Raw genomic sequence first — 72,089 nt, 5'->3', positions numbered from 1 at the left:
CAAGACGAAACTGGCAGGAAAGAACACGCTATTTACTATCTTAGCAAGAAATTCACCGATTGCGAATCTCGATATTCACCGTTGGAAAAGACATGTTGCGCCCTAGCATGGGCCTCCAAACGTCTAAGGCAATATATGCTGAACCATTCCACATGGTTAATATCGAGGATGGATCCTCTGAAATATGTGTTCGAAAAATAGGCTCTCACAGGAAGAATCGCTAGATGGCAAATGCTATTATCAGAATATGACATTCAATACGTCACTCAAAAAGCAATAAAAGGGAGTGTACTGGCAGAACATCTAGCTCATCAGCCCATCGAGGAATATCAGTCTATGAAGTTCGACTTCCCTGATGAGGACATTATGCTAGTAAGAGACTATGAAATACCTGGACCCGATGAAGGACCCGAACCAGGATTGGTATGGACCCTTACGTTCGATGGAGCCTCAAACGCACTAGGACATGGCATAGGGGCAGTCTTGACATCTCTTGACAATCATCACATACCCTTCACTGCGAGATTATGTTTCGACTGTACCAACAACATTGCAGAATACGAAGCATGCATATTGGGGTTAGAAGCAGCAATCGATCTAAGGATCAAGCTACTCGAAGTGTATGGGGATTCAGCCCTGGTAATCCACCAAGTCAATAAAGAATGGGATACTCGAGATGCAAAGCTAATGGCTGAGTTTGAGACCATCACTTTTAATCACATCCCGAGGGAGGAAAATCAAACGGCCGACGCGTTGGCAACACTCTCCTCTATGTTTAAAGTAACCTGGCCAAATCACGAACCTAGGATAACGATCAGACACTTTGATGAACCTACCTATTGCCTTACGATCGAAGAGCAACCCGATAACAAGCCATGGTACCATGATATCAGGAAATACTTGGAGAAACAAGAATACCCAGAGAACGCCTCCACAATTGACAAAAAGACACTAAGGAGGTTGGCATCTAAGTTCTTCCTAAATGGTAATGTCCTGTACAAGCGAAACTACGATTTGGTGTTGCTAAGATGTGTGGATAGGAATGAGGCTAAAGAGATCATCAAAGAGGTCCATGAAGGAACCTTTGGAACTCACGCAAATGGACATTCAATGGCAAGAAAGATATTAAGAGCAGGGTACTACTGGTTAACAATGGAGGCTGACCGCTTCCAATATGCAAGGGCATGTCACAAATGCCAAATATACGCCGACAAAGTACACGTACCGCCAAATCCATTGAATGTGCTAAGTTCACCATGGCCGTTTGCGATGTGGGGGATTGATATGATAGGAATGATCGAACCTAAGGCCTCTAATGGACACCGAATCATATTGGTTGCCATCGACTATTTCACCAAGTAGGTCGAGGCTGCTTCCTACACTAATGTAACAAGACAAGTGGTTACCCGGTTCATCAAACATAACCTCATATGCCGATACGGGATTCCAAGCAGAATCATCACTGACAATGGGTCGAATTTGAACAATAATATGATGAAGGAGCTGTGCGAAGAATTCAAAATTGAACACCATAATTCTTCACCGTATAGGCCTAAGATGAATGGAGCTTTTGAAGCCGCAAACAAAAATATCAAAAAGATAATACAAAAGATGGTGAAAACATACAAGGATTGGCATGAAATGCTTCCCTTCGCCTTACACGGCTACAGAACTTCAGTGCGCACATCCACAGGGGCAACCCCTTTCTCTTTGGTCTATGGTATGGAAGAAGTCCTTCCCATCGAAGTAGAGATTCCCTCTTTAAGAGTCCTAGTTGATACAAAGTTAGAAGAATCGGAATGGGTAAAAACCCGTTTTGATCAGCTGAATCTCATTGAAGAAATGCGACTGACAGCTTTGTGTCACGGACAACTCTATCAGAAAAGGATGAAAAAGGCGTTCGATAAAAAGGTTCGTCCTCGAACTTACAAAGAAGGAGATCTCGTCCTCAAGAAGATCTTACAACCCCGACTCGATGCCCGAGGAAAATGGACACCTAACTATGAAGGGCCATATGTCGTCAAAACAGTATTCTCAGGAGGAGCACTTGTCCTCACCACCATGGATGGAGATGAGTTGTCGCATCCAATCAATTCAGATGCAGTCAAGAAGTACTACGCATAGCAGGGGCAAGATTCCGAACCAGATCCAAGATAATTCATAAAGGATAAAAAGTCGTGCAATCACCAACTTCTGAAGTCAAAGGATTACTGGGGCCCTCGATAATAAAATAGCGATAGCAGTATTAATATCATTTCTATTTGTCATTTTTCTTTCTTCCATACTTTTTTGTACATTCGCCAATTCAAGGCAATAACCAATAAAAAAAATTCCCTTTCACACTGTGTCTTTCGTCATTTCAATACCAAGTGCAAAGAATAATTTATTCCTCATAAATTTTAAACTTTGAATTTAAAACAAGAAACTTACAAATCATTAGACCAAATAAAGGGGATGAGACCACAACATCTCTGGCAGTCAATACATGCCTGGTGATATGATAGTTCCGAAAACACTGCAATATCCCAATAGACTAACCTCAGACAATTTGAGTTAAGATCCGCAAAGCTGCTCGAAAGGTTTTAAACAAATCCAATGGGTGACAAAAGATAGTACATCGAAGTCATCATACATATTCATATTCATATACACTCGCATACGCGCCATTTGCATAAACATTCAGGCATTTACAACAAATCATAAGCATACGCATTTGCAAGGCATCATTCTATAGGTAAAGCTTGTTTCCCGACTTGTTTCTTCCAAACCCTTTTAGATCCCATTTCAATTTCAATTTCAATTTCAACCTAAACCGTGACCTTCGCGTTACGTCTTATCACGTTAGTTTTTAGCGATGATATGGCACCGAGTTCTTTGGTACGTAAGTAACCAAGACTCATTTCAATTTCAATTTCAACCCAAATCGTGACCTTCGCGTTACGTCTTATCACGTTAGGTTTTAGCGATGATATGGCACCGAGTTCTTTGGTACGTAAGTAACCAAGACTCATTTCAATTTCAATTTCAACCCAAATCGTGACCTTCGCGTTACGTCTTATCACGTTAATTTTTAGCGATGATATGGCACCGAGTTCTTTGGTACGTAAGTAACTAAGACTCATTTCAATTTCAATTTCAACCCAAATCGTGACCTTCGCGTTACGTCTTATCACGTTAGTCTTTTAGCGATGATATGGCCCCGAGTTCTTTGGTACGTAAGTAACTAAGACTCATTTCAATTTCAATTTCAATCCAAATCGTGACCTTCGCGTTACGTCTTATCACGTTAGTCCTTTAGCGATGATATGGCACCGAGTTCTTTGGTACGTCAGTACCAAAACTCATTTCTATTTCAATTTTAGTTTCAATCCCAACCATGACTTATTGCGTTAGTCCCTGAGCGCAATAAGTTGTGTCATATCACGTTAGTCCCTTGGCAATAGTACAGAGCTTTGCCTCTCCGCAAATAGGGAGTTATTCTCCATGCTTCTCAAAACAAGTTCGCCACGTCGTACATGTATCAGAACAACGCAGTGTATCCTTCCAGCAACACATCTACTCTACATTCCACAGTGCCAGCAAATTTCAGGGCATTTTCAGTGTTCAATAATCTTCCACCTTCAGACCGCGATAGGCAAGCATGCCTATCCGATTTCTTCCGGTATAAGAAGATTGAACAGGGGCAGCTGTCATACCCCAAAATTTGCCTTCTTCATCCCATCTACAATTAGGGTTCTATCCAAACAACATTCCATAAGTCAAGAATTTCCTGAGGCTAGGGTTTGAGGTTCTCTTGAAAAGATCAATGAGATAAAGGTTCTCAATCAAGGTTCTATGGTTCATAATGACCTAAGATAACTCTATGGCAAAGATCAAGGCTCAACTCCAAAAATTACCTGCTTAAACAAACTCCAAGATTCACAGTCAACTGATTAAACATAAAAGTCAACCACAATCAAAGCATGGTCCAAACCTCTAATCATGGATCAAATATCAAGTATATAAGTGTATACCCATTATTTGATCAAAAGTTGATCATGATTTATCAGTAGAAACTCAGAGATGAACAAATACAAAAAGGTTCAAATTAGGGTTTCTCTAGGAAAAGTCAACTCAACTTTGACTGACCATAACTTTCACATGGAACATCAAAAATTCCCGACTCAAATCCTATTTGGAAGTAAATTGGATCCTCTACAACTTTGTCTCTCACAAGCCAAGGCTAGAAATGCTTGATTTGAGAGCTATAATGCAAAAGATTACAAGTCCTTTTCAAGCATCCTTCAAAAGCATTTTTTTGTCAAAGAGGATATGATCAAGATAAAAGCTCCAAATGAAAATATGTTTGAAAGTGGCTTATAGAGGACCTCTTGAGGTTTCCAAAAAGTCCTAGAACTCCCTCATAGCTTAAAAATTGAGTGAGATATGCTTGGTCAAAGTTGGGTAATTTTAGAGGACAAAATGTGAAATAAAGGAGGTCCAAATTGAATTTCTTGCAAGTGGGCCTATATTTTATGACTCAAACTTGATCCACAAGTTATCCAAACCATATGCCACGAATTTTACCTTTTATTTAATTTTAATATGATTTTTATTTCATTTAAAAATGATTTAAAATAATATAATTGAAGGAAAAATCAAATATTGTGTTAAAATATTTACATGAGCCAGTTCCAATCACATTTATGACATATTAGCAATATAATTTCGTGGCAGATTGATTGAGAAGATATTGATTCAAAATTTGACAAAATTAGCAAGTTTCCAATCAAATTTTAAATCAAATTTCTCAATATTGCAAGATTGGATTCAAGTGAGGTTTTGGACAATTTTATTGACCTAACTCGTTGCCTATAAGTACCTAACATGTACCATATGAATAAGGGTTGGGATTTCTGTTCAGAGGCACACGCATAAGAACAAGAAATTCATCAAAAAATTGAAGATCGGGTTTTGATAATTAGGAGGCTTCAACAAGATTCAAAGGTTGCAAAAGATTCTTGGGAGCATTCTGAACGTGTTGGGATTATTACTCTGCTTCAGCACCCCCAGAATATCCTCCAATTAGCCAAGGGTCTTCTAAACTTTCAATCGATTAGCATGTTGTATGCATTCCCATAGTGTTTTGATCACATATTATGGTTTATCTTGGTGCTGTGATTGTTTCTGGATAATTTGTTTGAAGTTTGTGCGCCTTAAACGTGATATGCCATTGGAGGCCGAACAAAGCTTTTAGGGTTTTAATTGGGGTTTTCTTGTAGAGGTTAAATTAGGGCAAAATAGGAGTATGGTGGGGTTCGTGTGAGGGAGACGAAGTGAGCTGAGGGGTCGCGCCATGTTTTTATGCTCGCATGTGCTGTTCGCTATTTTTTGCAGGTATGCTTGCTACGAACAAAACCATAGCAGGTTCGTGGCTAATTTGGCAAAGGTTTTCAGGTTGGTTTGAGGAAGATGATGTGTTGTCCTCGTCTGATTGGCTTGTTCAAATTTTCGCGCGCCTATTTTCATTTATTTCGTTTGTTTTTACTTATTGTATGGCACGCGTTTGGTTAACAGCTTGAACGTTTGGTTGGGTTGGTTAGTGGAGATGATGGTGAGGGGGAGGTCATGGGTTCGAGCCTCCCCTCAAACGTATATTATTTTTCTGAATTTTCTTCTATAATCCAATACGCCTGCAGCCTTAGATACTATCATAGACCCTCCAGATCTAACCATTCAATTGACACTAGCTTCAATCTAACGTCCCAGCCTTGATCCCCATACCATGAGCCTTAGTAATAACCACACTGAATCCTAATCTTTATTAACTAAAAATTATTTTAACAAAATTATTTGTTTTAATTAATTCTTTTTTTATTAATATAATGATAATAATTATTTTGTTAAATAAATTAATACATAATATTAAGATTAAAATCATAATTTGTTGTTCGTTCCGATTAAATCGATTAATCGCTATGGTCAACAATAATTTTAATTAAAGGGCTTATTTAATTAAAATGCAATCAATTTCTATTTGGTTAAATGGTTTCAACTATTTTATTAGTTGCGATGATTAACTTTTTATTTTATTTTTCTCATTCTAATTCGTTGTTCTTTTTAATCGAATCAATCGATTACGAGGGGTAACGATACAAATTAATTCATAAAAATTATTAAAAAAATACTATAATTCATTATTAGTGATAATCGAATCAATCGATTAAAATTGGTAATGATACAACTATTAATCTATTAACTATGGTAATTGAATCAATTGATTATCGCGGTTAATAGTACAAATTAGAATCAGGGTTGTACGCCCTGAGCCTAAAACACTTCCAAGACAAACCTTTTCAAATTCCTAACTTCTCATAGGCTATTTCAAAAGCCTTGAGGCAAACTTTCAACCATCTCAGATCAAATTCAAATCCTAGGGCGTACAACCCTTTCCCGAACTACGTAGACTCTGATCCTCCATAAGGAGGTACGTAGGCACTTGGCAACAAGGCGAGTCCCCTCTCCCATAAATCTCTTTTTTTTCCGATTTAAATTATAAACCTTTAATTATGGTATTTCTTTGCTTTAACCCTGTTTGTCATCTTTCTTTATCTTTTTGCCACAAACCTTGATTCTACAATGCAAACCTTAGGAAAGGGTTTAGGGTGCCTAACACCTTCCCTCGACCTGAAATAGTATCTTACCCTGAATCTCTTAACTGCGCGAGGTTTCCTATTCGCCTTGGTAGAATAGGTGGCGACTCTAAACATTAAATTTTTAGGCAGGTTGCTACACTTGTATATAATTATTTATTAATAATAAAAGGCATTTCTTTATTATGTTTGTTTTTCCAAAATAATAAAGTTCCTATAATAGTTAGTCTGTTTAATGAAATGTTAAGTGCGACTTAATCTTGAGATCTCATTAAACATTAGGACATTATTCTTAAAGTATTCATAGTCGAGCTTTATTGTGAAGCGGGATAACATTAAAGTATCAAGATTATTATGAAGATAGATTTATGATCACATCTCATGGATCATGGATAAGGAGTTATCAAGTCTTAACATAGGTATAAATATTAGGAGTAATATTTATACTGGATTGACCCGCTATGAGAATACTACATAGAATGTTATGCAAAGTGTCATAAGTTATTCTCATGTTGATAAGTGGAGTATACCACCCTTCGACCCGAAACCACTATGTACCCTAGATGTAGAGCCAAGTGCTTTATTGCTGATCAAACATTTTTCGTAACTAGATGACCATAATGACAGTTAATGGGTACTTCACAGAGCATGTTGAGGGACATGAGTGACTTAAATGGAATTTTCCCATTCTGCATAATAGGATAAAAGTCTAAGGGTCCAATATTGAACTGGACAAGGGTGACACGGTCTATGCCTTGTTTTCAATCTAGACATAATGGCAAAAAAGTAATTGTACACACAAGCATTATCACTGAAGGTTTTTGTCGAATCAAATGACATTTTCGTGACTTGGGTAGAAGTGATGTGTTGCTATAAACCTCTCACTATTTATCATATTAAATGGGTGATTTAATATAATTTTCAACGTCACAAAAATCTACAGGGTTACACACATAAGGACGGGTTGATGAGAATTAGAGTAAATAAGGAACACCGTAATGTACGATACACTTAAGTGAATTTGGAATATGGTAAGGTACCACACGCTTAAGGAATATACGGCTTAATTGGGCTTTTAGCTTGCAGCCTTAATTAGGCTTTTAGCTTGTAGCCCACACAAATGGTTCTATAAATAGAACCCTTGTGCTGAAATATTTGACTTGATGAAAATTCAGTCTGAGAAATCCTATGCGAATTTTCTTCTCTCTCACTCAAAGCCTTCATTCATATCAGCTCGCAGTGAGACTGAAGGGATCTGTTCGTGTGGACTAGGTAGAGGCGTTGTTCTTCATCAACGCTCGTGATCACTCCTTTGATTCGGCATCAGAGGTTTCAATCGCCACAAGAGGTAACCATTTCTATCACTAATCGTGCCCATTCGTAAGGATCACTAAAGGAAAATTTTAATTTTTTCCACGTATTATATTGCGGTTTTCCTTTAAGTGTTCCATTCCTATAATGGTTACAACAGTAATTTCCTTTAATTCCTTGAAAGATATTTTTGGTTTAAAAATGCATGAATGCATGAAGGGATGCAATGCAATCATAGTGAAAACATGGGGTTTAAAGGTTCAATGTCACGAGCATGGAGCTAGAGGTCTACCCATCCCATAGGTATGTACTTTGATTATTTTTGTACCTGAAGAACAAGGTTCTAAAAGGCTCCCATACTCAAGCAGTTTAACTTAGATATTATAAATGTCACAATTACTTGCTTGTTTGGATAATATTCCAAGAGAACCTCATCCGAGTGTAGTATCGTGTAACAACCATTCTGGAGTTGAATCCAAACACAATTTCCACACTACTTCCTAATGGACAAGATTGATTAAAGGTGTTTCTAGGTCCCCAGCTTCTCTGGCTCTCAGGTTGAACGTAACGATGCTTTTCCAATTAACTTGGTCAACAAAGATTACTTTCAAAGAGGCCTCCACTGAGCGATGGATCTCAAATTAACTTTCTCGGGATTAATCCCTTGAGATCAAAATGAGTTTACCATCTCCTATCACAAGTGCACTCAAATCCGGGTTAGAATTTATCTCCCCATAAGGGAGAACCAAGCCCTTTCCCAATACAACCCACAAAGTAGCAAGTATTCACTTTGACAATTTATAATAACAATAATAACAACAACAATAATAACATATATAACAAAGATAGGGTCTACCCTTCTTAGGAATAATGAGTATCTCCAGCAGAGTCGCCATTTTCTTGTAGCGGTGAAATTTATGAGACTAGAGCCATTGATTGACTTAGCTCAGATATTTTAACAGAGTCGCCACCACGCTTTATTGTTTCCAAAGGAAATGGAAGAAAAAGTGAAATAAAACCCACAAAAGTTTTTAAAATCAAAACTAGTAAACTTATAAGAGATCTAGGTACGGGGGTTTGTTATGCAAGGGGAAGGTATTAGCACCCCCCACATCTACGTTACTCTGTATGAACCTCTTTGAAATATATATTATCATTGTTATTGTCATAAGAATTCTTTTTTTTGTTTTTGTTTAAATATAGTGGGAGGATGACAAAAGAAGATTTTAAAAGTGAACTCGATAAGACATCGCATCTTAGGCCTACGTACTCCTTAAGTGCAATAGGAAAGTCAAAGCTTTTGTAATTCCTCTTAAAAGGAAAATAAAAATCCAAGTGGAAAAATATTTTTGGGTGTTAAACTTTAACAATACTTAACGGGTTTTTAAAATGCTAAACTTTAACAATACTTAACAAGTTTTTAAAAGGTGCAAACTTTAACAATACAAGGCAATGGTTTAATAAAAAAGGTTGGTTGAGCTTTAACAATACAAAATCATGGGTTTATTTAAATGATTGAGCTTTAACAATACAAAACCATTTTCAAAACAAGTGGGTGCAAAGCTTTAACAATACTAGCACAAAGTAAAAGAGTTGGAAAAAGAGAGTGAGTACCTTAACAATTTTAGTCAATACCAATCTCATTTATTTGGATTTTAGGCAACACCTTAAACAATAATTTATGATGAATATCTCAAGTGGTGTGTGTGATATAACATGTGTATCATGGATACAATCAAGAGTGAGTTTAACAAAATCAATGTATACGCTCAAGGATAAAAGTTTGATGAATAAAAGGATGACATACCTTAAGATCGTTTCATGTTTGAATAAATATGATGTGATTATGGATAAATGTCTCATGGATGTGGTTAGTAAAACAATGTATACATGTACAAATATAATAACATAACCAAAGTATAAATGGTACAAAGATGTACACCAACAAGCATATGTACAAGTGTATAAACAAAGAGAGATCATGGCAACAAGTTAAATCAACATGGTATTGTACTAAGATCAAAAGATCAAAGGATCACAAGATTAGGGTTTTAGAGTTTTATGTACACCTAATCCTGATTGATTTTAAAAATTGATTTAAGAATAAACCCTAGGTAGATTGACTAAGGGAACATGTTGGTGTTTTCAAGGGAAGCTTATCCTAACCTTAATTGATTCACACAAAAGTATAGACAAGTTTACTTAGTGAAAATTCTAAAAGAGGTTTGTTTTAAAAGCCTTTTAAAATGAATAAACACTTGTTTTTTGATTTAATTTAAAATGATAAATAATAAATATTTTTAGATTTTTAAATTATATTCACAAAATATGTCACATTAATAAAGAGTGTGCAAAAAATCAACTGAAAATGATTACTTTTACTATGTAAATAAATTATCAAAGTTGTAAAGAAATTAAATGAAACAAGTGATAAAAAAGGTTTTAGCCCTGGGAAGACTTAAACCCAAGTCACTATGGTGAAAGATTCTAAACAAGACCACTGAGCCAACCCGCTACAAGTGATATCAAAATGCGCTCAATTTTATATAATTAAAAACGTGTTCTAAAACTAGGCTGAACTTCATTTTCAACCTCAAGCTCTCAATTTCTGAAAATCGCATCTTGCTCCAAATTCAATCATTTTCAAAACCACAAATATGAAAGTTGTTCCATTTTTAATCACGATTCCAGAAATGTTTAAACATAAATTTATTTTCACTATGGCTCATGAATTTCCCAGAAAACACTAAGAACCCTAATTTTTCAAAATGAAATTAAATGGTATATACTCAATGTGTTAAACAACTAGATAATGAAAATTTAAGTGCAAGATAAATAAAGAAATAGAGATAGAGGGGACACGGGGAGTTTGTTTAGGCAGTTCACCGACCGTTCTCGCTATGACTACGTCTGCCCCTAATTCCAATTTTGAATTGAGATATCAATCTTACTATGCAAAAAGTTATTTACAAGAGATATCAAGAAATCCAACCCTACAAACCCTATGTTTGATGTTGATCATTGCACTTTTCTTCCCTTTATACGAGTTTGATCAAGTCACCCAATAAACACCAATTGATTCACCGTCTCGCGCTACTCCTTTGTAAGAAACCGGAGTTCTTCAAAGCCTTAAATCGATCGAATCCAAATTGTGAGTTGTTGTTGTCCCAAGATTACAAATTGATTCACCATATCACGATACTCCTTTGCAAGAATTATTTGTTCTTCAAAGCTCTTCACTTGATCAAATCTAATTGCGTAAATATTTTCGAAAACCCCAAATCCACACTTTGATCTTGGAGTAAAAACCATCATAGTTTTTAGTTTTTCTGATGAAACCCTATATGATTCTCAATCCAACCTTAGGTTACAACCAACCTAAATTGAACGTTATCAACAAAGTCTAGATGGCATCCAAACAATGAATGATTATATTTACTTTGTTTGTGTGTATGCATAGAGGATGAAGATGATGAGCAATCTTAGTATGTGTTTATAGTTTCATCAACTTAAAAAAGATGCATGTATGATATATACATATATATAGATATATATATATACAAAAAATGACCTAAAAACTCAATAATTTTTTTTTTTGGAATTTGCTTCAGTATGTGCCGACACAAGCAAGTTATGTGTCGACACATAATGGTAAACATTGATGCAGTTATCGACTTGTGGCATGTCTTGAGTCGACACCAAGAAGCAAAAAGTTTATGCTCTAAAATGATGGCACATGAGTCGACATAAAGCACGTATGTGTCGACATATAAAGGAATTTATGCAGCGTGTGTTGACACATGAAGAAGGATGATTCGACACAAGAAAGTAGAAACTTTTTTTTAAAAACATTAGTATGTGTATCGACACGAAACACGTATGTGTCAACACATGCAAGTGATTTTTGTGCAAAGAGTGATTTTTTATGCATTGTACCAAATGACAACCTTTCCAAACTTATTCTAGATGCTTTCTAAGATTCTTAATGACTTCTAATGCAAGAGTGCACACATATACTCAGAGACAACGTTCAATATATAGAAAGTTAAATCAATCATAGTTTTGACATCATCCAAAACATCTAAAAAGGAAAATGTATTCACAATATTAACATTAATTATTATTTTTTAAATTATTACGCTTATAATTTAATATTATCATCAATTCAAAAACAGTAAAATAAAAAGTAATGTAAAGATTTGAATTTATTTAATTAAATTATTTAAAATTAATAACATACAATTAAATCATTAAATTAAAAATATTTGAATTTTTATTAGTAAATGAAAGTTAAATAAAAATAAAAATAAATAAGTTTCTTTGTCAAAAATTATTTTAATTATAATTAAGGTAATGTTAAGAGAAAATTTTAAGAAACGTATAAATGGAGTGCGTGTGCTTAACTTAGAAACTTTATGTTGAACATTGTATATTGATTTGGTTAAAATTTTATAATTGATTTATTTATTTATTTTATTAGCCCAAACATCCTATTTATGATTTTTATTAACATATGTCATTGGAGTACATGTTAGCATTATTCTTATAATTATTATTTTGTTAAATAACTAATAATTCCAACATATAGAATTCACTACTTTGAATAACACATAAATGTTGTTTTTAAGGAATAATTTGTTTTCACTACAAAGTAAAAATTGAACAAAAAAGGACAATCCTCAAGTAAATTTATGTAGAAATTTAATTAACTTAGACAAAATAAGGAGATATAACACGAATTTCACTATGTTTATGACTTTGTTTGTCTTATTATTGATGATGTCATTTCACCAGTCATCAACATCGATCAATATACAGAAAAATTAAATCAATCATAATTTTGACATCATCCAAAACATCTAAAAAGACAAATCTTTTCACAATATTAACATCAATTATTAATTCTTTTAATTATTACGCTTATAATTTAATATTAACATTAATTCAAAAAAATAAAATAAAAAGTAATGGAAAGGTTTGAATTTATTTAATTAAATTATTTAGAATTAATAACATACAATTAAAAGTCTAATAAAGGTCTAACGTAAAGATAATCATAAGTATGTGTATCGACACGAAACACGTAAATTTAAAATATATATATATATATATATATATATATATATATATATATATATATATATATATATATATATATATATATATATATATATATATATATATATATATATATATATATATATATATATATATATATATATATATATATATATATATATATATATATATACATATATATATATATATATAATAAATTTCTTTGTCAATTTTTTTTTAAAATTATAATTAAGGTAATGTTAAGAGAAAATTTTAAGAAATGTATAAATGGAGTGTTTGTGCTTAATTTAGAAACTTTATGTTGAAAATTGAATATTTATTTGGTTAAAGTTTTATAATTAATTTATTTATTTAATTTATCAGCCCAAACATTCTATTTATTATTTTTTTAACATTATTTTGTTAAATAACTAATAATTCCAACATATAGAATTCACTACTTTGAATAACACATAAATGTTTTTAAGGAATAATTTGTTTTCACTACAAAGTAAAAATTGAACAAAAAAGGACAACCCTCAAGTAAGTTTATGTAGAAATTTTATTAAAAGTCTAACGTAAAGATAATCAATCATATCAAAAGTTTATTTTACGTAGAATTTTAACTTTTTTATCTAATCAAATTATCCCCACACGAGGAACAAATAAAAAATGGATAGGTTGAAATTGAAACCTAATAAAGACCACAAAACATATCATTCCATTATAGTTTGGTATATGAATCACGATTCACGTGAATGTAATAAATATGTATGTACTAAAGTTCTTTAATGGGCTAGACTAGGCATGTAAGGTACAGGGTATGGCCTCACAAAAAAAAAGTAAAATACTTTGATGATTTGGATCTGGATGGTTACTTTTGTTATTCCACTTTTCTCTTTCAATTATTTATATTCACTATCTTGCTTCATGTTTCAGAAACTCATTTATATCATTCCTTACAAACGGTTATCTTTACTGAATGCTTGCTAATTTCAAACAGTCACAACTCATAATACTCAATGTTGCTTCTTCTTCTTTTAGGGAAGGTAAATATTGTTATATGTTTTTATTTTTTATATTAAAAAAAACTTCTAAACACTAGTGCAAATAAGGGGTTTAACACCAGTTTTTAAGAGATTTAATACTTATTTTTTTCCCGTGTTGTTGCTACCGGTATGGTAAGTATAATTTAGACACCGATTTTAAAATAGGTATGATAAATCGATTTAACACCGATAATAAACAGGTGTTATACATATTATAAATATGTGTTAAAACTAACATTCGACACCTTTTTTCCTCCTTTAAAAAAGAGTAAAAACTTATAAATCATACCTAATATATTCAAAATTTGGTGTCAAAACTTTAATGGAGATAAATTTTATTAGAAACCAACTTATGACACCTATTTCTACCTATAATGGATGTGAAATGTATATATCATACCGATTTTATCAAAATTTGGGTGTTAAAATCAACCTTTCATACCTATTTTTTCTTCATAAATTAGGTGTATAACCTTTCTTAAAATAGGTGTATTATTTACGTATCATACCTTTCATTTCTTAAATTTGGTGTTATAACAGATATTGAGTGTGCTTTAATTTAAATTGAACCATCAATACATTTTTTTCTCTTTATAATAAGTGTGAAAAAAATAAATATGTTATTTTCATCTTAAATAAACTTGAGATCACATGTGGCACCTGTATTTTTTATTGTTTCAACTCAACGAAATTAAATTCCTAAATTTTTGTTTTGATATAAAAAATTATATCAAGCAGTAGAAACATATCAAAATTAAATCTTACAAAGAAATAATATAAATCCAAATTTAAAAACAAAATTATATTTAAAAACTAGTTCCATTAAAATAGCATCTTTTATCTAACTCTTTGCTTCTTTATCTTTAAATTGTTGTTCTTCAACTATTTTCAAAAAGAATTGTGCCCAGATTTGTCGAATATCTTCAATAATATCATTGTTATATGGTGATGGATCATCATAAATCTGCACATGTAAAAAATAAAATATATTAAACAAAAATACATGCATGTTAAAACATGAAATTATATGATGTTCTTACCTCGTGCAATCCTTGAAATATACCAGACTGAATAATGTCAAACATAATTTTCATTACATCATAACCACAAGCCCATGCGTTATCTTGTTGATGTGCCTACAAATGAAATGAATAGAAAAACATAAATGTGTATATATATATATATATATATATATATATATATATATATATATATATATATATATATATATATATATATATATATATAATATTAAATTTAAGACAATATATTTACCTTGATAGATATAAAATTCGACTTTTTATTCTTAATACTTCCTCTCAAGATATTATAACCTCTCATAGCCTTAAAAAAAATTAACATTTAACAAATATAACGAGGTTTAGTAAACATCTAAAATTATATAATATAAAAATAACATAAATCGTGAAAGCTACATTTTACCTTAAAAGTGTGTCTTTAAAAGACTTGTTTGGTTGATTTCCGAGCGAACAGAACCAATAAATAATATTATCATTCGGACAAATTACAAACAATTGCCAGTGATTGTTATAATTTTACAAACAAGTGTGTCAGAATCACGTATAAACAAAAAACATAACAAGCGGACAATTTGAATATATAATTAGTAATAATATAGACTTACATACTCAAACGTGGTCCTAAAAAACATTTTTTTGGATGATTATACATCTTATTTTGTATGAGTGCTTGCATGGCTTCATCACTATGACCACCAGATTTGTTATTAAATGTTCTAAAAGGATCAAAGAAACCAAATTGCTCACTAGAGGAATTAGAGATACACCAGCGATGTAGATATCTGAATAGTTGAAACAAATATTAATTATAATTCATCAATATATAAAAAAATAAATTTATGGAAAAAATTATATATACTTACGTGTACCACAAAGACAAAATATGTATGGACAACCATTGATCACCAGCAATCAAATTACTAAGGTCGTCTATATCGACATAAAAATATGGTTCAATTTTATCATGATCCAATTCAATTTTGAAAACTTCTTTCTTGAGATTTATCATCTTTTCTTTAAAATTGGTAATCTTCTTGATGAAATCCTCATCATTAGTCATAATACCCTTAGAACAACTGTTGTTCGGACTTCTATCTTGAGGAGAAATAATAATTTGAGGAGCATCACAATTGTTTGTCTCAGTTGATTCCATATGCTGTAAATGTGTTAGAAAACAATAAATTTCTAATAATCATAAATGTCAAAGGTATAGACAACTCTCACTAATAACACCATATACTATTTAATTATATGAATAAAAACTAATTTATTAAAGTTAGTTAATGAACATATACCTCCTTTAGAGCACTTAGTTGTTGTGAAAAAGTCATTTGAATCTCCATTTGGAACTTTTCCATCTGCTCCTTTTGAATCTTTTCCATCTCCTTCAATTTGTTTTCAAACTCATTTTCAACCTCTTCTCTAATTTTTTTTCTATTTTCTGCTCTATTTGTTTACTCATAATTTGAAGATCATCCATAGAGATATTTTTTGAAGTGGAGCGTACAGATTTACCATAATATTCTTTAAAGCCCGCAAACCAACCTTCAGTGCGGATATATCCGGGGCGCTATTTAGTACCAATTGCTTTAGTCAAGATATCCTCACGTCCTTCGGGAATATAAGTACCCTGAGTACTTTCTTCAACTAACTCCTCCTACAATATATTAATACATAATGTGAATGTTGTATACACACATACATACACGCACGCACGCACGCGCGCGCGCACACACACACACGCGCGCGCACACACACACACACACACACACACACACACACACACACACACACACATATATATAAAACAAATATTTGCTTACAATCTTAGAAGCCACCAAAGTTGTTGCCTTTGATGTATAATCTCCTGATTTTTTTGTCGGGCCGTCAACCACACTTCATATCGTTTTGGCATGGGAATATCAGTCGAATTTCAGCCTTCTTCGACCATTGTTTTCATCCTTTCTTCAAGTATCTTGGCTTTAAGCTTATTGTAACCTCCACGTGATAACCTGTGAGGGTGGAAATTTTTTAATGCATTTTGTTTGCCCTTTTCTCCTAGAAATATAACATCATAAAATAATTCAATAAAGAAGGTAAAAATTAATTAAATCAAACAAAAATATATTATTTCAACAAACCAGAAATTCCTTTTTGGTCCGATTCTGGAAAAACCTATTCCAATCATCCTTGGAGATGTATTTATAGTTAACCACTGGTGTTAAGTTTCCCTCTTTATCTCCATCCCCAAATACATAAGTGTTGGTGAGATATGTCTTAAACTGCTTCCAACAATCTCCAATATAAACTATCCATTTCTTCTTAAATTTGTCATTTTTGGGATCAATTGGAGGAGGGCAAGTGAACTTATCCTACAACAAACTGCATGTGTTAATATATATGTATATTAAGGAAAATACAACTTACAATGAATTTTTAAAGTATAAAATACCGTGATTTCTTGCCAAATCATAGTCTTTGCTGCTTCACTTACGTCTTTCCATGTTTCTTCATTTATATTAACCTTACTACGAGCAAGGTAAGATACATCGCTAATGAATTGTGCAGCATTCTTTCCACTAGGTGCAAATGTAACTTCATCAAAATCAACCTCACACTTTTTACCAGTTTCTATATTGGCAATGAACCGTGACATGGTCGTGGCACCTCTAGTCCTCTTCTTTTGTGGAGAGGAGTTTGATGAATCAACCATATTTCCTTGTTGACATAATAAATGAATGTTTTAGTAAGCTTTCAATAGAATATAAAAAATAAATAACAATACATATTAGCAATATTATAATGGATAAAAAAGTTAACAAATATAAACCTATAAGATTGAGTTATGTTCTCATTTGTTATTATCCTCCAGTATCCCTTCTTGATGGTCATAACGAGTGGCATACACTTCATCCACTTCATTTTCATCATTGAATGACGGTCTTTGTGTTGAAAAAGAACTATTTTCACTAATATCAAGAGTTGAATCTTCATTTTCATCACTCTGATGCATGCTCCTTCTTTGGAGGACCCCTGACCATTTGTTGTTAGAGGGATCCTTGACATAAAACACTTGTCTTGCATGGATTGCCATAATGAAAGGTTCGTCCCGATAACCTACCTTATCAAGGTCCACTAGTGTAAATCCTAGTTCGTCAATTTTTACACCAGTGTTACTGTTAACCCACTTACATTTAAAATAATTTAGCTCCCAAATTTCCTCAATGACACCAAAATAAGCTATGGATGCTAGAACAGGGTTTTTATCTTTGGAACTAGAGAAGTGCATCGAAGAAGCCATAATCATGACCCCACTATTTTGCATGGTACTCTTGTCATCTTGTGACTTAGTACAAAAAGAGAATTTATTTATATCATATCCGCTCCAACACAAGACATTAAAGCTAGGCTCATTTGCTAACCATTTTAATGTATCAGAAGCAGTATCATCATTCATAATCTCAGATTTAAACCCCTTTAGGAAAGTCTTATTATGTTCATTCAACAACCATTTTCCATTCATTCGAGGATATGTGTCCTTGATGATGGTTTTATGTCTAGACAAATATGGCTCAACCTCAACAATGTTATTCAATATATATAAATGAGCTTGAAACACTTCTGCATAAGACATGTGCTTAACCTTTAGACGTGTACCCTTTCCATCATACCGTCCATCATGACGTGACTTGGGAAGCCCTATAGGTTTTGCATTTGACAAATAATCAGTACAAAACTCAATTGCTTCTTCTGTTATGTATCTTTCGATAATAGATGCTTCAGGGCGATGTTGATTATTCACATATCCTTTCAATATTTTCATGTATCGTTCAAAAGGATACATCCACCTTAGATAAACTGGACCACATATTCTAATCTCTCTCACTAGATGAACTATTAAGTGAACCATAATGTCAAAATATGATGGCGGAAAGAACATCTCCAACTGACACAAGATAATATAAGACTCATTTTCTAACTCGTCCAATTTATCAGGGTCAATAATTTTACTACACACATCATTGAAGAACAAGCACAGTCTAGTTATGGCGTGTCGAACTTTTTTTGGCAAGATTCCACGAATAGCCACTGGCAGTAGTTGTTGCATCAATACATGACAATCATGAGACTTTAATCCAACTAGCTTAAGATCTTTCATTGACACAAGACTCTTAACATTTGAGGAGTATCCTTATGGAACTTTTACACCTTGTAGACACGTGCAAAAGCTTGTTTTTCTGCTTTCGAAAGGGTATGGCATGCAGGTGGCAAATATATTCTCTTACCTCTCGATTCTGGAGCTAATTGTTCTCTTATTTTCATTTCAACAAGATCTTTACGAGAATTCAAACTGTCTTTTGTCTTGCCTTGAATGTTGAGAAGTGTTCCAACTACACTATCACAAACATTTTTCTCCACATGCATAACATCAATACAATGTCTAACATCAAAACTGGACCAATATGGAAGATCAAAGAACACGGACCTCTTCTTCCATATATTTTTTTCTTTAGAATGCTTTTGATTCTTTCCAAAACTAACATGTATGTACTTGACCCGCTGATATACTTCATTCCCAGTTAAGGCCTTAGGAGAAAACTCATTCTCTTGGTATCCATTAAATGCCTTTTTCAACCTTCGATATGGGTGATTATGTTTGAAAAATCTTCTATGTCCAAGATAAACAGTTTTTCTTCCATATTTTAACTGATGGTAACATGTATCTTTTTCACAAATAGGACACGCTTTATGCCCTTTAACACTATAACCAGACAAATTTCCGTAAGCAGGAAAGTCATTAATTGTGCAAAATAACATGGCACGTAGTTTAAAATTTTCACATGAATACTCGTCAAATACATCAATACCTTCCTCCCACAACCTTCTTAAGTCTTCAATCAAGGCACTTAGATAAACATCTAAGTCATTTCCCGGTTGTTTTGGTCCCGAAATCATCATAGATAACATAACATATTTGCGCTTCATGCATAACCAAGGAGATAAATTATAAATAACCAAGACAACAGGCCACGAACTATGGTTACTACTTAAACTACCATATGGATTCATTCCATTCGTAGAAAGTCCAAGTCTAAGGTTTCTTGGTTCATTGCCAGAATCAGGAAACAAAGAATCAATCTTCTTCCATTGCAAAGAATTAGCTGGATGACGAAGTTTTCCATCACACTTTCTCTCTTCCATATGCCATCTAATATGTTTTGCATCGTTTGCATTAGCAAACAATCTTTTAAACCTTGGAATAATTGGAAGATACCATAACACCTTTGCAGGAGGACCATTTGCAATCAATTCAGAACCCTCGTCGTCACCCTTCTTCTTATAACATGAAACCATACACTTAGGACACTTCTCCAGGTCTTCGTTATCTTTCCAATACAGTATACAATCGTTGGGGCATGTGTGTATTTTCTTATACTCAACACCCATTGGAAATAATATTTTTTTTGCATCATAGGTACGATATGGCAAAGTGTTTTCATCTGGAAGCATCTCCTTCAACAACTCAAGCAATTCAGTAAAGCTTTTATCAGTCCAACTATTTATCGCCTTTAAATTGAATAATCTCAATACAGCTGACAATCGTGTAAATTTTTAACAGTCTAGATACAAAGGAATTTATTTGTCATTAGATAGAGTATCATACACATGTGCTCGCTGAAAAGAGACTTGTCCAATATCACAGATCATTTCTTCCAGACGGTCACTAATCTCTACATCAACATCCTTTTTTTGGGAGTTCTTTAAAGGATCTAACAATTCACCATGCCATGTCCATGTCGTATAATTTTTGCAAATACCATAAACTCCTAGGTGTTCTAGTACGACCTCAACTTTTAAAGGTGCAATATTGAAACATTTAACACAAGGACAATGAATACTTCCATTACTCTCAGGAAGGTTAATTTCAGCAAATTTCAAAAACTCCAATATTCCGTTTTTATACTCCTCACTTGATCAATTTTTTTGCATCCAACTGCGATCCATAGCTGAAATTAAAAATACATGGACACTTATGTAGAGATTGAGGAAGTTGTGTAAGACACGAAGGAAAAGATGGGTAGAATGGGTTTAACATGTTTTAGAAAGACAAACATATTAAGGACTAAACAAGCTCATTGTGTTTTCACAAACACCTTAAGCTTGGGAAGGGAATGTGTGACAATGTCAATAACAAAAATTTAAGTATCAATATTTATTCTTTGTAATAAATTATGCACTAATTTTACAAATAGTACGAGAATGGACATAGAAATAAAGAAATAATGAAAAGTAATGGTATTATAAGAATATTAATATCAAATATTGAGTTTTAAACTCAAGATATTTTCCCGTAAAAAAAACTCAAGATATTTTGTTTGGGATATAATAGCAATAAACACTAGTACAAAAATGTTAATTTACACCCGTTTTTTATTAAATTTACACCCATTATTTTTAATAAAAATCGGGTGTATATCCACAGGGTGAGAAATGTCTAACGCATTTACACCCGTTTAAAACGGGTGTAAAACGGGTGTAAATACGTTCGTAATTACTCCCTATTTTAAGAATATCGGGTGTAAATATATTAAAAATCGGATGTAATTGAGCGTAATTACGTTTTTAATTACACCCTGTTTTAATAAAAATCGGGTGTAATTGGGCGTAATTACGTTTTTAATTACACCCTGTTTTAATAAAAATCGGGTGTAATTGAGCGTAACTACGTTTTAATTACACCCTGTTTTAATAAAAATTGGGTGTAATTGGGCGTAACTACGTTTTAATTACACCCTATTTTAATAAAAATCGGGTGTAATTGGGTGTAAATACGTTTTAATTACACCCTATTTTAATTAAAATCGGGTGTAGATACCTTCTTAATTACACCCTATTTTAATAAAAATCGGGTGTAAATACGTCATTTATGAATGAACAATTATATTATATTTAAATCTATTTACACCCTATTTCTTATACACCATTTAGTTATATTTCATTTTCAGTCATAATATTGCAAATACTATAAAATCATACACATAAAAATCATATTTTAACTAAGTCATAGATACACATTAACAAATGTGATAAAATACAAATAAGATTTCATATATTACACAAAACAGGTCAGATGAACTTGGTACTCAGCCTTCTTATACAAAAAGGTTCTTCAGACAATTAATTACATACAATTCATACGCTGTTTAAGTATTGCATACTCTAAATTCAACCCTCAAATTTAGCACTGTACTCTAGAATTCTCTACCTTCATTGAAGCAAGAAGCTCTTCAGGGTTAATCTTTCCTTTCAAATTTGGATCAATAATATCCTCCAATGTTCCTTTTCTTTTGTTGAGCAAAGCCCAATCTCCAAGACTAACCTGTTCCTTTCGAAGGCCAGGATTCAAAGCAGGCTGTGAACACAGTGCCTCGAATAGAACTACTCCGAACCTGTAGCATGAAGTCTTTCCGTAGAATATGTTTCACGTCGTGCAGGGCAGATGCGACAACATAAGCATACCTTGGTTCCATAATTCAGAACACCACGTCAGCATCAAAATATCAATAAAATTTCAAGAAAATAAAGAATCTGCAGCATTTGTCTGTTAATTGGCAAGCCATACATTTCTAGCACCCATCCAAACTCTTTATCGGTCTTTGGGTCCTCTTTCATCTTTAATGAAACATTCATCCATGTGGGAGCAATTTTTGAAATCAAATCCTGAGAAGAAAAAAAAGTGCACCCCACATTAGGTGAGCAGAGACATCATTGGAAGATTGGAAAATCTGTTGAGTGTGGCAGAGTAATCACATAAAAAAGAAAGCCCCAAAGATACATGTTATCCAAACGCAATCATGTAAGAGAAAGCTGCATCACATTATAAGAAAAATAGTATGCTATATCAATCAATATTGAATACAATTTGATCAAGAAAAGTGAAACAAAACCTATCTTTTTCAGTGTAAGACACTATAAGAGCAAATGAGTATTGAATAGAGTTTGCACCTATCGACGCAGAAGCATGAAGCATAAAATGGCAACTGTAGAACCAAGGAGTGCACCAGTTAAGACTTGAGGAAGGGTGTGACCAACATCTTCTGCTAGCCTCTCTTCAGGAACTGGAGTGGATTGGGATTTTCTCATAATTAAAGCCATAAAATGAAATTTAAAAATAAAGTTAAAAGATGATAATTAGAGTAATAAGAATTGGAATTTATCAAAATCAACAGCCATTGCTAGCATTAGCTGAATAAATAACAAAAAATTTCATCTTCTGTGTGAAATCCATTGCCATTTATTATGAGACCTTCTGGTGTGATGCAAAGGCTAAAGAAGGACATTGAGAAGTTTAAACTTCTAGACAATGAAACTCTGAAACAATAATCCAAACATTAAAAAAGACACGACATTGACACCGACACGAAGATAACATTATTGATTTGAGAAAACTAAATTCAAAATCAAAGAGTACTTAAGCCTTAGAACAACTAACTAGCATGACTAATTTTTATATCTAATAGTTATCATCATTGCAGACAACTACAGAAGTAAGTGAGGGATCAGAGGCGCCACTAATAGAAGCACCTGTACCTTTTGAATGGAGGTGAAAATCAATAGCTTTCTGTGTAATAACTTCAAAAGCTTACTTGCACTCTGTGACAATAAGGTCAATGGCTTTGTTCCTTAGGTTCTTCTTTCTTAGGGTGATGCTTCCAGAACAACTCTAGGCAAGATCTACATGTAATAGAAAAAACTAGTGATGGTTCGCTAAGGCAAGATCTAAGTAAATGCATAACAATAGTACTAGGACAATAATATAGTTAAATAAATCTCAGGTTGGATACAAGGTTAACCACGGGGAAGGAAAAATTATTAGCTAGTCCAAATCCCAGAATGTACTCTTCTACTTAGGACGAGGGTTAAAATAGGAAAGAAACTTAAGAATAATTTACTTCACAAACTCCCCCACATCCCTGCTACATTGCTACAAAACTTATGATTCAGCAGGAATGCTTAAACTGTAACAGTCTTACAGTCAAAATTTATAATTTAATTCAAATTAAATCATACATCCCATGTATACCATATATATTCTCTTTCTTTTTTTTTTCATTCTAAGATGTAAATTTCTGATTATGAAATTGCTTTGTATTACATCTCTAACACCAACTAAGCCAGTGTCACTCCTGTTAGCAAACCCCATGAGAAACAACTCCCCAGTTTAGCTATACTTTCTAGTTTACAAATCTAAAATTATGAATGTCATCAAGTACTTAACATAGCTTTAAAAATTATTATATAATACATGTAGAGTAAGGACTTAGTGGACAAAAGAGGTATTTAATTTGTCAATGATGAGATAAAATAAGTTTAGAAGTTGTACCAAAGCTTCTCCCGACTTTTTAAGCTCCGAGATCCATCCTCTGTCAGCATTATGTCTCCCCTCTAGAAATAAGCTAGACTGTTGGCTGGCAATAGCAACTGATGAAGCAAGGAGATAAAGCCATATAATAACAACTAGCTAGATAACAACCCCCATGATTTATCGATGAGTGTATACTAGAATTTCAGTATAAGCATCCAGGTCATGACATTTATCTTCTGTTTTTTCTCTTCTCTTTTAAACTAAGCATCATCACATGACATTGCCACTTTTTGTGTATATTTATGTCTTTCATTTATCAATAGTTTTAAACCTTAATGTCTTAAAGAAAACAAATCAATAGAAGTCACAATGAGCAGAACTAGAACTGTACCTTGCAGCCGATCCTGGTCGATTAGTGAGGACTCTCTTAGAAAGTATGTGCAGTTTGCAAGTGAAAGCTGCATACAAGAGTTATTAGCAGCTTCGGACACGAATAGAGGAAACAATGGCAACAATGATGGATGGATAGTGGTGACTCTTGACAATGGAGTTGAGATATCAAAATGCATGTCAGGTTCATTTCACACTTTTCGTAGTCGTTGGGTACTCAGATCTGTCTCTCCACAATAGTTCATCATAGTGGCTAACGCCATCGATGCTGAAAAGGTACTGAGTACAATTTTTCTCTGATGTAATGTAATCACACAACAAATATAAAGTACTTTCTGTTTTCTTTGAAATGCCATGCTTAGAGAAGTGAACCTTTTGCAGATACTTGTCCTGCATCGTCAAAGAAATAATTAAGAGTTTCTCGAGTTTTTTCAATGTAGTAACATTGACGTGTTCAATTTCAAAAGTTAAAACTCCACACCTGAACACCATTTCAACCCAATAGAGCAATAGGAGTCAAATGACATATAACTCAAAGTAACATATATTACAAAAACACGCCCAAAAAAAACATGAACCTCTTCGCAAATTCCTCTACTGTTGCACACTCATCAAAGCTTTCAACCATGTGCTGATAACACAACGAGCTTGCCGGACAATTCTCCTGAGGATCTAGAACCACGATCTTAATTGCTATCTTAGAAGCAGCTTGACAAAGCATGCTACCAAGTTGACCTCCACCCAAAACTCCAACAATCGTTTCAGATAGTCCATGAACAACTGATTCTTTATTTCTACACACACAACATTAAGATTGTAAACATTGCATTAATTTGTGACAGGTATAAAAAGAAATCCGTGAGTACAAATGCAAAATTGAACCTTGGAGAAACAGCTTAGCTTCGTGCTTGTGCGATGATGCTTGACAAGCGATGCGGGGTTGGTTAGACTGCTTTAACTTGAAAGATAAGAGAGGAGTTTGCTCCATGTGGAATGCGAATGAAGAAGGGTGAGAAGGTTTGAAGGGAAAGAATGAAGTGGAAGTGTGCCCTAAAGACACAGTGCGGACGGTGTGAAGCATAGGAAATAGGTCGTGGATGGAAGAAAATGAGAGCGAGCGAGGAAGAAGATGGAAGATGGAGAAGGTGCAAAGGGTACTTTTCGTTATTAGGGTTTTGGTGAAGAGAAGGAACGGAAACAAGGTTGGCAGCGATTTTTGGGAAGCTAGATTAAACGAACATTGAGTTGAAGCTAATTGAGTTGTGGAAGGGAAAGTTTCAATATTGCTACAGATAAATTTACTTTTATATCTTCTGCTAGTTTTTTTTTTAAAATAACTTTTATAAGGTTTGGATTCTTTTTTAGAACAACTCAGAAATTTGTTATTTTATAAGGTTTGGATTCTTTTTTAGAACAACTCAGAAATTTGTTAGAAAATTCTGATGCTTTGTTCTTCGATTCCGTTTTTAATTAAATTTGTTATAAGGTTTGGATTCCATTAATATTTAGTTATTAACAAATTAATAATGTTTAAATTATTTGTTAATATATTATATACATTACATATTTTTAGTTATAAAATAAAATTAAATAATTTTTTTAATATATAAATTTACACCCGTTTTTTAGTTTAATGGGAGTAATTAAGATTTGATTATAATAATAATTTTAATTTAAACCCGTTTTTAAAAAATAGGGTGTATATTGTCATCTGATAATGCTTAAAATGATACTTTATTTACGAAATTGCCATCGCATTTCTCAATTACACCCGTTTTTAGTATATCGGGTGTAAAATTTAAAATTATATTTAACTTTTTGCACTAGTGAAATATGATGGATGTAAAGAAACTTCCATTAAATATACCTTCTTTTATTCTTTCTGTCTCTAATATTGTCTCAATCTGTCCAAAAAAAATTGTGCTTTACCAATTTATTAAATAAAAATACAAATAATTTCTTAAAAAACAATACATTCTAAAAAATATAATAAGCAATAAAATCCACATACAAAGGCTGCGATCACAAGTATCATTAGTATGGACATAAATATAATGATTTTTAGTTATAAGTTTGATAAGATACATTGCAGAGAGAGAAATTAAAGCAGCTTATAAAACAAAAATTAAAATTAAAATCCATGGAGAAATCATGCAACCTGCTACATAGTATCAAATAACAAGTATGTAAAGTGGATACCCAACTCTTTAAAGCCTAAAAAACATACAGTAGAGCATGATTTGTCTTAGAACATGTTTTGTCTTATTCATTTCTCACATGAATAGTCTATAAGCAACTATTATGAATTTAACTAATGACAAAAAGACAAGGACAAAACAAGTGAAATAGAAATGATCATATAACTATCTAAATTTGTGTTAGCTAGCTTGTTGCTTGTGTCTTCAACATTAAAGCTTTCTTAAAAATTGTCATATGTACTATCATAATACTAGAAGTAATATTTTTGTGGTAATAAAAACTGACACATATGTACACCTTGTAATTTACAAAACTCTCATACCAAAAATAAATATAAGCAATCTATGCTATGTGAGAATTTATAGTAGTCTTGTCTTGTTTCATTGTTTTAATGATGTGAAAAAATGGAAGCATTAATGGTATATTGGATTCAACTATTGTGAATATTGGATCCACCTGATGAGAAAAAACATAAGCAGTAGTAGTATACCCAACAATTTAAGATAATGCCAATATGGGACTTTAATATTTGATTCACCTATATTGAGAAGAAAGATCTCATTCATAATTTGCAAGAATCTAGAACAGAACAAACAATATTAATATCCTCATGTTGGAACCACTTATATATAATTTAAATAACTCCTTCCAAGGTATTGATTTGTACTAAAATTTAAAATAATATTAAAATATCATTCTTATTTTAAGTGGAAAAATAAGTAAGAGTGATTAAATATTACTAAACTAAACTGATGTGAGACTTGGTAGTACATTAGAAGAGTTGATTACTGTGATACTAATACAAAGTATTATAATAATATTGACATGGTGATGAGTTAATAAAATAGAATGAAAGAAAAAGAGATATAAAATAGTGAAGGTAAAGGACTCGTGGTGACAGTAAGTTAGATATAGATTGTGCATAATAAAAGTTTGTGATTTTTTCTGATTTGTTGTATTTGATACTTTTGAAATAATAGCATAGTTAGAAGGTTTCACCAGGACATTGATAATGAAAAATAAGACAGTTAAGTATAGTACGCAAGGGTCCCATGCTAAACCAGAAAGAAAAGCATATGTTGTTAATGCAAGTAAGGAAAAACGTAGCATCACTTTTTCTCCAACCAAAGGATTAAGCATTGGAAGCAACAAAATTTGAGAAAATATAGCCAATTCAACCATCATTAGAAATTTTCAAAACTGAATTTTTTTAAAACCAAAAATAACTTTTAAATATTATAGTAAAACATTGTTTATGCAAACATACCTAACTCATAAAAGAATAAAAGAAAGAGACAAAAGTCATAACACCTAATGTTGAGCTAGAAATTACTACTTATGCAGTATTTCTCATAGATTTGTATCTTGTCTTAGAAAAATTTATAACTTTATTCATGAAGCCTAACTCTTACTTTTTTCTTGGACTCAAATTCACAATTTCAATACAGGAAGAATCACATATAAATTGGACAAAAAGTCAATAGTTCTATTGAAACCACAAATGTGAGTCACATAATAGGCAGTCTATCAATTTATGCAATATCTAAACATTATAAAAATCTATTAAGAAACACCTAAACATGTAAAATACTCATTTGAAATGTCAACCAACTAAACAATTAAAATAGAAATGATCATATAACTATCAAATGCTCATTCGTAATGTCAACCAATAAAGAAATTTGATGTTATCATACCTTTAGACTGTTTGGATATTTTCCTTCCTCAAATACACTCTCACCCTATCAAAAGAAACCCAATGATTTAACCATTTATTAAATATTAAATAAAGAGTTTATCATGAATCAATATATTCAAAAAAATGAAACAAGTTATTGTAGCAAGGGTTGAATGTCAATTCGATATACAATTTTAAAAGCATTATACAGTCTAAGTTAAACTAAATTTGTAGTCGCGATAACACGAAAAAATGAAAACCGTAAACAGAGACTCTTGAAACCCGTTTACAATCAAAAGCCCCCATATCTTACACATATTGTCAACCATAGTGGTGTGAAAATTTCCAAGATTCAACCCTCTCAATTAGTTGTTGACAGTCATCTCAGCAACTTCTTTTTCTTTCAAAAAGTCCCTTCACAATTCTAACATTTTCATTAAAAAAAATATGTACATAAACTAACAAACCACTGCAAATTTAAAATCTTCACTTTAACATTAAACTCAACTTAACAAGACTAAAGGTCATGGTGCTGCTATGTTATATTCGACACCTCCATGTATAAACAAAAATACAAAAGCAGACAATATTAACAACCAAAAAGTAGAACTCTGAGAGATGAATACCTCAATGGTTTGTTTTGATGACCTCGAAACCCTAAATGCGTTGAATCATATTGCAAATACAGATTCTGAGAGAGAGAACAAGATATAAATCCAGAGCAATTCTAAATTAACAATAAATTCATCAATGACTCCGATTTGGAAAAAGATAAAATCCCAAAGGAAAAAGATTAGGAACTTTTTTGTGATTTTTTAAAACGGATTTGGAAAGGGATTTTGTTGCTGAGCGTGTTTTGAGAGGATTTTTTGGTTTGATTGATTGAGAAATTAATTAAGCGAGAAGAAGTAGAATCGTGTGAATTAAAAAGGAGAATAAAAGTTTCAATTTTTGAGCAGGGGAAGGAAGCGGGAGTATGTTGTTTCAACACTAATGTAAATTATTTTCACGATAGTATAAAACATATTTAGAAGTTTACTTGTCACATTTATTTTTCCTTAAAAAAGGTATAAATTTATAACCACGTGATTTGTCAGTTTTTTATTTTATACTTATTATTCGTAATATCAGATATCTAATATAAAATAACCTTATTTGTTTTAAACTTAATTCACGTTAATCACCTACTTTTCTAAAAAACCAGTATTAATAGTTGACACTAAAATTAATATTTTTATTTTATTTACAAAATTGCCATTGCATATTAATTGTATATCTTTTTTTAAGAAATTAGGTGTAATATCAATAATTTTAAAGTTATTTCTGTACTAGTGAAACCAATCCTTTTTGTTTGAATTTTAGGTTCAATTGTTCTATTTACCGCTCTTCCACCGGATAACATCTTACCTTTAGTCTACTATAAAAATGGAAGTATTCGTAAATCCGATTTATTATCGATTATTTTAGGTGCAGGAGCAGTGATTATTTTAATACTAAGGTAATAAAACTTAACTAATAATCCTTCTTCATCTTTTTTCTTCTTTCCTCCATTCTGTTTTAATCATTTCAACTTTCATGAAACTAACTTGTGAAAATGTGTTTTGCTTTTGTTTTATTTCACTAGATCCTTTTGCTTCTGCACCCCATCAAGCTATGTTTCCGGTGACAACCAGTCCAAGCAGAGACATTCAGAAGTCGTCTCCGAAAATGGTTCATTGGATTGGCGGTAGTGGCAGCAATTGCCCTATTTGCTCTATGCTTGTATATGAGGCCATCACCACCATCACCTGCTGCCAGAACAGCGATTGGAGTGTCGATGCCACTCCAACAACTCAGAGTACCAACGGTGGTGAAACTAGGGTTTAAGATTCAAATCGTTGTAATTATGTTTAGAACTGTGTTTCTTGTATTATTTTCAGAATATGTACTGATGCATGCATTATGAATTCTTGGTTCAATTGCTCCATTTGACACCCTTCCAACAAATAACTTCTTACCTTTAGTCTACTACAATCTACTTTGAAGATGGAAGTATTCATAATTCAATCTATTACCGGTCATTCTAAGTGTGTAGGCAACACAATACCACCGGCAGTCGTTAACCAGACGGTATTAAGAGGGTAATGGATCGGATTTATGAATACTTCCATTTTTATCGATCAGATTTGTAATATACTAGGGTGGATGGATAAATAGTCAGTTTTGGGGCCAGGGAGATTTTTTTGGTTGAATTTTAGGTCCAAAGACATTAACTACTCTTACTCAAAATTAAGAGTATTAATTATAATTAAAGTCCAATTATCTATTTTATACTTTACTAGTAATATTTTATCAAGTTACTAGTTGCTTTCCATTAATATTCTACTTTTTTTTTATTATGAGTTTTGAACAACATTTAATTTGTTTATTTTTTTAAAAAAAAAATTTGAGAACCAAAAATTTGTAATGATAAGCAACATATTTCAAGCATCGTTTCATGAAAGAGTTTATACAAATATAAAAGCAATTACAAATCTCCCTAGATCTACTCCAATGTTCCCTTAAGCCAATTAGCTTTGATGAAATGTGAAATATTTTGGTAAAGCAATCATTTTATACATATGATATCATAAAGGATGGACAAATTTGGTGGCTTATGTGAGTTTCATTTGATTTTAATTAACGGTCTTGTTTTGAAATCAGAGAATGACATGCTTTCTTTCTTATATAATCGAAGAGATTTAAATCGAAAGTAGGGAGTGCAACATAAATCATGGTCAGTCGTCTAATTGATCTGGATGATAGTTAATACTATAGAGGTGGAATTATCAGCTCTAGGCAAAGATAAATGAACATATATTTCTCGCATGTGCTTCCTTGCTTCGCCTCTGAGCCTTTCGTCTTGAGTGGCTCAAAACTATTTGCCTCATGCCCTTATCTATGTTTCGCTCTTCGTAAACGAGGATTAGTTGTATACCACATAGATCGCTCAAGATGTCACTATCATTGAGAACAAGCACTTTTTTCTTTCTTAAATTTATATTTACTATCTCGCTTCATATTTCAAAAACTCATTTCTCACTTCGGTTTTGGGTTGCAATTGTTACTATATAATAAGGTTTTCTTTATAGTTGAACTTAAACAAAATGAGGAGATACAAGGTTTGCTTTGTAGTTGTACTTAGACAAAATAAAGAGATATAACACGAATTTCGCTATGTTTATGACTTTGTTTGCCTTATTATTGATGATACCATTTCACTAGTCATCAGCATGAGAAGGTAATTAGTATATATTTTCATGTAATATTTTAAATTTTTCAAATAAAAATATACCAATTATCTTCCCGGTAATAAAGTGACTTCAACAGTAATAAAGCAAATAAGGTAATGATTATAGCGTAACTATTGTATTGTATCTCCTCATTTTTGTCAGTACAACTATAAATATAAAAAACATTATTGTATCAAGAATATTATGAATGGGAAATAATGAAGAAAATGATAAGGTGATGAATTTTGATGATAAGGTGGTGATGACAATCATCATTGTGTGATGTATAGGAGCAATCTCGAATGAAATCGAAGGTATAATGAGCAAAAGTCATACCAAAGTGTGAAGAAGTGAGCGAAAATCTAACAAGAGGAAGAAATAGGGACTTAAAGAATTATTAAAGAAATTGCTAAAAAAAAATAACGAGTATTTTTCAACACAAATTAATTCATGGCGTATGTCTAGTAAATTAATCATATATGGAGTTTCTTTACTTAGATTGAGACGATTTTTTTGCAAGAGAAAGCCAAAAAGGAGATCTAGCTACTGGAAAAAATGCGGTCGCGTTGCTCTTCAGTGCACCTGTGTTACATCATGATTAATCAATGCGCCACCATTGGAACGTGGGTCTAACACGAAAAGTGTTTTAAAAGGGTTGTTTGGTTGCTTTTTTGAGAGGATTTGACTACAAAGACCTAAAAGTGACATTTTGCTGCAATTTTAGAGCTTTTGAAGATCATTGGTGCCATTGGAGAGCTCTTCCTTCAATGATTTTTTATGTTCTTCTCATCTAAGCTATTAGTATTATTTTAATTTAGTATGAGTAGCTAGATTTTCCTTAGGTTAGGTCAAATTTGATGATGAACCTATTTTTTCTTAATTGGGACATATGATTGGATGATGTTAATGTTATTGTTCTGACTTATTGTTATTATTCAGTTAATGTTTATGTTCATTGCTTTTCAATTGTTACAGCCTTTGAATTGATTTTGAAAGTAGTGACTACTAACCCTAAGGCTATATATCTGAACTACTTTAACTGGTGGATTCTCTAATTGACTAAATATAGTATGATTAGGAATTATGAGTACGGGATTAACGAGCTTTGTTGCCTAACCTGATAGGAAAATTGGCCCGAGGGATCGGGGAGTTAACGCATATGTTAGTGAACTATACGCTAAAGGATCAGTTGTAATGGTAGAGTTAGTGTGTTGTGTAACTTTCACTACGCCAAAAATAATGTTCAATAGCGCTTTTTTTAAGTTTTAATAGCGCTTTTAAATGCTATCAAATCCCCCGCTATGATATACTTGTCACCTATAATAGCACTTTTTAAGCGCTATTAAATATTCTTTTTAATAGCATTTTTCTAAAAGTGCTATCATATCATATTTGAAATAGTGACTTAATTCCAGTATTCAATAGCGCTTTTTGACAATACGCTATGTTAGACGTATCTGTTTAATAGTACTATTCAAAAACGCTAATGTAGACACCTGCTTTTCATATATAATACTTAAAGACAAATGGAAGAAGCTGCTAATTCTATTTTGAAAGACTATTCATACGCTTTCTTACCTTTGTCATTGTTCTGAAAATACTGTTTGCATTCAACTTGTGTAGAAGCATTTCTTTGTAAACAAATCTTATTTCAAAATGTTGTTTGTTGGTCCTCAAGAGACCGGTTGGTCATATTTCATGTGAAGTATAAGATTAGTGTGTCTTAGAGGTTGTATTGTCAGTCACTTGCAGTTAGCTTGTGCACTGTAATAATCTTGAGATTATTGGATTAAGACCTTGTTGATAAGGCAAAATCACCTTGGCGGGTGGACTAGATTAGCTTGATAAATTTCAAGTGAACTAGTATAAACATACCTTGTTCTTTCCTTCTTGCATATTTATCTATATTATCAAGAATAAAATTCGTTTCAAAGGGAAAAGTTTTTTGTGTTAAACCATATTCAAACCCCCCCCCATTTTCTAGTGTTTTTTACACTTTCAGTTGGCATCTGAGCTCTGGTTCTTATTTGGTAAAAAGTTTCATTTTTATCATGCATTTAACAGTGTTCTACCGATCCAGACTGTGTGAAAAACGATGGCTGAAAAAGTTGTTGTTGTTGAAAATAAGGATAGAGAATAGTATACTACTAAACCTCATATGTTTGATGGAGAAAAGTTTGATTATTGGAAGGATAAAATTGAAACGTACTACATGGCGTTTGACTTTGATCTTTGGGATCTGGTAGTTGATGGCTACAGATATCCAGTAGATGCAAGTGGTGTCAAGATTGCAAGAAGTGCAATGACAGATGATCAAAATAAAGCTTACAAGAATCATTTCAAAGTGTAGCAACCTGCCTAAAAATTTATAACTTAGAGAGTCGCCACCTATTCTACCAAGGCGAATAGGAAACCTTTAATACTTAAGAGATTTAGGGTAAGATACTATATTCGGGTTAAGGGAAGGTGTTAGGCACCCAAAACCCTTTCCTAAAGGTTAGCATTGCAAAGATGAAGGTTATGGCAAAAACATAAAGAAGGGTGACAGATAGTTAGTAGGGTTAAAAATTTAATTATTAAACATGATTAAGACTTTGGAAGAGGGGGACTCGCTTGGTTATCCAAGTGCCTACGTATCTCCTTATGGAGAATCAGAGTCAACGTAGTTCGGGGTCAGGATTGTACGCCTTAGAGTTGAATTGAATGTATTTGGATTTGTTTTGCAGTTGTTTTGAAATGCGAATGTTCGAAGGTATTTTGAGTTACCTTATCGTAGTTATGAACATCGCAGTGTTTGAAAGGATGTAAATCCGTAGTTACGTGGTTTAGTGTATTTTGAGTGTTTTAGGATTTGGGCGTACAACCCTGATTTGATTTAGCACTATTAATCGCGATGATCAATAGGTTTGATCACCATAATTAACAGATTAATAAAAGCATTGCTAATTATTCTAATCGATTGGTTCGATTATCACCGTTAGCAAATTGGTGTGTTTTAATAATTAATTATTGATTTTATCGTTATCCCTTATAATCGATAGATTCGATTACAAATAATAACGAGTTTTTAAAAGGTATGCTAATCATCGTAACCAATAGATTTGGTTAAAACCATTTAGCAAAATAATATTATTTTAATTTATAGGATTTGATTAATTAAATTAATCGATTATTAATCATCGCGACCAATAAATTTAGTCGGAACGAGTAACAAATTAAATCCTTAAAACCTCGGCCAAGTGGCCAATGGGATTGAGCGAACCCTAATGGACGAATCAACCTCTAAGGTTTTTTTTATTTATTTTAGTACTTAAACAAATTAGAATAATTTAATCGAGTAATCGAAATAATTAGAAATATTATAATCTTAAACCCTAAGGGTTAACTAATCCTAATTTATTTATCTTAATACTAATTTTATACATTAATCAAATATAAATACCTATTAACTAATCTAAATATTTAATTAACACAATAAATAAATTAATATAAAAAAAACTGGCTATCATCATGTGTGATGACTCTTTGAGCGCCCATGGTAGAGATGCAGTCCCTGGGGCGCTTGATCTGGAAAATTAACGATCCAACGGTTGCCAGCGGAGGGTGCATGGTGTTTATTTGCGCGTGCAATGTGTGAGATCTGCAAAGGAAGGTTTTGAAAATAAATAATACAAAACCTGGGGATCGAACCCAGGTAGTCATAGTTACCAACAGATCCTCATAGCCATGCGTGCTGATTGGTTTTGTTGTCAAACATTCGCCCCATGTGATAATATAGGATACAATGCTCCTTTTGAATATTCAATTATCAATTAGTAGTGGGCCCCGGCGTATGTGTGTTTGCTATTAGTCTCCACCTCTTTGCAGAAAATCAGAACCTTGCTTCTCACCATTGAAACCAACCGTACGTAAAAACGATCCCCCTTTTTTCTCTGATTCAAGAACCAATCAACACGAGAGAACGAAGACGCATCCACCTTCTCCTTCGATTCAAGATCCAAGCGATATGTCTTGTGCGGCGCGGCGGCAAGCGGTGGTCGCAGATCTTGAAGCAGAGGGAGTCGCCAGCGATGTTGTTGCAGGTGCCGTATTGATGCGACGGTGGCACTCATGGTCGTGCGGCGGTGTTTGGTGCGGGCTGACGCTCACGCGGTCAGGAATCTGTTCGCTGGAGGATTGGTTGCTGTGCGGCGGAGGGAGTGAAACCGGAGGAGGGGCCGATGGTGGTCGGAGAGATTGCAATGACAGTGGCTGCTGAGTTTTGTTTTGGATGCTTGCGGCAACCTCCTTTTAGTGTTTTTTCCAGAATTTTCGTCCCCCGATTGTTCATCCCCTCTACCAGCAAGTGGACCGGATTTGTTATGAGCTTTGGATGTGTGAAACGTTGATAACTTGATGTTAGTAAGAGGTTGGAAAATCCGCTCAAGTTGCAACGATGTGGGGAATTTGTATAGCTTGTTTTAGTTCAACAAAGCTGGAGGTGATGATGATGGATTCGTGAAGATATTGCTGTTAGTGTTGGTAATATATTTACAGCTGGAACGTGTGATAAGGTTAGAACATGATGGTCAAGAATCAGTGATGGAATTTGGTACGGTATAAGGATTAGTTTGCGTAGAGAATTAGTTTCGTAAACGTTCTGAGGCTAGGTTAGGATTTTTGTACAGTGTGAATTAGCCTCCCCTTAAAATAGGGTTGTTAGTTGTGTATTTATAATAAAAATTAGGGTAAGGAACGGGCTTGGACCTATTATATTTTCCCTATTTTAAATCTAACAAAACTATAAATCTAATAAATCTACAAATAAATAAAATTGTAAACTAAAACTGATATTAATATAAATTTAAAAGTGAAAATATAAAGAACTATATTTTTTGTGATCTTTCTGTATAAATAAATAAATAAAAAGAGGTTAGAAACAAACATTATAAAAATAAAAGAAAAAAGTTAGAAGTGGGATTCGAACCCGGGACCTCTCGATTGCACACTCTTATCCTTAAATTCTTACCAACTGCACCATATCAATAGACAATTATAAGAGGGCAAATTTTGGGGTATGACAGCTGCCCCTGTTCAATCTTCTTGAACCTGAAGAGGTAGAAGATGATTGGACACTGAAATGCCCTGAAATTTGCTTGCGTAGGGAAGGAGTTCTGTGGGAGATGGGCTTATAGATGCCATCCAGTTGTTTGACAAGATACTTGTCTAAAGCATATGCTTTTCAGACCTGGATCATTTGATTGTATCTGAGGAGAGAGGAAGTGATGTCTTACATAAGACTACCTGAAGAGGTTCCTGAATAGGGCATATCAAAGGATGATGCGAAGAAGCGTAGGCTTTGAACAATGCTTAGGAAGAATGTCTTGGAGAAGACTAACCGAGGAGTTCTTTAAAAGAACTAAGTGTGTCTTAGAAAAGATTGGATAAACATTTTAAGAAGGCTACCTAGAAAGGCATGATACGTCTTAAATAAGACTTACCTAGAAAGGCTCTTTAAAAAGATATGAAACCTGGAGAGGTTTTTTTTTTTTGAAAGGATATGGAATGTCCTAAACAGGACTATCTAGACAGGTTATGGTACGTCTTAAACAGGACTCACCTGGAAAGGCTCTTAGATAGGATACGGGATATCTCAAACAAGACTTACCTAGAGAGGTTCCTATAAAGGGAACGATACGTTTTAAACCAAAACTATCTAGAAAGATTCCTATAAAGGAAACGATACGTTTTAAACAAAACTATCTAGAAAGATTCCTATAAAGGGAGCGATACGTTTGAAACAAAACTATCTAGAAAGATTCCTATAAAGGGAACGATACGTTTTAAACAAAACTATCTAGAAAGATTCCTATAAAGGGAACGTACGTTTTAAACAAAACTATCTAGAAAGATTCCTATAAAGGGAACGATACGTTTTAAACAAAACTATCTAGAAAGATTCCTATAAAGGACACGATATGTTTTAAACAAAACTACCTAGAAAGGTTCCTATAAAGGACACGATATGTTTTAAACAAAACTACCTAGAAAGGTTCCTATAAAGGACACGATATGTTTTAAACAAAACTACCTAGAAAGGTTCCTATAAAGGACATAAGACGTTTTAAACAAAACTACCTAGAAAGGTTCCTATAAAGGACATAAGACGTTTTAAACAAAACTACCTAGAAAGGTTCCTATAAAGGACATGAAACGTTTTAAACAAAACTATCTAGAAAGGTTCCTATAAAGGACATGAGATGTTTTAAACAAAACTACCTAGAAAGGTTCCTATAAAGGACATAAGACGTTTTAAACAAAACTACCTAGAAAGGTTCCTATAAAGGACATGAAACGTTTTAAACAAAACTACCTAGAAAGGTTCCTATAAAGGACATGGAGCGTCTTAGACAAGACTACCTAGAAAGGATAGGATACATCTTAAACAAGATTGCCTAGAAAGGTTAGGATACTTCTTAAACAAGACTGCTTGGGAAGTTTAGGATAATTGTCTTGGACAAGACTACCTTGAGAGGTGAGAAATTCCTAGATTGTTTCTGGATTGCCTTTGGAGAAAGACTTGGAATGAGATATTAGAATTGTATCTGTTAAGATTGAATCGTTGATACGATCGTATTTGCACTGTAATTGGATGATAACATCCTTTTGATCATGAAGTGACCTGAAAAGGCAGCGTTAGTTGTATGCAATGTCATGATGCATGTGTCATGTAATGAGATTCTCAAAATAAATGAGAATTATGCATGTATGCCGATCCCACACTGCGGGACGTAAATAGTACCGGCGTGGGAAGATCAATTACGCAATAATGCTCCTTGTATGATACTAGTGTGACTTCCCGAATATCAGAAATTTTGAAACATGCCCCTTACCCTGAATGAAGGACCTTTAGAGGGAACTCGAGTTTTCACCATATCTTGCCTGATATGTATTGCCCCAGTGTTTGAATTCTTGAAAGATATGCCCCTAGTCAATAGGATTCTTGATTGTAAGTGTTGATTTGAATGTGAAGCAGATGCTTTTCAGAATGAGTCATGCATTTCGGCCGCATCCTGACGGACAGTGATTTGCTGAGTACTCAGAATGAGATAATGTCTTCTATAAGACTACCTGAAGAGGTCCTTGGGAAGAATTGTCTTAAACAAGATTGCGCTTTAAACAAATCTCAAAGGGATGTGTTTGTGCAGAGGGTCAAAATGTTCCTATAGAGGATAAAGACTGTTTTAAGGAATGTGGGGTTTTACACAAAGCTTAGGAAAAAACATCTTGAAGAAGATCACCCTAGAAAGGATGGTGAACTGTCTTAGAAAAGACTCTGTACTTTAAACAAAGTTTGACAAGGTTCTTGAAAGCATAAGAGAAGTTTGAATATGTCTTAAAAGACTAACTAAAAAAAGTTAAGAGATGTCTTACAGAAGACTACCTAGAAAAGGTTCTTGGAAAGGAATATGTCTTAGAGAAGACTGTCTGAAAGGGTTTGAAAATAGAAAGGATACGAAGGTGGGTCTTTTAAAAGACTGTCTGAAAAAGCTCCTAGAAAGGGTAAAAAGTATTTGAACATGTCTTAGAGAAGACTATATGGACAGATTGAGAAATATCCTATAACGGTTCCTGAAAGGATGTGAGAGTGTTATTGACCCCATTTGATAGTGAGTGACCTTTGCAACGTGCCCCCAGGTAATGGACTTGCCCCATGGGCTATTCAGCGTCCTTGAGAGATTCCAATGGATCTTGATTAGATTGCCCCATGTAAATGGGATAATGACGAGTTATGCCGTGTGTACACATTAGCCATCCCAGTCATGCGTAAGGGATGTTTCTTCTTTTGACGAGTTTTTAAAGCTACTTCGTCAGTCAGTAGGATTTTTAGCCATTAGCCATGCCCCATGCAACTTCTCCAAGATGTTTAAACATTTGAAACTACATAGGCAAGTGTACTTTGTAATGAAATTCATAAGATGCGAATGCATATGTTTGTCTTGAAAGTTTAAAAACATTTTTTGAATAAAACGAAGTTTTTTTTTTTGTAAGAAAGTGATATCAACTCAAGAGTTATAGTAGACCTTAAGGAGTCGGGATACCTTTGGTAACGATATGCTTTCGAACTAACCATGCTTCAGTTAGGACTTTTAAGGGTTGTAACATGGCCTGGTTCACGGTTTAAAGAAACAAAAGATAGAGGATCAAAGTTTATTTGTACCCATCCCAATCTTCGTGATGTTCTCTAGTCCTATGCTCAGTTAACTATGCATTTAAGCTCCAAAAGACTTTGGGAATGTTGATATTTTTGATGGTTTAAAAACCAGAAGTTTATTTTGCAAAGGCAGTCATCCTCCTTTCTTGTAATATTTTCTTTTGTGAGGGTATGTAATGACCTCTTTTCGACTTTGTTGTCCCTAACTTTTGCCTGAACTGTTCGTTTTAAAACTACAGTCAGCGGGATGCCCCAATTTTGCCTAAGTCTCTTTAATAGGTTTTGACTTAACAGGCCTTTTCATTGCTTTCTTTTTCTTTGCGGACATTGACTGCCGAACTTAATGATGACGGGGAACCATCGGTGATTACGTTCAAAGGAACAACTTGGAATAGTTAAGTTAACTGAGCAACTACCCTACCCCAGGTTATGTATTAAGGGTTTTATTTTATATGAAGGAAAACTCCTACTTCTTTAGGCTCAAAGGGGTTGACAAGGGATTAACATTCTTATATCTCCGTTATTTAGGAATTGAAACAATGCCTGTACATCGTCAACACGGTCTGTTCGAAAGCGTAGTGTATGAAATTGTGGTATCATTTTCGTCATTCTCCCTCTAAAGGTGTACGACTTTTAACGAGAGTTGAATATCACAAATGAGAAAACCGAGTAAAAACACAGTTTTAAATATAGTGAGAACACTAGGAGTAAATCAAGACAAACGTAAGCAATGCATTAATGATTATTGTAAAGTACACAGCATATGTCGTAAGACTAATGTTTAAACAAACGGAAAGAAATTGCGAATGAAAACAAAACTAATGATCTAAGAAATCCTGCTTCTAGCCACCTATGGCATTAGACTTGTGAGGATCTTCGAACTCAATGAGCCCTTCTTCAATCAAATCTTGGATCTTGTGCTTTAACGGCCCACAATCCTCTGTATCATGACCAGGAATGTCTGAGTGATAAGCGCACCTAGCATGATGCTTGTACCCAGGAGCGGGGTTAACTGGAGCTGAGTATGGAGGTAGCAGAGTTACCAGGTTCTGACTGAGCAAACATTGCAAAGCTTGAGACAGTGGCATGTACAAAGGGGTGAACGATCGTTTTGGCTTGGGCCTCCAGGGGCGTTGGCCACCCTATTGCTTTTGCTGATCCCTTTGTTCTCTTCTGCTGAAATCTTGTTGGATAATATGGTCGGGATATTAGGTTATCCTTCCCAATGGTCCCTTGTTCTGGAGATAGAAGAGGAATCTTCTCTTAATGTCATGAAAATGATGTGTATGCCATGCATGATATGTATGATATCCTTTTTTTTCTTTCTTTTTTTTTTGAATAAAATATGATGCAAGAATGCCCATGATGTATGATGAATGGAAAAAGAAATAATAAAAAATAATGATCAACACATATATATATACATATATCACATAAGTTCATAGGTTCGACGTAGCGGCTCTTGGGAGCCAACCTTTTTATAGGGGGGTTCTAGAAGGTCTCATGGGGTCGTTCGTAGCCTCCGAGACTTTTTGTCTCTTCGGATTTTAGAACAACTCATTTTATCCATGACGTTCGAATTTTTGGGGTAGGTTCTCGGAGAGATCAGCCAAGTATCCAGTCCTGCCCTCAACAAAGTCAAGCCTCGTTTTGGACATTTCCGAATACTCAACCCACTCCGAGTGGAGTTATCAATGAGACTCGTAGGCGATTCATGCCCCCTATTGATCTCAAAGTTAACTCCCACACTTAGGGTTTTAACATTACATAATATGTCAGCAGTGCATATAAAAATATGACAATTAGGCAATTAAATATAAATATATTAACATAAACAATTAAATATAAACATATTATGAACAATTAAATAGTTTTTAGATAAAAAACAAATAAACAATTTTTTTTAAAAAAATAAAAAAAATAATTACAAACCCTAAAAAAAGCGAACTAGCCAAACCCTAAAAAGTTGTCAAACCTAAACCCTGCCAAAACCTAAAACCTATAGGAGCATAGTATTCACCATTTAAGTTGTCCCCAGCAGAGTCGCCAGCTGTAGCAACCTGCCTAAAAATTTATAACTTAGAGAGTCGCCACCTATTCTACCAAGGCGAATAGGAAACCTTTAATACTTAAGAGATTTAGGGTAAGATACTATATTCGGGTTAAGGGAAGGTGTTAGGCACCCAAAACCCTTTCCTAAAGGTTAGCATTGCAAAGATGAAGGTTATGGCAAAAACATAAAGAAGGGTGACAGATAGTTAGTAGGGTTAAAAATTTAATTATTAAACATGATTAAGATTTTGGAAGAGGGGGACTCGCCTTGGTTATCCAAGTGCCTACGTATCTCCTTATGGAGAATCAGAGTCAACGTAGTTCGGGGTCAGGATTGTACGCCTTAGAGTTGAATTGAATGTATTTGGATTTGTTTTGCAGTTGTTTTGAAATGCGAATGTTCGAAGGTATTTTGAGTTACCTTATCGTAGTTATGAACATCGCAGTGTTTGAAAGGATGTAAATCCGTAGTTACGTGGTTTAGTGTATTTTGAGTGTTTTAGGATTTGGGCGTACAACCCTGATTTGATTTAGCACTATTAATCGCGATGATCAATAGGTTTGATCACCATAATTAACAGATTAATAAAAGCATTGCTAATTATTCTAATCAATTGGTTCGATTATCACCGTTAGCAAATTGGTGTGTTTTAATAATTAATTATTGATTTTATCGTTATCCCTTATAATCGATAGATTCGATTACAAATAATAACGAGTTTTTAAAAGGTATGCTAATCATCGTAACCAATAGATTTGGTTAAAACCATTTAGCAAAATAATATTATTTTAATTTATAGGATTTGATTAATTAAATTAATCGATTATTAATCATCGCGACCAATAAATTTAGTCGGAACGAGTAACAAATTAAATCCTTAAAACCTCGGCCAAGTGGCCAATGGGATTGAGCGAACCCTAATGGACGAATCAACCTCTAAGGTTTTTTTTATTTATTTTAGTACTTAAACAAATTAGAATAATTTAATCGAGTAATCGAAATAATTAGAAATATTATAATCTTAAACCCTAAGGGTTAACTAATCCTAATTTATTTATCTTAATACTAATTTTATACATTAATCAAATATAAATACCTATTAACTAATCTAAATATTTAATTAACACAATAAATAAATTAATATAAAAAAAACTGGCTATCATCATGTGTGATGACTCTTTGAGCGCCCATGGTAGAGATGCAGTCCCTGGGGCGCTTGATCTGGAAAACTGACGATCCAACGGTTGCCAGCGGAGGGTGCATGGTGTTTATTTGCGCGTGCGATGTGTGAGATCTGCAAAGGAAGGTTTTGAAAATAAATAATACAAAACCTGGGGATCGAACCCAGGTAGTCATAGTTACCAACAGATCCTCATAGCCATGCGTGCTGATTGGTTTTGTTGTCAAACATTCGCCCCATGTGATAATATAGGATACAATGCTCCTTTTGAATATTCAATTATCAATTAGTAGTGGGCCCCGGCGTATGTGTGTTTGCTATTAGTCTCCCCCTCTTTGCAGAAAATCAGAACCTTGCTTCTCACCATTGAAACCAACCGTACGTAAAAACGATCCCCCTTTTTTCTCTGATTCAAGAACCAATCAACACGAGAGAACGAAGACGCATCCACCTTCTCCTTCGATTCAAGATCCAAGCGATATGTCTTGTGCGGCGCGGCGGCAAGCGGTGGTCGCAGATCTTGAAGCAGAGGGAGTCGCCGGCGATGTTGTTGCAGGTGCCGTATTGATGCGACGGCGGCACTCGTGGTCGTGCGGTGGTGTTTGGTGCGGGCTGACGCTCACGCGGTCACGGATCTGTTCGCTGGAGGATTGGTTGCTGTGCGGCGGAGGGAGTGAAACCGGAGGAGGGGCCGATGGTGGTCGGAGAGATTGCGATGACAGTGGCTGCTGAGTTTTGTTTTGGATGCTTGCGGCAACCTCCTTCAAGTGTTTTTTCCAGAATTTTCGTCCCCCGATTGTTCATCCCCTCTACCAGCAAGTGGACCGGATTTGTTATGAGCTTTGGATGTGTGAAACGTTGATAACTTGATGTTAGTAAGAGGTTGGAAAATCCGCTCAAGTTGCAACGATGTGGGGAATTTGTATAGCTTGTTTTAGTTCAACAAAGCTGGAGGTGATGATGATGGATTCGTGAAGATATTGCTGTTAGTGTTGGTAATATATTTACATCTGGAACGTGTGATAAGGTTAGAACATGATGGTCAAGAATCAGTGATGGAATTTGGTACGGTATAAGGATTAGTTTGCGTAGAGAATTAGTTTCGTAAACGTTCTGAGGCTAGGTTAGGATTTTTGTACAATGCGAATTAGGCTCCCCTTAAAATAGGGTTGTTAGTTGTGTATTTATAATAAAAATTAGGGTAAGGAACGGGCTTGTACCTATTATATTTTCCCTATTTTAAATCTAACAAAACTATAAATCTAATAAATCTAAAAATAAATAAAATTGTAAACTAAAACTGATATTAATATAAATTTAAAAGTGAAAATATAAAGAACTATATTTTTTGTGATCTTTCTGAATAAATAAATAAATAAAAAGAGGTTAGAAACAAACATTATAAAAATAAAAGAAAAAAGTTAGAAGTGGGATTCGAACCCGGGACCTCTCGATCGCACACTCTTATCCTTAAATTCTTACCAACTGCACCATATCAATAGACAATTATAAAAGGCAAATTTTGGGGTATGACACAAAGCTAGGTCTATTTTGTTATCTGCTATTTCTCATGCTGAGTATGAGAATATCACAGATAAAGAGACTGCAAAGTCTATCTTTGATTCTCTTAAAATGACTCATGAAGACAACACTCATGTTAAGGAGACAAAGGCTATTGCCCTAATCCAAAAATATGAAGCCTTTAGAATGGAAGATGATGAATCTGTGGAAGCTATGTTTTCAATATCCTAGATGCTTGTTGCGGTACTTAAGGTTCTGGAAAACGGATATTCTACTTCAGATCCTGTTAAGAAGATTATCAGAAGACTTCCTAAGAAATGGAAACCAATGGTAACTGCTTTGAAGCTATCTAAGGATCTGAATAACACCATTCTTGAGGAACTGATAAGTTCTTTAAGAAGTCATGAGATTGAGCTTCAAGAATATGAACCTCAGAAGAAAGGTAAATTTGTGGCTCTGAAGTCGAGCTCTGAAAAGACAAAGGCTTTTCAAGCTAAAGAGGAGGAATCATGAGGATCTGAGGAAGAATCAGGTGAAGACAAACTCTGTATCATATCTAGAAGGATCAATCAGATATGGAAGCACAAATAAAGCAAGTTTGGAGGACCAAGAAGAACTAAAGGTAGATCTGAATCTACATCTAGCCAAAGGAAAGCATATAGAAAGAAAGTTACTTGCTACGAGTGTAAAGAACCTGGACACTACAAAAATGAATGTTCTAAGCTCAATAAGGACAAGAATCCTAAGAGAGTGTTCAAGGAAAAGAAAGCCTTCATGGCAACGTGGGATGATTGTAATACAGTGGGATAACTGACTTTTTGTTTTGTTATTTCGCAAAACATGTTGCGGTAAGCAAGAGTCGCCACCGACTTTTATTTTATCCAATTAGGAAAGGAAAAAAGAATAGGAAAGACCTTTTTAAAGATTTTGAGTTCGGGGGGTTGGTTATAAAAAGGGAAGGTGTTAGCACCCTTTGTATCCATGGTTATCCATGGGCTCTTAATTGCTTATATCACTTTTGTTTGTTTGTTTGAAATTTGAAAGTGTGTAGTGTGTGTATAGAAAACATTTTGTAAATGATTTTTAACTTTGTAATGATTCTCGTATGAATGTATACAAAGTGTAGTCTTTGAAAATATTTTGAAGTATGAGGTGTGAAAAGAATTTTGAATGTTTTGAGTTGAGCAAGTAATCAGGAACTACTTACCCTAAGTTGTAAGGTCTTTCCTATACTTTAAGGCTTTCATTGAGTGATAGCATTATCCATACCATTTGTAGGTAGGTAGTCCTATGCATTGGATGTAAAGGGACATCGAAGGGTCATCGGATGGTCATTGAAGGTAACCCGTAATGATGTCTTAGCATTAGAAAGGACTATCATCATTTTCTTAGGCAACTCGAGGGACAAGATCATTTCATCAAAGGCAACATTGAAGAGTCCTTGAGGGACTGCGATCTTTATATCGAATGGGACTATGATGGTATTAATCGAAGGCAACCTTGCTAAGACATTCCTACGTTCGAGGGACTTGACCATAATAATCGAAAGGCAACAAGAGAAGGTTACCCTAAAGGTGAGTGTGTGAGAAGTGTGTTGTATTCAATCAATTTATCTTGAGTTAAGAGTTAGCTATGTTCAATTTTAGTCTTTACTATACAATCATATTAACATACATCTAACAGTTATATAGCAGTTTATATGGTGCAGAAAGTAAATAGCAAAAAATAAACCATACGCTATTACAAGGCTTCGGGATGGGGGATACATAACCAATAAAAAGTATTACAGGAAAGTAAAGGTGCAGAAAGTAAAAGTCCTAATTAACTATTACAGACCATTGGCAGTTACATAATAGAAAAATACGGAAGGGTAAAGTGGTAAATGTACAAAGATGGAATTTGCGAGCGTCTGCAATAATCAAGAGTCTCAAGTGTGGTACCTCACATAAACAACAAAAATGTTAATAATGACATGAGAAAATAGCAAAGTTGTAAACAATTATCGATAAAAAATTAACTAACGAAAGAAAATCTAAATAAAGACTAAATCAAATTCTAAAGAGAAATTAAACATTTAATTAAAAAAATTAATCAAAATATTTTTTGTGTTTTATCATATATAAAAAATGAAATCTAATTCTAACATATTTTTAGATATTTTTAATATGAAAAAGAAAATCTAAAAGTTTAATTTTAAAATATACTTTTTGTGTTTTTGAATATTTGATTTTTTTTGTATTAGAAGATAAGACAAATGTTAAAATAAAATTTAAAGTTGAACAATTAAAATAAAACTAAACAAAATGGGCTTAAAAAAAAAGTAGAAAAGTGGGGTGCTGGGTAAGGAATCCGCTGGATTATAGAGGCAAATAGCGAACTGGGCTTGCACACTTGGCCCAAATCAAGAATCTAGTTCAGAAATCTAGTTCAGAAACAACAAAAAATAGAAGAAACCGCTATTTGTTGGTTCTCCCTCTCACTTTGTTTCTGAACTTACGCTCTGTACATCTCCTCAACAACTATGTTCCTTTCTTTTCAACCACGAACACAGCAACAACAAAAATAAACTCAAGCTCTCTATTTCGGTCTTACACCCAGAGCAACTTTTATTTCAATTTTTAACCTTCTGAAGATCGTGACAACAACAAACAATCAACTCTAACAAACCTTCTTCATACATCTCTCACAAAATCGGAATGTTACTATTGCGTTGCTGTCGTTGCTGAATCAGTTGCAGTTTAACGTTGCAGGCCGAAGCGTTGAAGTTGATGATGTGCGTCTAGGCTACGCGCGGTGATGATGCCGTTGAAACGTTTGTGCGTGAATTGACTATGAATGTGTTGTTGTAGCTGATGCGTTCTTGACGTGAATAGATTGAGGGTGAGTTGTATGTTGACATTGCAATTGTTGAGTCAAATGGTCGATTGAAAGTGACGCTGCTGTTGAATTTTTTTGAACCGCGTCGGTGTTGTTTCGGCAGGCTCTGATCTGAGTAAATTGATGCGGATGTGTTTGTCGAATCGGATCGATTTTGGAATTGATCTTTCTGAAACATTACGGCTCTGTATTTCTTCCCCTGTATCTGTTTTAAAAGATTAAGTAAATAAATTTGATACAATGTTATGAGAAACAAGATGTTGCTGTTGTTGATTGGAAATTTTGTTCTTCTTTTCTGCCAATGCTTTTGTTTTAATTTGCTGTTGTTATTGTTGTTTTGAACTGATTTTGATTTTGTGTATGAAATTGGTGAGGATTTGAATTTAAGTTAAATAATTGTGATGTCTAGTGATAAAAACAATATGAATTTTGGTTTAAAGTTGGAAGATAATGTTTATGTGTATGGGATATAAACAAAAGAGCAATTCTATTGATACACCATTTACCGTGTAAATGTAGGAAATAGTGTACTCTTATCATTTCTCATAAACAAATATGGTAGAACATTTGATAAAATAGTAAAAAAAAAATAGTATGAAGCTTAATACAAAAATATGAAAGGTTTTACGTGAAAGAGTTTTCTTTTGTGGAATGGAATTGGTCACTCAATATTCATCATGTGGTTAAAAGGAATAAACAAATTGAAATTAAAAGAAAATAAATGGGAGCCTCATATCAAAAATTATCGGCCAAATATAAGAATTGAAAAAAAGTGTTGACAGAAGTGAGTGAAAGTTATGAGAAAATTGTTGATGAAGAATGAGGGTGGGAAGTGCCCTTTTTATAAACGGGAAATAAAAAGCAAATTGAAAGTGTATGAAACATAGGCAAACATTTTTCTATTTAATAATTTAAGAGTAAACCATTATATTTTAAAATAGACTTTAAATCGAATATTTATAAAATTCAGAATATCACTGTAAATGAACCCAAGTTTTTTATAAAACCCAATTTTTTAAATAGTTTTGAATTTTGGAGAGTGTGGGCAAATTTTATGGTACAAAAGTTGTCCGTGTTCAATCTTCTTAAACCTGAAGAGGTAGATTGACATGTTCGTCATTCGTGGTCTGAAGGTAGAAGATTATTGAACACTTAAGTGCCCAAAAATTTGCACTCGTCGGTGCAAGAAGTAATGTTGCTGGTTGATTGTGCCAGGAATGGGCTTAAAGATGTCATTCGGAGAGTTGATAGAATATTGTCAGAGATGGGCTTGCAGATGTCATCCAAAGTTAATACTTTTCAGAATGCCTGAAGGAAATCAGTGCCGAGGGACTAACGTGATGAGAAGGAAACTTGTTACTGCTCGGGGGTTAATGTAACATATCACTTCCAGGGGACTAACATGACGAGAATGAAACTTGTTACTGCTTGGGAACTAACGTAACATATCACTACCAGGGGACTAACATGATGAGAAGGAAACTTACTACTACTTGGGGACTAACATAGCATATCACTGTCAGGGGACTAACATGATGAGAAGGAAACTTGTTACTACTCGGGGACTAACGTAACATATCACTGCCAGGGGACTAACATGATAAATGAGGACCCACTGATCACCGCCAGGGGACTAACACGATAAGAAGGAGGTTTTGTTACTGCTCACGGACTAACGTAACATATCACTGCCATGGAACTAACATGATGAGAAGGAAACTTGTTACTGCTCGTGACTAGTGTAACATATCATTGCCATGGGACTAACATGATAAATGAGGACCAACTGATCACCGCAGGGGGACTAACGCGATAAGAATGAGGTTTTGTTACTGCTGAAGGACTAACGTAACAAAGCGAGATATGTAGATACATAACACTGCCAGGGGACCGATGTGATAGGTAGATAACTTGTTACCGCTCGGGGACCAATGTAACAAGTTGTAGATTGATGCACACCATTACCAGGGGATTAACGTGATAAGAGTTTGATAAGAATGTTTATCAGAATGCTTCCAATATGATAGACTTTTACGGCTAAATCAATTCAGTTTTTCATTTCCAACAATTTCCATGCCTTTTATATTTCCTTCACACATTAATCAAAATATTCATTGATTCAAACAATATTTGATGGCTTTTGGATTTTCCTCATACATTAAAATACAAATTTTCTGGATTCTACCGTAATCCAATATAAACGCTAGAGAGAGCCCTAATCCCATTTCAGAGCCATTTCTATAATACAGATTGGTTTTTTCTGAAGTTCATAAACTTTTAAAGTTTTTGAACAACAAAGGTAAAACTTGGTTCTTGATTATTTTTACGTTTTAGAGATCTAAGTATGCTGAGTTTTTTTTATGAAAATCCTGAGTTGGTTGTCTCTCTTTTTCTCTCTGTTTCAGATATGTCGAAAGGTTATGTTACGGCATCTGTCGTTGTCGTTGCAACACTTGCCATGATTTAATATTGGTTATAGTTCGAGTGGAACCTGAGAGATTAATTGTGTCTTCTTTGTTGACCAGAGTTTGCAGCGGGCACTTCGTTTTTTACCAGAGTTTGTGGTGCCGGCGTGTTACCCTAGGATTTCGACTTACTAAATAAATGGGCAACTAAGGCCCAAAATTGGCAATTGGGCCTCAATTTGGTGAGAAGGCCCTAAATTGGTAATTGGGCTTCAATTGAATAATTACATTGCCATTTGGGTCGAAGTGGTTCGACCAAATAACGTTTAATAGTCGAAGCTGTTCGACTAGAAAGATGATCAGAGGCTCCAGCGTTCGACCAAACCAAAGGGATGCGAAGACTTAAGGATTTTTGGCTACAGAAACTGAAGTGGAAGTCGAGAGGCAGTAGAAGTTAAGAGGCACTTCCAGGCAGTTTTTCTGGCAGTTCTCACAGGACGCGTGGAAGTCTCACAATTGAAGATCTCGCATGTCGAAGACACGTGTTGACTGATAGCCAGTCGACCGTTAGTAGTAGTTATTTTATTTTTCTATTTAAGCAAGTTTTATAGGAATAGTTAGGGGTCCGCATTTTCTACATAAACACAAGTAAAACTCAAATCTCTGCGCAATGAGTAACGAGTGCAACCTTGGAATGTATGTATGCGTACCAGTTTAATTAAATGCAATCATTTTACATTACATTTTATCTTTCAGTGCACATTTACTGCCTTCTTTTTATTGCTTTGATTTACTTTAAAGCCTTTAATTTCAGTGTTTACTTTTACGTTAAAGTCACTATTTTACATTTAATACAAATCAGATACACATAACATAACAAAATAAAGCAATCAGTCCTGGAGTATTCTAGTTGACTCCGCAAAGTAACCTTTAAAAAGGAAACTAGCGCTTGTTTACCATTTTTCTGGGTAAACACGGTGTTGTAGTGGTTAGGTGGTTTAGCAATGGGATGAAATTGAAAAGGTTTTGGTTGGGAGTTTGGTTGGAAAATTTTTAAGTAGATATTGATTTTCTGAATCATGTCTAAAAAGTTTGACTTCGTTGAGGGGTAAGGATATTAAAGGTTGTTGTTATAAGTATATGATATTTCTACATCATTGGTTGCTTTTTCAGATTTGAAAATGTTTGTTATTTCGGGAGGATTACTTTTTGATCTGTTAAAATTTTTCAGATTTGAAAATGTTTGATTTTGTGTGTGTGGACCGTGAAGAAACTGAGAGGAGATGGAAGTTGGAATAATGGTGGATTTTATAACATTACTGATAAGAATGTTCAGTTACCTTTGAGGCTTGAAGATGAAGATTGTTCATTTTTTTATTCATGTATTTCAATTAAAAAATAAAAATGAATTTTTTTAATGCATAATCCATCCTTAGCTTTATTGTCGTTATCCTACAGATATACCCCATTCTCATTACATTTATCATTTCAATTTTATACTAATTTTTGTATTAAAATTTTGATTTTGATTATTATTATCAATAATAATTATAATTATTATTAATGTTTATTATAATTATTATTATTTATATTTTTATTATGTTCCAATAAATCTAATTAAACAATAACTTTTTATCATTTTTTGTGTGTCATTACAACGGTAAAAAGAATTATTTATTTTGAATTAAATTGAAATAAATCTTTTATGTCATATCTTTTTACTTTATTTATTTCAACATTATCCTTTTCTTTATATTCAAAGTTTTTTATTTTTTTTCTATTGACCATTATATAGAAACTTAATTTAAGTGACATATCTATTCTTTTAAACCTATAACCAAGGTATAAATTTAGAACAATAATTAAATAATTAATTAAATTGAATTTGAAATTGAAATTTGTTTAACATAAAGTCTACTTTACATCAAAAGTAAATTTCATCTTATTAAAAAATGTATAAAATATTATATAATAATTTGTATCTATAAACTTTATTTATTTGTGATATTTTTTTTATAAAACATATATGTAATATATTAACTATAATTACAAACACTGTTAAAGTGTAATAAATTATATTATTTTATCAAAAAAGTTTGTATTTTTTAAAATAAAATATTAATATTTATTTTAATTATTTTTAAATAATCGATTAATACGCAAATTTATTACAATAAAATTTCATATGTAAAATTTGGACAATTTATATTCTCTTACTATATTTAATAAAGATCAATAAATTAATTTTATATATTACACTATATTCAAATTTTTATCTTCAAATATCATAAGAGTCATTTTTCATTTGTGTTAGTAAATTATTTTAGAGGCTAATGTATTTTGACATTTTTATTTTTGTTTTAGTGAATGAGATGATATAGTTTTAATACATAAAACATATATTATTATATATAATTATTATTGAATAGATTCGTATTAAAACGAGTTTTAGTTTATAACTAAAATACAACTTAATATTTATGATATATTTAAATTTAGTATTAGAAATATGTACATTGAAATTACACATAATTATATACCTATGCAAATTATATTTATATTAAAAATTGCTATAAATATTTATTTTAAACATGAGACAATTATGAAGTATGAAAAACACAACTTATGAAAAACACAAATTTGTCATTCTTTTTATTCAATTTATTTTTTATATATTAAATAAAAGATCTATTTTATATATTTTCTACGGGTCGAGACTACTTAAAATAGACACGCCCTAGGGACCGAGATTATTTAATTTGCATATCTAATTTTATTGAATTAACACAATTTCCCTTTAAAAATTAATTAAATAATTCTACATTATACAATTAATTTATATTTCGATCACAAGCACGAATTAACATATTTTTATTTATTATTTTTAATAGTATATTTTTTAATCATTACTTTAACATAATTATTTACTATTTATAATAACGTTGCACGACCCGCCGTCCTCCAAATAGATTTGATGTTTCTTTATCTTTTGATTTCCTTATTCTGCAAGCTTTCCCAACATCAATGCATATTTATTAAACTCTTTTATATAACTTAAAGATTTATACAATAGTTTTAATTATTATTTAACTGATAATACTCATATTTAATTTTATGGGAGACATTTAAAATATTAATTAATGGGTTAAATATACAAACCCCCTATAATGTTAGAGAGTTTTAGTTTTAGCCCCTATAAAAAAAATTATTGATGCCCTGATCTTATTTAGATTCCATCAACAAACCCCCCAATTGCCTAGTGGCATGAAAGATTCTATGTTTTTTTTCTATGTGGCTTTATTGTTTATTTTAAATTATGGTTTTATGCCACATGTGCAGTACAACATGGCCAATTTTGTAATGTTTAAAATCTAGGGTTACGATTTGTACAATTTAACCCTCTTTATGCTTCGACTCTTGTACAAAGTGCAACATCTTCTTCATTTCTGTTCTTCTCTCCCTTCTTCATCTTGATTCGTTTTCGTTTTTCTTCAAGCATGGGTGGTAGCAAGTCATCGTCATCACCAGCTGGTAATTTTGGCAGGGGATTGCCAACATGTGGGTGCAATGAAACGATGAAGTTGTGGGTTTCAAACACAATTGATAACCCCAATAGGAAATTCTGGAAATGTAGAAATTCAATGGTAAGTGTTTCGATTCCTTTTAATGTACAATTTTTCCAGAAGTTGACGAATGTTGAATTGGATTTTGTAGAATGGTTGTGGTCTGTTTATGTGGGACGATTTGGCGAACGAACTTAATCCTTCAAGATTCTATCAATGTGAAATCACCAAAGTTTCGTTGCTTGAATTAGCGAAGGAAATTGTTAAGGATATTGATTGGGAAGCTGGAAAGAGATTGGGAGAAGACTCAAAGAAATTAGACAAATCGAAGAAGAAGCTTGGAATGGAGAAGAGAAAAAAATTTGTTCTGATTGTTGCACTTAGTCTGTCATGGATGTTTTTTGCTTTAGTGTTTAAGCTAATGTAATTTCCTTGTACTGAATATTGTTTAAGTTAATGTAGTTGTGTTTTAATGTAATTGTCATGATTTCTATGTAATTGGTTTGGTCTATTAATGGAAACCTTGTTCTGATATTTGTAGTTGATTTGGTTTATCAATGAAAGTAATATTATGTTTACCTTCTATAGCTTATAATGTATTGTAATTGAACAATTTTTGTATAACATACCATAACTTGAAATAGGTATGTTACAAAACATGTTCCACCATAAGTTAACTTATAAAAGGTCTGTTACAATACTTGTTACAGCCTTATAACATGATACCCAAAATGACATGACACCCATAATGATACCCTTACAAACTTAGTCTTAGTACATAAACACAAAATGCAACAAACATAAAATAACAGAAACTTAGTCTTAGTACATAGTTTTACAACATCCCTAATCTCTAGTTTTCTTGTTCTTCCATGATTTCATAAACCTAGTAGCCACACCAAGCTTTGAGTCTTTGGTACATGGTTTTTCTTCAGCATCTGTTATAGTAATTGGTTCTTCACTAGTAGATCTTTGGCCTATAATTGGCTTTTTAAACCAATTCAACTTCATCCTCTCACTCTGCCTTCTCTTAACTATTGGTTTCTTGGGCATTGGTTTCTTGGATTTATGCTTGCTTGACTCCATAACACATGATCCACTTTGACTCTGAACTATTGGTAATTGGTTTGGCTCCACAGTGGGCTCAGTGTTGGCATCACCAGGTATCGTAGTCTTAGAATCAAGTGCTGCAATCTGAATATTGGCATCATCAGCCAAACCAGAAGACTCAGCAGCAGTGTTGGCATTAACAGTCTAAGTGTTGGCAGCAGTTCAAGAAGGCTCACTCTTTACTTTTCTCTGCACAAATTTGATTTTTAATCAGAAGCATGCATAAACTATGTTACTAACAAAAAAATTGTTAAACATTATCACAAATTACTTACGTTTCTTTTTAGTGCATTGGGGTCTTGTGTCTTGCTCTTACATGTCATGGCATTATGACCAAACTTATCACACTTGGTGCATTTATATGCAACCCCAGGCCTTCTCTTCCTAGCATCATCCTCCCCACTTTCTCTTATTCTCAACTTCCTATTGGCTATGCATGTTTTTTCAGTGCATTATTACATAACTTTTAAAAACATTTGATAGAAAAACTTCTTTAATTTATAAATGATACTATCATTTCAATCAATCTTAAAATATAATTTTTAAAATATAATATTATTCAGAAGAAAAAAATTGCTTTTTAAAACTAATTCACATATTAAAAGTTAGCATTAATAGTATACATTATTTATATGTAAGTTGATTATATATAAATATTAAAATTTCAATATTTTTAAAATATGGATAAAATTAAAAGGTTAATTGATCTACCCGAGAATGTTTAAATAGCTCAGACTTTTAGAGAGGCAAATAAATGTGTTGATGCTCTAGCTAATGAAGGGTGCAAGTTAAACAATATTTGCTTCGTTTACAATAGCGTCTCTAATTTCCTTGTTAATTTGTTAGAGGATGACCGTTTAGGAATCTTCTCTTCTAAGTTAATTCTTGTGTAATCTTTTCTTTTCGGGCTTCAATCCTCTTTATTATCAAAAATAAATAAATTAAAATTTCAATAAATTTTTTAAATTTTTAAATCATATTCCACATCATTTGTACAATATGATAGCAGTATATATCTAACAGGGACCTACGGCCTAGTCTACATAGGCTCAAGTAAGACCACACTTTTTTTAAATATAGAAGGTCTAAGTTTTTTTATAAGTCTATTTAGTTAAAAAGGCTATGGCACATGTCATAAAAGTCTTTTAAGTTTATCAAGCGAACCTATTTAAGTAAATAAAAATAAATTTATTATTATTATTATTATATTTTATTTGTATGTTGAAATAAAATACAAAAATAAATCTTAGTTATCTTGAAGAACTTATAAATATAAGATGAAAAAAACTTATGAGCAATGTCATTAGTTATTTTCATAAGTTCTCTTAAACAAATAGTATTGTAAAACTTATGTTAATAGATAAATTTGAATAAGTAAATGCAAATAAGCATTAAACTCATTGATATTTTAATTTGTTAGTCTATTTAAATATTAGTTGAATTGCTTATTTATAAATATTCAAATAGAATAGACTTTTATGTAGGTTAATAGGTCAAACAGGCTTCGAAAAGGTCAAACTCAGACCTAAAAATAAGTCTATGATAGACAACAAGCCAAACTTAAGCTTTGTAATTTTTAACAAGTCAGATCATACTTGACAAAACCTAACTCGGTTCAGTCTATTCCCACTTCTAGTTCCAACCCAACCCTAACACAAAATAGTGTAAATTAAATCAAGGGAAATTTTAGTCGCCTATTATAGTGTTCTTCGACTAAAAAATTTAGTCTATCAAATTGTGCGTGTTAATTAAATTAAGGAAAATTTTGTCCTTAGAAAAATTAGTCTATACATTATATGTAAAGATATTTAAAGATATTTGATTTATACCATTTTCTTAAATTATCAATTAATTTCAATTTTATTGAAGGTATGCAACTCTAAAATTTAATTTAACATTGTTAAGTAGGTATTAAAAACAACATTAAAATCATTTTAAAAAACGTAACATATGCAAAATTAAGCTCATAGATAATTAGAAATTCTTGTCGTTGATATTAATCTTTACATCATCAAATTTTTATTTATATTGGTTAGTAAAGTTTGGGCACAAACTGGAGGTTTGGGCTGGTATGGCATTTGGTCCTTCGAATCGGGTTCACGACAGCCTTCTGTCTTGACATGAAGGATGCGGCAGGCAGAGGGTTAAGAGGAGTAAGAGGAGTTTGATTTGGCTTGCCTCGGCTTGGGTTATTTGGAGAAAGCGTAATGAAACTATCTTTAGCGAAGACGCGTTCATTTTGTCCGACTTGGTGTGGAAGATTAAATTGAAAGTGTGGAAATGGTCATTTATAGGCGAAATTTCAGATTCCAAATGCAATTTTTATGATTTCAGTAAGGATCCAATTTACTTTTTGGCGTAAATCTCAATTGGTAGGAAATTTATTCGTTTTGTTTTTCCGGGCTTCCCCGTTTTTTGTAAGTGGGATTAAATACCCCTAATACTCCCTATTTTGAATCTTGCTTTTATATATATATATATATATATATATATATATATATATATATATATATATATATATATATATATATATATATATAATATAAAACTTTTTTTATTACTAAAACAACTTCCGTTCATTCAAATTATTTATGATGGTATTACACCTTTAAATAACTTTTTTTTATTACTAAAAACAACTTTCATTCATTCAAATTGATTCAAATTTATAGGGTACATCGAATAATATAAAATTCAAAACCGCTATAAATTGAAAAGAATGTATTTGCGGACAAACTCACATCATTTATGTTAATACGATAAAATGTCTACAATGTGACAATGCCTACAAATATGACCAAAATGAAATGTTCGAAATACCCATGTCTCCGAGTCTTCAGTGTTGACGACGTCAAAATTATTGATTAAAAAATATTGAGTCGAAACTAATGTATCCATCTGGACCGAATAAACACCTCACCAAGATAGAAAAACAAATAACACCGCAATAAGACGACGACCAACACAATGTTGCACTAAGACGACGAAATAAAAAAAAAAAACTAAAAATATATGTGAAATCACTTATTCAAATTACTTAAGATATACACTATTATTAACATTGGCCACCCGGTCCTCCAAATTGAAGAGAATATCCATATGGATTTTTTTCTTTTCCATAGTAGTTAACTCCAAAGCATTGAGGGACGTCATGGTAAATTTGTGCCGCATACTCATCTGGTCCATAATAGGCTGAATTAGTTTGATTTTTATATCCAATATTTCTAAAATAACATGCATGTTCAAAGTTCCGGTCAGGAAAGGATCCAGATCCCATTTGAGGGCTAGGTGCACCGATAGCCATTGTGACTCCTCCCCATCCCACTTGATTAGCTGTTTTCAAGTTGTTGAATAAAGCTTGTGGATAATATCCAATTGCTTGACCATTAATGTTTATCCACCAATTTTTAGTTCTTTGATCTTGAACAATACTAATTGGCATATCTACAATTTCACCACGGTATACAGATGTTTTTGGCACAGCTGCACCAAGGTGATATCGACTGTTGGTTTGGACAAAACCTCGACATTGGAAATTGTAGCATCCCGTGCTTCTATAACTATCTGACTGTCATCATTAAAGAAATGAAACAATTAAAATACTCTCTAGTTTATTTATAAGAAAAAAGAGAAAAAGTGATGCACTGACAGTGTAAAGTGATGCACTGTCAACCAATCACAATTATGTATTCAATTCTATCACATTTTTATCTTTAAAAAAATTTAATGACATGGCAAATTGTTTGTTTCCTATTGGATGACAGTTCATATCCATTAAATCCAAGAAAAAACTATTTTTTTTTAATTTTTTTAATAATTAATATATTTAATCTACTCAAAATTATTACATTAAAAATAAAATAAACAAGCCATCACTTACCGTCCATACTGCGTAAACGTATGTTCGATCATTGCCATATAAATGGGGAAATACCTGACAATAATTTGTATGATAAATTAGTAGTCTTCTTTATACCAAAAATAGAATTGACTGATAGGATAATTCTATTGTTATAAGATACTCCCTCCGTTCCTTTTTAAGTGTCGTTTTAGCAAAAAGCTCTTCCACCAAGATAGTGGATTATTAGAGTTACTTTTTCTATTATACCCTTATTTATTTTTCTCTTTCTAAATAAATTCAATCATACACTCTCTTTTTCTAATAACTAATTGAAAATTTTGAGGTGGAGTTATTGAAAAAATAAGGGTATAAATGACAAATTATAACATTAAATTATAAAACGACACTTAAATAGGAACAAAAAAATTCTTCTAAAACGACACTTAAAAAGGAACGGAGGGAGTAATAAATTTAAACTCACATGCCATCCAACACTAATATCATTAACAGCGCCTCCCTCTCCATTTCGGACATATACATTGGATGCGCTAGATTGAGCAATACTACATCTTGGATTATAAATACTAGTAGTTCCCATTATTCCATAATAATTTTGACCACCAAGGTATTTGAGATATACTTCCGCTTTCTACAAAATCAATATGTAATCAAATATTGAAACATGAATGAATTGCTATTTATATCTATAAAATAAGAACATGGAAGCTTAAAGTTAGAGTCAAAATATTGATTAGATGGTTAATAAAAACTAAGGAAGTTATTGACAAAATATTAAAATTTCAAAGCAACAATTAAAAAAATAAAAATATTGTTTAAAAATAACACTTATTAAGACTAATTGAATATATTTAAAATTACTTATTTAAGAGAAAACTTACGTGAGTACCACTTGTATCTAAAATATTATTATTCAATAAAGATTTAGCACGGCTGAGATCTTCTTTTGTTGTCCTTCGAATTGGAACAGACCCTTTAGGACAAGTGACTTTATGAAGTTCAAATCTTGTTTTAGTTGGTGAAATATTCACACTTCCATTTTCTATTTTTGAGTAAAAACTTGGCCGTGTCTAGGACAAAAGAAAGATAAAATAAGTCAATATTAAAATACAAAAATGTATCCGGTAAGAAAAACAATTTAATTAAATTGAATAGCGTGTTACCTGTAATTTATGATTCTTTAACAAAGGATGATCAAAAGCGGGTTGTTTTTTAATATCAACACAGTCAACTATATATCCATATTCTGTCTATAAAAACCATCAAAATCAAACAGAAAGGTTATAATATTTTTTATAAAGGATAAAAAACAATAATTAAATATATATATGTAAGAATAATACATGAATACTCTTGATAGGAGGCTTATTCATAAGTTTTAGGTGTTTTTCCAACTCAAAATCTTCCTTCAATGTAATATTACTATCATCAACTCTAAGGCTAGTAACAATCGTTGAAAACAAAATCAATAAGAACATCATGTTAATCATTTTTATAATTCTGTTATCGAACAAAGTTGCTTGATGATCTATTACAATAGTGTCACCCCTTTATATATATCTATCTAGTCAAAGTCAAATATCCAAATTCATTAATTTGGTAAGTAACAGTTCTTATTTAATATAGTGAATTTTTCTATTTCCGTTATACTATATTTATCACCTGGGTGTGTAGGTGGTAGGTAATATGACTTTTGAAACGTGTTTAAATAATCTTAAAGAAAGGTGTTACATATTAATATAACATCAAATAAACGTTTTTATCTGTGGTCATATGAAAGTTTTTTTCTTGTTAACAGATTCAATTTAATTTAAAAATTATAATAAAACGAAAAAAATTAGCCAATGGCATGGCAGCAGGTAGCAGAGTGTTAACAAAATAGAAGAATGTTTATACAACGAAAAATTATAATAAAACGAAAAATAATAGCAAATGGCATGGTAGCAGGTAGCTGAATTTCAGCAAAATAGAAGAATGTTTATAGGATAAATTTTTTATTTTTTTTTTTGACATTTGCACAAATAATAATAGTATTAGTATATGAATTTAATTGCAATACACGCTTAATGTAGAAAAATTTACACGATTAATATATATAAACATTTCAATATATAATTTTAAAGAAATAGAATTAAAAGTCAAATATTTTAAATAAAACAAAGATTTTATATATATATATATATATATATATATATATATATATATATATATATATATATATATAATTTTATTTAATTTAATACGATTGTTTGATCAATTCTTTTAACGGTTAAGATTTAGTGTCATATTAAACTTTGACAGTTTGAGAAAAAAAATACATAGAATTGTAACATTTCATGAAGGATCTAATATTTCTTTCGGGGGTAAACTGAATCTCACCCATATTTTTGGGAATATTGTATATTTCACTTGTTATATAAAGAAATTTACAAATAACTTTTTAATAAAAAATATGTTTAAGTAATTATTCTTAAATGTTAATTTAAATACTTACTCATTTAATTATAAACATGATGAATGATAAAATGAAGCATAAAGCGAGAAATATAACGAGCAATATGATAAAGTGCATAAATTAAAGTCAATTGTTAATTGTTAGCAAGATGACCATCTTGAAACTTGTCAAGTATATCATCGATTTTGGAATTGGTATGACCATCTTGAAGCTTGTCAAGTATATCATTGATTTTTGGAACAATCAACACTTGACCAAAGATGATTGAAAACTAGTAACAAACACGTGCATACGCACGGATTATGTTCTGTTACGCGCATTTGAATAAATAATTTATTTTAAATAGAATGTTAAGAAAGAAAAAAATATTTAAATAATTAATTATTTCGTATATAAAAATATTTAGAACAATAATAGATTTTTTCCCGTATACCATTTTTGGATAAAAAATATTTGATCATAAATACCATTTCTCGTATATAAAAATATTTAGATCAATAATAGATTTTTTTCCCATATACAGACTTCATTTTTGTTTAGGTATCATTTACAAAAATATTTGCATCAATATTAAATGTCGTATATAAAAATATTTAGGTTAATAGTATATTTTTTTCCGTATGCCATTTTTGAATTGAAAAATATTTGGATCATAAATACCATTTTTCTTAAATAATAGATTTTTTCCGTATACAAATATTATTTTTTTAAGTATCATTTACAAAAATATTTGGACCAATATTAGATTTTCGTGTGTAAAAATATTTAGATCAATAATAATTTTTTTCCCGGATACTATTTTTGATCAATAATAATTTTTTTCCCGTACATCATTTTTGGATAAAAAATATTTGATCATAAATATCATTTTTTGTATATAAAAATATTTAGAATTATAATAGATTTTTTCTCGTATATAGACTTTATTTTTGTTTAGGTATCATTTATAAAAATATTTGGATCAATAGTAAATTTCGTACGTAAAAATATTTAAATCAATAGTAAATATTTTTCCGTATACCATTTTTGAATAAAATATATTTGGAACATAAATACAATTTTTCGTATATAAATATGTATAGATCAATAATAAAAAAAAATTGTGCACTAATTTTAATTTGGTTCATGTATCATTTACAAAAATATTTGGATCAACAATAGATTTTTTTTCCATATACAAACTTCATTTTTGTTTAGGTATCATTTATAAAAATATTTAGATCAATAGTAAATTTCGTATATAAAAATATTTAGATCAATTGTAGATTTTTTCCCGTATACCATTTTTAATAAACAAAATTTGGATCATAAATATTATTTTTCGTATATAACAACCTATAGTTTAATAATAATTTTTTTTGGTGCACTAATTTTAATTTGGTTTAGGTATCATTTACAAAAATATTTGGATTATAGTAAATTTTCGTATTAAAAAATATTTAGATCAATTATAGATTTTTTCCCATATACCATTTTTTAATAAAAATTATTTGAATTATAAATATTATTTTTCGTATATAAAAATATATAGATTAATAATAAAAAAATTTCCGTATAAAAAATATTTTTGTTTAAGATTTATTTACAAAATTATTTGGTTCAATAGTAAATTTTCGTATACAAAAATATTTACAAAGAAAATTATGTAAGAAATAAGTGAGAAAGTGATGAAAGAAAAGTTTTGGTAAGTTTGATAAAATAAGAGTGATATATTATTTTAATAATAAGTTTAAGAACTTTATTGTACAAACATCAAATAAAGACAATTTTAATGTGGTGTCAAAAAAGCAAATAAGGGTATTGTAGACCTTTTCACAGCCATTAATTTTCTTATATTATAGATTTCAATTGGACAAAATTAGTAAAACTTGTTAGAAGCTTGATTAAAAAATCATATACTACGACAAGTATCACAAATATTGAACAAAAATCAAAACTCAAATCATTTTTTAGGGCTTTTCTTTGAACATTAAAGCTCATGCCACCAATTGATCACTTTTTCGATTCGGGACAAAGAAAATGAGATGAAGAAGAATGATACCAAAAGCAGTTTCAAATTTCATAAAGAATATATAAAAGAGAAAATAAAATATAGTACAAAAATAGAATATAAAATTGTGAAAAAAATTACACAAGGTATAAAGTAATAAAAGAAATTTTTGTGATTTTTTTCATAATTTTTAAACTAAAAATAAAATTAATATGAATTTCTAAAGTTAAAAACTAATTAAAATAAAAATAATAATATGAAAATAAAACAGAATAAATCCTAGCCATCTGATTTAGTCAATTGACTAATTTCATGTAGGATTTAGGATCCAGAGAATTAAAGTGCATAATAAAAATAAAAGCAAATTTGTTGAGAATCTCATTTCCGGTCATCTTGTCAGATGAGGACAAGTGGCTCCAGTGACCACTTGTCACACACACAGTTACAGCGCATGGATCTCAAGGCGGAAGAGAGAATATCAGAAGTTTTAAGAGCATCTCCAATGGTGCAACCTATTTTTGGGTTCTTTATGGGTCCCACTAGCCACATCATCTTAAAATAATTTTTATAATTTTTATTTTAATTGTATAATTCTAAAAAGTTATTATTAGGCCCACAACTTTACCTCATAAACTAATTTGATTGGGTACCACAATTTTTTCATAGTTGCATTGCAATGCAATGGTACTATGATGTGGCATGTCTAGGTGGAGAACTTATTAGAAGGAACTACCATTGGAGATGGTCTAAAGCAAAACAATTTTCCTCTTCTTTGTAGTACTCATTCGGTTGTAAGGATCCACTCCATTTCTTACCCTCCATTTCTTTTCCATTACTATAGTTTTGTGTGCATAAAGTTAAATAGATAATAAATATGTGTCACATGTCTTAGAAATACGTGTAATATACACAAAAAAACTATGATAATGGAAAAGAAATGGAGTGTAAGAAATAGATTGAATCCTTACTCCTCGTTCGGTACTACTTGAGTGCAAATTAAAACAAAAACACTGTTAAAGCCATTATTTTTTGAAACACCTCTCTCATAATAAGAACAAAAATAAGCCACATGCATATTTAAAAGAAAATAAATAGAAGTCTATTAAAGCCACACAATTTGAAAAATTTTACATTCTCAGGTTTGTATTCTTCTCCTCTATTCAAATCCGGAATTAGTTTTTTTTTTTTTTAAAACACAAGTAAATAAGAGTATATCTATAAATGAAAGTTGAAATTCAAAGTTCAAAATGTCAACACAACAATGCAGAGAACTCAAAAGTAATGGTGGATTCGGTATCAGAAGAAGATTCTCAACCTTTTGGTGCAAAGAAAATGAAGGAAGGCGGAGAATAATTTTCCGACGCGGTGGCTTAGGATTCCGGCGTGGTGGGCCGATTAGATGAGTTTCTATTTTTTATTTTTGTTCTGAGTTTGTCAGTCTGTGATTCTGAAAAAAAGTCCTTTGTGTCAGTTGATTGAATGTTTATATAGAGCTTAGAAACTTGACTGGATGCTGAATTTTTTTGAGCTTTGTTTAATATTCTTGATATGTTGTTTGAACATGTTCTTTGGCCTTGAATGCTTTGTCAAAATTTTTGTGAATTGATTTATTTTTATTTGGGAAATTGCTAACTCCACATTTGTTTTTTCTTTTGTGAATTGATAAATGTTGAAAGAAAAGTATGGATGAATTCTTGAAGATTATGGAGCTTGGAAGATGGAAAGTAAGGCATAGACATGGAGGAAAGATTGAAGAAAATGCCTTGAAACTTGGAATATTCTTTGAAATTTTGTGTAAACATAATGATGTAACTTTCAGAATTGGTACACTTTGTAATTATGGACTTGAATAGACTTTCTTGAATTTCTTTGTAACTTGAAATTTTTGAATTGAATTCTTGAATGAGAACATCTTCCTTAGAAATGGCCCTCGAGGGATTTGTAATTCTTGAATAAATTTTGAACTTGAATCTTGAATTTGAGATTTGAAATGGTGTCTTGAAAAGACTTAAAAATTTGAATAATCTAGGCTTTTATTAGAAGAACGTTGGAAGCAAAAATCCGACTTCAAACCACTAGTAATAAACGACACATTTTGCAATCACCATCCTAACGGAAACTTGAGAACAATGTGATAGTAGATTATAGGACACAACCTTGAGATACAAGCCTTTGAGAATTAGCTTTCGTCTTGAACATCTCACAACCCTAATTAAAGAACAATCACCTATGACATATATATATATATATATATATATATATATATATATATATATATATATATATATATATATATATATATATATATATATATATATATATATATATATATATATATATATATATATATATGACATATATATATATATATATATATATATATATATATATATATATATATATATTTTGATTTTGATTAATGGTTGGTAAACATAATAACTATAATACAACAAAAATACGAAAAAAGATACAGCATTTTAGGGAAAAAAATTGGAGTATGATAAATGTCTCTATTTAAGTATTTTCAATTTAAATGTCTCTATTTAAGTATTTTCAATTACGTCGAGACGAAGATTGAGACACGGGATCTTAAAGTCAAAAATTGTCTCTATTTAAATATTTTCAATTACGTCAAGACGAAGATTGAGACACAGAATCTTAAAGTTAAAAATTGAAATATGACAAGTTGTATATCAATAATCCCCCTAAATTTTTCACTTTTGATCTTCACACACACTCACCCTTCTTTCCATTCCATTTTGATTTCCACTTAAATTTTCTGTATTAAGGCCTCTATTTGTTAACCCCTAGTCTATTAATCTTGTAGACTGCACTCACACCCACCATGTGCTTTCTAACCATTAATTTATCATCATATTAATTTATTATTTTATGTCATTTAAATTTCAAAATTTATGTAATTATTCAATAAGTTTAGTTTTAAACAAATAAACTTATATTGATAATATTTTGTGATTTGTTTAGAAACCTCGAGGCTTGGGAAGTTTAAAATTTGTATACTTCATGTATATCAAATATCAATTCGACTTCAACCACGGACTTAAGTAATCTCAACCAAGTCAATCAAAACTAAATTTTTATAACATTGAAACATCTATTCATTACTTTAAAGTTTAAATATTTGTTAGAATAGTTAGGGATGCTCATGGACGGTTTTTGTCCATAACCAATCCATATCCATATATTATCCATTTGATATAATCGGAGTTTAAAACCAATTTTCATAACAGGATTTATTTTTTCAAAACCGGTTATAAACCGGCTATATCTATGACCAAATTTTATAACCGATTTTAAATTTTAAATTTTTATTTTTAAAATTTAATTTTAAATTAAGTTATTAAATTTTATTTTTTTTTGGAAAATCGACTTTTCATATTTTTAAAGACACGGTTTTTCAAAAAAACTTGAATTTTTCGTTTTTTCAAAATACTCGATTTTTTGTTTTTACGAAAAAAAACTCGATTTTTTCGTGTTTCTGACAAAAAAACTCAATTTTTTTTTGTTTCCGAAAAAACTAGATTTTTTTGATTTTTCAAAAAAACTCGATAATATCGTTTTTAAAAAAAAAAATTCGATTTTTCATTTTTTTCAGAAAAAACTCGTTCTTTCATATTTCTGAAAAACTCAATTATTCGTGTTTCTGAAAACTCAATTTTTTCAGTTATTTTCGGAAAAAAAACTCGATTTATCATTTATTTTAGAAAAACTCAATTTTTTTGTATTTCCAAAAAACTGAATTTATTCGTATTTCCAAACAACTCGAGTTTTTCATATTTTCGAAAAACTCGATTTTTCAATTTTTCAAAAAAACTCGTTTTTTTTGGTATTTTCAAAAAATTCGATTTTTTCGAACTTTCGAAAAACTCGATTTTCATTTTTATGTTATTATTTCTTTCTGCAAAATATTTTAAAAATTTATATTTTTTTGTGATTTAAAAATAATAGACCAATTAAATTTTTATGTTGGATATGGATATCCAAAATATTGATTTGGTTAAAACCATATTAAAAATATATCCAAAATATGGATTTGATTAAAATTATATTGGTAATTAACCGGTTTTTAATCACCGGATATGAATATGGATATGGATAAATCCAATAACCGGTTTATTTCAACATCCCTATAGCCAATGAAATTTTTAGAATATTTAATACATTATGTCAAATATTTAAAGTAATGTAGGCTTATAAGTATCGAAATTTATAAAATTAACAGAAAAACAACCACAAAATCTATGTCCAAAAACATTCATTATGTCAAAGGTAGACATTTGAATTTGATAACACTATTTCGTATAACAATGAGTAGTAAAGATGCATCATCAATTTTTACCAGTGTTATCAAGTTGTCATCTGAATTGTTAATCACCAAGTGAATTTGCACAAGAGTACATTCTAATAAGTAATAACAATGTATAGCAACAGAAAATAGTTGACATATTAAGAACATTGGGTGTAGAATAATTTGAATGAAATGTAAGAAAAGTAATGGAGTTTGAATTAGAACTACACTCTTTGAAATTACCAAGCGACTGAACAAAGAGAATCAAAATTGAAATGGAACTAATTCTTTGAGATTTATTTAATGTTGATTGACAGCATCTGCTCTTTGGAGCATATGTTATAGCTAGCTACACAAGCATTGCTGTTAATAGTGATGTAGGGTTGTACATTCCAAAAGCATTGTGTTCTGGACTGGGCCGAGCAGGCCCAGCTCTTCTCACCAGCCGAGCAGGCCCAAATCATTTCGGCCCATTTACCTGATAACCGTCGTAGGTTATCCACGCGCGAAGACCACGCATCACACTTCAACGAAGGATTCGGTCAACCACCTCCGAACCCTACGCCATGCTCATCCAAAACGTGAGTCTCCTGCTGACTCAGCCCTAGCACAGGACATTTTGGCAGTTCCCTAGCACGTGGGCCTCCAATTGGATTTGGCCCAACTAAGGAACCTTGGCCCAGCGCTGGGGGCTATAAATACCCTCTTTCACTAGAGGGTCAGGTATTCCATTCTTCACTCTCAACCCTCATTCTCTGATAGCTACTAACTTAAGCATCGGAGAACCTTGCAGGTACCCCCCCATCTTGCTCTCCAAGCCAGATTATGCTGCCTTGACGATTCTTCTGATCAGGTACGATCAGTGGCGCCGTCTGTGGGAACCTTGCTCCCCCTTCTTTAACAAAGATCAAAGCATTACCTTTCACGATCGTCATGGCTGACAACAACAACATCCCAAACCCTGATCCCTTCCTCCTGGAACAACTGATCGAGGATTCCACCCGCGAGGGGACGAATCGTCGTCGGCAGGAAGGACCACAACATGCCCTTGCTGTACAGAGAAGGCCGAGACATGAGACCTCGCAACCCCGAAGGCAACAAATTCAGAACATCCAACATGTGCAAAGCCTTCAGCAAGTTTAGAATGTCGAACAAGTTCCTCCCGAGGGACACGTTCAGAACGGGGAAGACGAGCAGACTCGACCCCAGAATGAACCTGATCGACCCCAGAACAAGAACAAAACCGACGCCAGAGATGGACATGCTGCCTCCTCGTTCACCCACACCTCTGACCGGCGAGGAGTCCATAGCCAAGACGAGGAAGAGCAGATCAACATCCCCGAGGGCGCTGATCCGACAGCCATCATCCTACTCAAAGAGCTGCAGAGAACTAACTGTCTCATCCGCCAACAGGGCAACCGCATCCACGAGCTGGAAAGGAAGCGACGATATCGTTCCCCTCCGCGGAGACGCCATCGATCACGTTCCTATTCCTCCTCGCGCTCGCCTCCAAGGAGATATCGCAAGCGCTCCCCATCCTCGTCTCGCTCCCCGCCGAGGAGAAACCGTCGTCAGAGGTCTTATTCCCGCTCTCCACCTCGAAAGAGTCAGAAAAATCAGAAACCTGAAACCACTGAAGCCAGGAGCCTCTCACCCGAGCAAGAACGCCGAGGCCCCTCTGAAGGATAGAAAAACACTTAGAAAGGGGGGGATTGAATAAGTGTGACTTTAAATCTTGGACGATAAAAATAAATTGCACAATTATTTTTATCCTGGTTCGCTGTTAACGAAGCTACTCCAGTCCACCCCCGCAGAGATGATTTACCTCAACCTGAGGATTTAATCCACTAATCGCACGGATTACAATGGTTTTCCACTTAGTCCACGACTAAGTCTTCCAGAGTCTACAGATCACAACTTGATCACTCCAGGAACACTGCTTAGACAACTTCTAAGACTTTTCTAGAGTCTACTGATCAACCTGATCACTCTAGTTACAAACTGCTCAGCCAACTGCTAAGACTTCCTAGAGTATACTGATCACACGATCACTCTAGTTCCTTACAACTTAATGTAATTCTAAGAGTATTACAAATGCTTCTTAAAAGCGATAATCACAACTGTGATATTTCTCTTAACGTTTAAGCTTAATCTCACTAAAATATTACAACAGCAATGTAGTGAGCTTTGATGAAGATGAAGATTCTGAGTTTAGATTTGAACAGCGTTTCAGCAAGTTTGATATAAGTTGTTTTGGTGCAGAATCGTTAACCTTGCTTCTCATCAGAACTTCATATTTATAGGCGTTGGAGAAGATGACCGTTGAATGCATTTAATGCTTTGCGTGTTCCGTACAGCATCGCATTTAATGTTATACGCTTTTGTCAACTACCTCGAGCCTTGTTCACGCTGTGTCTACTGACGTAGCCTTTAGTAGCTTTAACGTTCCTTTTGTCAGTCAGCGTAGACTGCCACCTGTACTTCCTTCTGATCTGATGTTTGTGAATACGACGTTTGAATATCATCAGAGTCAAAACAGCTTGGTGCATAGCATCTTCTGATCTTCTGATCTTGAAGTGCTTCTGTTGCGTGATACCATCTTCTGATCTTCAGTGCTTCTGATCTCATGTTCTTCTGATGCTTCCATAGACCCATGTTCTGATTCTGCTTCGACCATCTTCTGATGTCTTGCCAGACCATGTTCTGATGTTGCATGCTGAACCATTTGAGACACAACTTCTGAGCGCTGAATTATGCGTACTCTTTATATATTTCCTGAAAGGGAAATTGCATTGGATTAGAGTACCATATTATCTTAAGCAAAATTCATATTATTGTTATCATCAAAACTAAGATAATTGATAAGAACAAATCTTGTTCTAACAATCTCCCCCTTTTTGATGATGACAAAAACATATATAAATGATATGAATTTGCGATCAGAAAGAGTAGACGGCAAAAGACAAATTACACAGCTATAGCATAAGCATATGAATATGTCTCCCCCTGAGATTAACAATCTCCCCCTGAGATAAATAATCTCCCCCTGAAATAAATACTCGAAGAACTTTGATAAAAGACTTCCCTGATTATTTCGGTAGAGACGATCATATAAGCTTCTGCCTTCAGAGAATTCATAGCTTCTGACTTCTGCTTCCATTGGACAGCTTCAGAACTTGAATTTCTTTAGATCCTTAGAACACTCACAGCTTCTGATTCCTGCTTCCATCGTGGACAGCTTCAGAACTTGAATTTCTTTGATCTTCAGAACATTCACAGCTTCTGACTTCTGCTTCCATTCAGGACAGCTTCAGAACTTGAATTTCTTTGATCTTTTAGAACATTCACATCTTCTGATTTCTGCTTCCCTCGGATAGCTTCAGAACTTTGAATGTCTACCAATCATCACTTCATGCTAGATTTGTATCAGAACATTGTTGAATGTACCAGAGCATCATCAGAGCATCTCTACATCCTGAAATGTTACAGAACAAAAACTAAACGACAAAAGTCAGCATGAACGAGTTAGAACATAAAATGTATGTTTGAACACATTATATGTATCAGAGCCATATAGGCTGAAATAATGTATCAGAGCAAATAATGTATCAGAGCCATAACATTATATGTATCAGAGCAAATAGAATTTTGTCAGAACAAGATAGACAATGATATTCAAATTCTATTATCAGTGCTTCTGATTCATTCTTCTTTCTTGCTTCTGATCTCTGAAGCTTGACAGCACTCAGCTTGCTTCAGTTTCCAAGAGCTTATTCCTTTTACAGAATAACGCTTCTTATGGTTTTGCTTCTAGTGTTTGCTTCTGAAGATTCACTTCACTTCTCTGTACCTGCAAAACACTTAAACCATATAGAACTTGCAGTTCTTGTTAGTGAATGTGTGGGAGCCTCTTTACCCAGCAACTGATAGATTAATCAAATCATTTATCATTTATCTTCTCCCCCTTTTTGTCATAACATCAAAAAGAATATTTAAAAAGATTCAGATGCATAAAACAGAACACATGGAGGAAGAAGATGATTTCATTAAGGTTCAACCAATGGGTACAAAATGAAAAAATCAGATGCACAGAAACAAAACAGATGCAAAGAAAAGAGAGAAACAACATAGACTCAATCTAAGATGGCCCTAGTCTTGACAAGATCTTGGCCAGCATCTCTTTAACATCGTTGTTGTGTCCTTCTTGCCTTTCAATGAAAGCATCATACTTGTCATTGAGTGAGCTTTGCTCATCCTGTCTCCTCTGAATTTCTTCTAGCGTTTTTGCAAGACGAGAAGGTTCATCAGAAGAAGCTTCACAGCTTTGATCCACAGGAATGACAACTTGATCTGCAGCTTCCATAGAAGTATCATTTGCTGGGATATCCTCAACAGGGTCTGATTCAGCAACATGATCTTCAGCATCTGCTTCTTGCATAGAAGCATCTCCATACTCTGCAGCAGGAATTTCAGAGTCTCCATTCTCTAGTGCCTGAAGAATGGCAGCTAAATTCCTGGGAGCAGAGGGACCTTCAACTTCTGGAGGGTCAACAACTTCTGGGATGACCAAGTTTGGATCTTTCTCAGACGGGTTTTCC

The 72,089-nt window shown here is 32.6% G+C and overlaps 2 protein-coding genes and 2 long non-coding RNA genes across 6 annotated transcripts; 1 reads left to right on the top strand and 3 right to left on the bottom strand.

The window, feature by feature from the left end:
- Window positions 1-13,937: 13,937 nt before the first annotated feature.
- On the top strand, window positions 13,938-30,690 carry LOC131599478 (uncharacterized). Of its 2 annotated transcripts, none has more exons than XR_009282794.1 (2): window positions 13,938-14,050; window positions 30,087-30,319. XR_009282794.1 is itself a non-coding variant. In XM_058871817.1 (2 exons), exons 1-2 carry the CDS (start codon window positions 13,984-13,986, stop codon window positions 30,588-30,590), a joined length of 309 nt encoding a protein of 102 aa, XP_058727800.1. In that variant the 5' UTR covers window positions 13,959-13,983; the 3' UTR covers window positions 30,591-30,690. The 2 variants fall into 2 exon arrangements, 1 of the variants encoding a protein (XP_058727800.1); XM_058871817.1 differs by lacking the exon at window positions 30,087-30,319 and adding an exon at window positions 30,349-30,690 and having other exon boundaries at window positions 13,959-14,050.
- On the bottom strand, window positions 22,077-23,729 carry LOC131599479 (uncharacterized). 2 transcript variants are annotated; one of them, XR_009282796.1, is made up of 4 exons: window positions 23,683-23,729; window positions 23,098-23,210; window positions 22,715-22,812; window positions 22,077-22,611 (listed from the first exon to the last, which is right to left on the bottom strand). It is a non-coding gene; the product is annotated as an uncharacterized LOC131599479 (long non-coding RNA). The 2 variants fall into 2 exon arrangements; XR_009282795.1 differs by lacking the exon at window positions 23,683-23,729 and having other exon boundaries at window positions 22,079-22,611; window positions 23,098-23,676.
- LOC131599480 (uncharacterized) lies at window positions 23,738-26,058 on the bottom strand. The gene is made up of 4 exons (XR_009282797.1): window positions 25,730-26,058; window positions 25,426-25,641; window positions 24,476-25,237; window positions 23,738-23,826 (listed from the first exon to the last, which is right to left on the bottom strand). It is a non-coding gene; the product is annotated as an uncharacterized LOC131599480 (long non-coding RNA).
- A 27,208-nt stretch (window positions 30,691-57,898) lies between the features above and the next one.
- Window positions 57,899-68,967, bottom strand: LOC131597662 (protein neprosin-like). Its single transcript, XM_058870346.1, has 8 exons — window positions 68,887-68,967; window positions 68,452-68,707; window positions 60,081-60,265; window positions 59,901-59,987; window positions 59,619-59,807; window positions 59,201-59,368; window positions 58,759-58,812; window positions 57,899-58,446 (listed from the first exon to the last, which is right to left on the bottom strand). The coding sequence occupies exons 1-8, from the start codon at window positions 68,965-68,967 to the stop codon at window positions 57,934-57,936; spliced, it is 1,533 nt and encodes a 510-aa protein (XP_058726329.1). The 3' UTR covers window positions 57,899-57,933.
- Between the last annotated feature and the right edge of the window lie 3,122 nt (window positions 68,968-72,089).

The sequence above is a fragment of the Vicia villosa genome, linkage group LG4 (genome assembly GCF_029867415.1).
Source record: "Vicia villosa cultivar HV-30 ecotype Madison, WI linkage group LG4, Vvil1.0, whole genome shotgun sequence".
Lineage (NCBI taxonomy): Eukaryota > Viridiplantae > Streptophyta > Magnoliopsida > Fabales > Fabaceae > Vicia > Vicia villosa.
Note: the sequence above shows the minus strand (reverse complement) of the source record. Positions and strands in the feature narration are given on the sequence as shown.

Bases quoted from the DNA above. Each gene is read 5' to 3' on its own strand.
- LOC131599478 (XM_058871817.1), top strand. From the start codon at position 13,984: ATGCTTGCTAATTTCAAACAGTCACAACTCATAATACTCAATGTTGCT. The intron at 14,051-30,348 runs GTAAATATTGTT...TTATTTCACTAG, and splicing joins TTCTTCTTCTTTTAGGGAAG to ATCCTTTTGCTTCTGCACCC.
- LOC131597662 (XM_058870346.1), bottom strand. From the start codon at position 68,967: ATGGCGTCTCCGCGGAGGGGAACGATATCGTCGCTTCCTTTCCAGCTC. The intron at 59,988-60,080 runs GTATTATTCTTA...TGGTTTTTATAG, and splicing joins CTCCTATCAAGAGTATTCAT to ACAGAATATGGATATATAGT. The intron at 58,813-59,200 runs GTGAGTTTAAAT...AATTATTGTCAG, and splicing joins ATATTAGTGTTGGATGGCAT to GTATTTCCCCATTTATATGG.